The 72,089-nt window shown below is 41.1% G+C and overlaps 1 long non-coding RNA gene across 1 annotated transcript; it reads right to left on the bottom strand.

The window, feature by feature from the left end:
* Positions 1-25,451: 25,451 nt before the first annotated feature.
* Positions 25,452-39,593, bottom strand: LOC122647197. The gene is made up of 3 exons (XR_006330816.1): positions 39,553-39,593; positions 38,925-39,123; positions 25,452-25,714 (listed from the first exon to the last, which is right to left on the bottom strand). It is a non-coding gene; the product is annotated as an uncharacterized LOC122647197 (long non-coding RNA).
* Between the last annotated feature and the right edge of the window lie 32,496 nt (positions 39,594-72,089).

Genomic DNA, 72,089 nt, shown 5'->3' with positions numbered 1-72,089 from the left:
TGGTTTGATCTCTTAATTGGTCTTTAGGCTCCGATGATGCTCCTGCTCATCCCGCTGAGCGCTCTTGTTGGGACTCGGAGGAGGAGTTTTCTGACGAGGCTGATGTGATGATGCGGCTTGGCTCAGCTCGGCCCGATGCGGGCCACCATTCTGCTACAAGTTTCCCTCTATGCGGACAGGGACTGGAGGGGGCACGATCAGTGGTTGACCCATCAACCTACCCGGGCCATCTGGGTCATGAAAGTACACAGCATCTCGTTGGTGTGGAGCATCTACAGCTGCAAATCCATAACTTGCCGGTTATTCACCGAGGCTTCTGGATCCAAATTCTCCAATAAGGGTGGCGGCAGTGGTAGGCTCAGCCCATTCAAGTTTGGGTCGACCTATGTCTGGTCAGCCACTGCTGTGTCCAGCACACTTCTACCATTCCCACCCTCCAACGGGGGAGTTGGATTGGCCGTGCTGGGCTGCACACCCCCTGCACAAGGGGGTCTTTCAGTTATGCCTTGCCGTGATGCTTCAGGGGACAGTGATCGCCTCGCCTGTCCAACCGACTGTAGCTCATCTCCTCCGGAAGTCGAGCCATGCTGCCCTGATCTCGTATGCACCATTGTTCCGACTCTTGAAGTTGGTAGAAATGACGATGGCTTGTTGACGTCGTTCCCACAGACGACGCCAAATCTGTTGCGTGTGAAAACCTCCGTTACCCGGTTCACCCATGGATGAGCCTGTAAAAAACTGAGTGAGCACAAGAGAGCCGGTGTGGCTCCAGCCTAGGAATCTCCGACGCTCAAGTCAGGTCTCCAGTGCAATAGCGTAACAACTTAGTAAAAGTGAGATCAGCATTTGAGCTCCATACCTGATTATTTATAGAGTGAGGTGAGGCGGTTGGGAGAGTTCTAGTATGGTAGGAGTTCTTCTCTTGGAAGGCTCTCTCGCGTAGAGCGAAGTGGAGAGTTATTTTAGGGGTCGGACTCTTTTTAAGGTAAGAGTCCATATCTAAGTGTGATTCCGTATCGCGGTAGGATTGTGGCTCGATCCTTATCTCACGATTCTCGGCGAGCCGTTACAAAGGCTTTTGTGGAGGGCTCGGCCTTAGAGCTCGGCTACAGTGGTCGGCCTCAGAATTTGGCCTTAGAGCTTGGGCTCGGCCTCGGCTGACTGGCGTGAGGTCGGCTCGGGGTCAATGGCTGATTTGGGGGTGCTTTGTGGGCTGAGCCATGGTCCTCAGCTTGGCCATGTGATCTCTCAAGATCGAATTTGCTAGACTTTCCTCGGTTCAGGTCGGTCCTCGGATTGATCTTGGCCTGGCCAGGTGGCAGCATCTGATTGGTGAGGTGATTCTATGCCTTATCAGAGCACACGCTAAAAGAAAACTTTAAACTTAGGATGAATAGGAATGTTCCAAAAAAAAGTTCCACCAACCAACAAAATTATCAGATGTTGTAGCAGAGTAGGAAATTAAATGCCTTACAGTCATTGTAGTGGAGAACAGACCTGATTTAGACTTAAGACAGTACCACTGATCGTTAGAATTAGAAAACTTAATAGATTGAATTTGAGGAGCAATAAATTATGGGGTACAGTCTTTGATAAGAGCACTATTCCAATCAGTGCCATCCCTAAAATGGCTAATAGTCCATAATTTAGATTGCTTAGATAAGGGTTCAGATGCCAGACTAGCAAGATTAGATGAAAGAGAAGGGATCCATTTATCATACCAGAAAGAAGTAGAGCAACCATTACCAATACGCCAGCACACTAATTTCTCTAGAATTGGGGTTACCTGTGCAATGCTATTCCAAGTCTAAGATCCCTTCTTGCCTTTAGTCCAAGGATCAAAAAGACTAGTCTTAGGAAAATACTTAGCCTTTAAGACCCTGGTCCATAAGGAGGATGGTTCATTAATTAACCGTCATCCCAGCTTTAAAAGCAAAGCCTAGTTATGATGTTCAGTCTTCCTAAAACCTAACCCCCCAGAGGTCTTGGGTCTACACATCTTATCCCAAGAAATGAGAGATGATTTTTTCTTGGCCCCACAATTGCCTAGCCAAAATTGAAGGCAAATAGAATCAATTTTTTGATAGATTTGAATCGGGAAATGAAAACATTACATCAGAAAGGTAGGGGAGGAGGCCAACACAGAATTAATAAGAACACCCTGCCTAGCAAACGATAAAGATTTCATCTTCCAAGATGCAAGCTTACCTTGCAAGCACGAGATCAAACCCGCTAGCTCTCTAGATTTAGATTTCCCATGAAATAGATTAGTTCCTAGGTACAAAGATTCCCTAGACATTTCCTTAATTCCAATAACCGAGGACAGAAAAGATCAAGTAGAAACAGGAATGTTTTTACTGAAATGGATCCCACTCTTGGTAAAATTAAGCTCATGTCCAGAGAGATCAGAGAAAAGGTCTAGAATAGCTTTGATAGAAAGCAAATCCTCCTGGTTGGCACGACCAAATATGAAAATATCATCAGCAAAAAGGAGATGGGAAATTTCAGGTCCAGCTTGCGACAGTTTAACACCATGAAATAAATCAAGATCCAATAAACAAAAAGCAAACAAGACAATACTTCCATAGCAACAATGAACAGAAAAGGACTGAGGGGGCATCCTTGTCGAAGCCCCCTAGAAGCTTGAAAAAAATCAAAAGGACTCCCATTTAATTTAATAGAAAAAGAAGCAGTTGAGATAAGTGAAAACACCAAATGAACCCATTTATCACTAAACCCTAAAAATCTAAACAGAGAAGTAATCAGGCACCATTCAATCATGTCATATGCCTTAAACATATCAATTTTTATGGCCACAAAACCTTCCTTATCTTTGGTGTGCTTAAAGAAGTGAAAAATTTCTTGTGCTAAAACAATATTGTCAACAATTTGTCTGCCTAGAATAAAAGCTGCCTGAAAGGGTGAAATAAAAGACTGAAGACATGATTTAAGTCTAATAGCAATAATCTTAGAGGGAATTTTGTAAGAGACGTTAAATAGGCTAATAGGCCTAAAATCACTTACAGAAGAAGACTTATCCATCTTAGGAATAAGACATATAAGGGTATGATTCATACTAGGAGGAGTAAAGACAGAATTGAAAAATTCCTTAACCATTCTGAAAACATCTAGGTGAATTAGGTCCCAGAACTTTTGAAAAAAGCCAGCATTGAACCCATCCATACCTGGAGCTTTCAAGGGGCCAAGCGAAAATATTACCTTTTTAACCTCATCCAACGTAGGAGTGGTATAAAGGTAATCAGATTTTCCAGCTTGAAACACTGGTGGAAAGAGACACTCCATAAAACTCCTCCAGTGGATTAGAAGTGGTAAACAGGTTTTGAAGATGAGTTGCAAAGATATGTGTGACAGCTTTAGGATCCTCAACCAATTTGCCAGAGTCATCCTTGATGGAGATGTTACAGCGCCTTCTAAGGTTGGTTTTAGTAATAGAATGATAGAATTTGGTATTACGATCTCCATCTTTTATATAGAAATGCCTGGACTTTTGGAGCCAAAACAATTCCTCCGCCTCAAAAATCCAATTCCATTTTTGAGTGACCCATTGGAGCGTATGAAGATCGAGGGTATTACGCTCTGACTCAGAAAGATGGGAAGAAAAGAACTTGGTTTTGAGATTATCAACATGTCCAAAAACATCCTTGTTCCATTTCTTTAGTTTGTTCGAAAGAAAAGAGAGTTCGCTAGGTAAGGAATCAAAAGGCAAAGAAATCCAAGCCGAAAAATAGAACGGTAAAAATTCTGGGTGAATAGTCCAGGCTTCATGAAAATGAAAGAGTTTTTTGTAGGATGGGCGAGCAGCAGAAGTTTTTAGACAAATGAGATTATGATCAGAACCAAGAGAAGACAACTTAAAAGTAGAAGTGAAAGGGAAGAGTTCAAACCAAGACCTAGAAGCAAACATTCGATCCAAACACTCCTTGATAAGATTTGGCGGTTTCTGTTTATTAGACCAGGTAAATCTTGAGCTAGATAAAAGAACTTTGAGGGCCAGGCCTTGAATCATCAAAGAGAGTTCAGAACCAGATTTGGATAACACAAAAGAAGCACCCCCCATTTTGTCCACAGCCTGGAGCACCTCATTAAAATCCCCAATGACATAGAAGGGATGCTCCAAAGATGAAAGAAAGTCCCTTAAAGTACCCCAATAAGAAATCCGTTCAACAACATGAGGGGGAGCATAGATGCAGACAATCCAAAAAGCCATGGAAGTAGTATCACCAATAAGTAAAGCAATAACATTGTCCAAGCAAACACATTGTAAAACCAAAATAGCAGCTTGAGCAAACACCCAAAGTGTTACACCTGCGCTTGGAATTATTATTTAATAATGTTTTCTCTTGTATGACGTGTAGATTCTGTTGCAGTGTATGCTAGAGAGTTATTTTCACTTGTGGTCAAACCTAGTCACAAGATTGTTGACCACATCACGGGCCTGCCTATGGAAGAGAGGTTCCTTAACCTGCAGTGGGAAAGATTAGTCGATGGTGATTTCATCGATCATCCTCCCAACACGAGTCCGCAAAGTGAGGAGTATCGAAAGGCTTACCCGGTGTCCCCGTAGTTAGATACCTCCTTTGGAGATGAGCTTAGTATTGCGATCGGGAAGTCGTTCGGGATCACGAAGGACATGTCGTGATGGTCAAGGGGTAAGATTTAATCTTGTAAATGTTAATGAGTCTTACTCTAGTCAACCTTGAAGCGTGGGTCAAAGTTTGACCCTTTTCCCATATGTTTCTGCCCTTACAGCAGCAACGGACGCATGAGTGGACTCATCAGCACGGCATCCATCCGTTAGTCCGCCTCTGCTGTCTTTGGGTTTTATGTATTTTCCTTATGTTGGACCTACACCCCATACTTCGGACACTCTAGTTCTGTCTCTTGGATGAGGGTAGCCTTATCTTACCTTTCCTTGGGTTATAGGTTGCCTTTGGGTGGACCCATAGGCAAAGTAAACCTTTTAATGAGTTTTGGCTCATTAAGCTCCAGCCCAAACAGACCTTAGGAGGGAGATTAGTTTTAAGACTAAAGCATAACCCTCGAATCTCATCACTTCTCTACCTACCCAAACCGTGAAACTGAGGGAGCATTGAAGGGTTAGAGAAGAAGGGGCTTGAGAGGCTGTAGAGGTGGAAGACATCAATTGGTTCAGCCTTGATGTAATGACCTCACCTACCTCTTCCTCTCTTCCATATCTGGGTTTGGAAATCCTATGAGGATCGATCCCAAGCTTGGTGGTTCTCTTGAGAGCTCATGGGACCTCATTAATTTCTCCCTTTGAAGCCTCTATTTCTCTCTTTAAAGCATTTATGGCTTTTGAATGACCTTATGCTATTCTAGCATTCAAAACCTAGCTTATGTTTGTAAGGAACCTTGGAGATGGATCCAAATCCATTAAACCCTATGTGATTCTTATTGGGCTTCGTGTGGTAGACCTCCAACGAAGGTCTGAGCTCACCTTCTCTACCCTAAAACCCTATTGGAACCATAAATGAAGGGCTGGAGGTGATTCTCTTCTCTCCTGTTCAAAGGAAGGGCAGCGAATGAACGATCGGACTCACTGTCGTGTATCCGTTCGTTAGTCTGCTCAACCTATTATGGCTTTCCTCCGGAGTGGAGTTACGAGCGGACCCACCTAAGTTGAATCCGCCAGAAACCCAGAATCCTAAGTTGCTCTCGGGCGTGTCTCAAGGTTGGAACGAATCTACGAGAGGACTCACGTTCCGCATCAGCCCATGAGTCTGTTCCATACATTTTCTGGGCATGACCTAGGCGGATCCACGATCGGATTCACCTGTCTGGTTCCATTCCTTTATCCGTTCCTGTTGTCTTGGCCCAAATCACATTCTTTTGTTGGGATCTTTTGTAAAACCTATCTATATACTTCTAAAGCCGTTCCCATGCTTTCTTAGACCCTGGAATTTGCACAAAAGTACGTGCCTTAGAGCAAACCTTTCCAACACCCCGATGGACAATCAAACAAACGGTGAGTGGGTTTGGGTGATGATTGGGATTGCTATATATATATATTTATAAGGATGCATTAGTTAGAATTATATATTGATTTTCGTGTTTATATTCATTCTTGCTATGTTGTATTTTGCATATGAAACCTGTGGATATGATTTGATGAAATGAGAGCATGATGCTTTGTATTGCAATTTTGGGTTACAGTGCCAGTTACACTGGTACTGGAACCCCGTGATTCTTATAAATATGATCAATACTTGTTTGCCATCCTGGTCTGTATGTCCCGTGCCATGCTAGTACCCGGGTACTAGATGGAATGGGACGTTAATCCCCCCGGAGTACCTCTCGGGATGATAGAAATGCATGGAGTATATCTGTGGTTAGGATCTATTGTACCCTGTGCTACGACCCTTGCCAACAGGGGTTTAGGTGTTGGATAGCCTGAGCACATATGGTCTGTGGAGGTGGGAGAGGCCAGGATAGGGATAGTGATGGCTATCAGGGTCTACCACTGGGTGGCCATGATGGCTTCTACCGGCGTAGGTCCCTTGTGATAATTGAGGTTTCACTGGGGCAATAGGATAAGTGACCCTCAGTGTCTCCCGAGTTATCACAATAGCATATGCCATGACTTAGATTGCTTACTAGGTGAAAAAATATGAATTTAACATTTCATGCATCATGGACTATGTTTGATTGTATATATGTGCACTCCCCTTTCCCCTCACTGGCTCAGTGGAGCTAACACCCTGTGTACACAACTTTTTAGACTTTGATGCAGGTAGTGGTTACTTGGCTGGTCTAGATGTACAGTCTAAAGACTATGATGGTATTGGGACAGAGGAACCTGGTTACGTGTCGGAGGAACACGACGACGGTTGTCCTTGCGATGATTGTGCCTATGGGCACTGATACTTTTAGGGATATCTCCCTATCTTTTATTTCTTTTGGGGTGTCGATCCCGTTATGAACTCTTTTGTAATAACTTATTATAGTTTAAGTAGTTATGCCATGGTCAGCCAATGCCAGTACTATTATTATGTTATCACCTAGATGGCTGAACATATTGTAACTACTTATGTAATTAATGCTTCTGCTTATCATGACTCTGATAGATATTCGAATTGTATTTTCTTTTTAATCAATATAATTATTGGGTGGGGCCTTAGGTGATTATCATGTGCCAGGACACTGTGTCGTTGATCCTGGTAGGTTTGGGGTGATGTGTACATCCCAATCACCCTCTTGATTGTGCTTGTGGCATAAGCTCGAGATATGGGCGTGATAGTGTGGTATTAGAGCATGATGCTCTGCACTGGACCTGATTCACCAAGGCCTTTTGATTTATTCTAAGCTATAGGGTCTAATTAAAAACTTTAACATGCATAACTGGAATATGTGTGGAACATAGGTAGAGGACTAGTTAGGGACCAACACGGAAACATAGCACATAATAGTAACAACATGAGAGTTAAGAGTTATATATATATATATGTTAATCAAGTCCCTACGCTCCCGTCGATTTTGCTTTAACCTCCCATTGAGGCAAGTAAATTACAAAGGACCCAAAACAGAGAGTTTCACATTCCAGCTAGCAGGACTATATATACAAGGTTAAAAGAAAAGCTAAAACAAAAGAAAAGATCAACTAAATAGCAAAATAGAAATATTGTTCACAGACTTCCTCCAAACACAAAAGAGCTGAAATTAGAAAGGGCCAATAGAATTTCATCTAACTTGGGGTCTAGTCCCCCATTCCACCATCATCCTCCTATTCGTCATAACCACCCTCGTAGTAGAGGTATGCATTGATGTCATGAATGTCTTTCTCCATCATCTCCAAGCGATGGTTGTATGATGTGAATTGCCCATGGACACCTGTAAAACCGTCTAGCATGTCTGAATTGAGCCGAGTCATGTTGAGGTTCATTTGGTTCAGGGTACTCAGAATTGCACCCATCTCTGAGGTCCTGGAACTAGAGGCATCAACAGTATACTGTATGGGCTCCTTCTCCTCATCCTCATTACTAGCCTCTCCACTTGTACCTCCCCCACCTATAGGAACCACCGGCTCCCCATCGCTATTAGTGGTGACAAAAATCTTCATGCGAGCTAGGGAGTTTTTCCCAAATGGCTCCTTAAAACTTTCATAAGGTGACTCATCACTCAGATCAATCTGAAAGTGCTGGAAGATACGGGTTAGAAGCCTCCCGTAAGGAAGAGTTTTCTCAATCCTGAATTTGAAAAGTACTTGCTCCATGTGCTTGATGATGGCAAAGGGGAGACTTAATTGATGTCCCCAGTATAGACAATACCCTAGAGTGGCGGCCATGAGAGAAGGCTCAGTAGCGTGTCCCTTTACTGGCATCAGGTTTGATTTGACTATCATAGTCAGAATCCTTTGGGAATAGCCAAACTTGGTCATGTTCACCCTACTTGCATGTTTTGTAGGATTAAACGCTTGCCAATCCCCCAAAAGACGCCTTGTGAGGGAATGTGCAACTTTAATTCCTTATTGCACACCAACTAGTGCGCATCGCTCCCTCGCCTGAGCCTGGATCTGGGCAGGGCATTTTGGGTCACTTCCAACAATCCCCCCCCCCAAATGCACGCCCAATAACAGAGCACCCATGGCACCAGGGAGACTCGAAATCGCGATCACCTGTATTGATACCAATTGTAGGATTAAGCGCTTGCCAATCCCCTAAAAGACACCTTGTGAGGGAAGGTGCAACTTTAATTCCTTATTGCACACCAACTAGCACGCATCGCTCCCTCGCTTGAGCCGGGATCTGGGCAGGGCATTTTGGGTCACTCCCAACATGTTTGTCCTTGGTCATGGTCTTATATAGATTTCATACTCTGCCAAGGACATGCAGGACAAGGGATCCCTGGCAAGTGGGTGATACACTCGACCACCCATGGAACTGATTCCTAAAATTGCCCCCAGCTCCACCTCATTGAAGGTAATATGGACCCCCTTCACAAAGGAATGGATCCTGAGCATTTCTATATTTTCTTGCTGCACTGTTAGGTTGGCATAGAAATGCCCAATCAGCCTGGAATAGTAGAATCGGGGTAGAACCAACATCTTGGACCACCCTAGGTACTCAAACCTTGGCCCTACCTTAAAGGCCGCTAGTTCTTCAACGATGGCATCCCTACCCGTCTCGATCTTTTGTTTTTGCAGTATCTGGGTGTATAAAGCTTCGGCCTCTGCGGACACAAAGAAATTGGCATCGAAGGGTACCGAGGCTGGGACCGGTGCTGGTGTTGTAGCAACTGCTGGAGCCCTGCTACTCCTTGTTTTGGGAGCCATCTCTTCTCACCTTAACACTTTACACATAAACCCAACAAGGAACAATGTGATAAAGAGACCATGCCAAGGTTAATAAAATAGAGAGATTTAAGGGTAATGTACACAAATTCAACCAAGAAATTAGATATTCCTCCTTAGAGGCAAATAGAAAATCTTCCCAAAAAAAAAAAAAAAGGGGGGGGGAAATTGCAGTACTCTATGAGGGATCAAAATTTTTTATACACCCAAACTATGTAAGGTGGGGAGAATAGATGTTAAACTTCATGTCTTAGAAACTAAACCATCAAAACAAATGGGAAAATTCAGTTTTTGCAAGGGTTTGGCTAACCCTAGCCCAAATCGATGGGAATGTATATGGTTGGACATGTTGACAATGGATTAGTAGTAAAAGAGAACAAGAATATGATGTATCCATGTATTTTGAGCAATCCAACACAATGAAGAAGCATAAGGATGAAGAACTTGAACAAAAACCCTAGAAGGAACTCAATCAATCCAAGAAGTCCAAAATAGGTGAAGGAAATTCATACCTTGAGATTAGGAGAGTGAGATTTGAAGTAGAAGAAGCCAAATCCACGATTTAAAGGAAAGAAATGTGGGGCGGACAAAGCTTGGACACCCTTGCTCTACTCTTCCGCTCCTAAGCTCTCCTTCAAAACATAAAACTGAATGGAGCGGTTTAAGTTTTTGTTAAAATCTGTCGAGCGGACGCACGATCGGAGTCATTTATCGTGAATCCGCTCGTGAAACCATTGAGCCTATAGACTCTGACCTTTCATCTTCTTCGCTGAGCGGACAAACGGAAGGAACCACGACATAAGGATTCGCCCGTTGATCCGTTTGACCCCTTTCCCTCTCAGTCTTTGAACACCCTGAGAATGGACGAAGGAGCGGACTCACGTTCCGCATCCTCTCGTAAGTCCGCCCAGTTTAAATTTTCTAACGGACTCACGATCGGACTCAGAGAAGTTGATCCACCGGTGGATCCGCTCGTGTTCTAAAGGGCCATTGGCCTATATTTTGGGCCTAGCCTCCTTCATAGGACTCTTGTTACCTCCGTGTGTTAGGACACACAATTTCTTATGCAATTATATGCCCTTTTACTAAAAATGTGCTTATTTCCCTTTTGCTTGTGCTAACATGTGAAGCATCTAATGAAATCAGGTGCTGAAACATGGTCAATACTCGCAACTGTAATCGTTCCCCTCCTAGGGATGACGTCGGCGATGTTTTTTAGGAAGCTTTACCTGTGCCCCCTCCGGTGAACACAAACGTCGATGTTGCAGCGCTCTTGGGAATTATTCTTCGTGATATGCGGAGAGAACAGTGAGATTCCCAAAATGAGCAGCGCGCTTTTATGCGTGATGTGGCTACCTAGCTTCAAAATGCTGGTAGGGAAGGACTAAGAGTACCACCTCAGGTACATGGAGTCCCAAATCCTTTGGCTAATGCTACTCCTATCATTCCTCCTCCTGGGTCTGCTGCTAATGAAGTTCCTACAGCACAAGTAAACCAAGATCCACCTCCCCCTCCTTCAGCTGCCCTACCGGTTAGAAATGTAATACCGGAATGGGTTGATGCCTCCAAACTCTTTGAGAGATTCCAAAAATACCATCCTTCCACTTTTTATAAGCTGGTCCATGACTCAATGTTTCCAGCTACTTGGCTTAGGGATCTCGAGAGAATCTTTGAAGTATTACCGTGTAATGATCTCGAGAAGATCCGGTGTGCTACTTTTCAACTCCGAGGTGATCGCTGATGTATGGTGGCTTTCCTCAGAGGATCACTTTTGGGCAAGATATCCCAATGCTACTTGGAATCAATTTAAGGAAGCTTTTCTCGAGAACTGCTTTCCAAGGAATTTTCAGGAAAAGAAGGAGATTGAATTCAAGAACCTCAGCCAAGGATCCAAATCAGTCCTTGAGTACCAACAACTCTTTAAGGAGTATTTCTATTTTGCTCCGACCCATTTGAAGACTAAGGACGTGAAGGCAAGACAATTTGAAAGAGGACCTAGAGCCAGTCTGAGCACTGCAGTGGTGTTGCACAAGTATCCCACCTATGATGTGGTGGTTGAAGCTGCTAAACTGATAGAAGACCAAGAGAGGGAGAATTATCGAGCCATCCAGGCAGGCAAGAGGCCGATATCATCTCATGACTCTAGGTGACCTAGCAAGCTCCAAAGAAGGGGATCTTATACCATTACGGCTCCAATTCAATTCCGTAGGCCTGATGCAGCACAAGTGCCTAAATCTACGCCTGCTTCTCATTATGGGGCATAGACTCTTATATGTTACAACTGCAAGGAGTCTGGCTATATGGCTAAGGATTGTCCACAATATCGACAATCGGGTTCATGGCCGGTAGCGACTTCCAAACCATCCCCGGCAAAGACAGCTGTACGCCCACTTGCTCCTGCTCCAGTGAGCAAGACTCAGGGGCGAGTCTATTCTGTTACCCATGAGGAAGCCCAATCTGACCCCGATGTTATCACAGGTACTACACCTAACCACCTTAGTCAAATTAATTAATTTTAGCTTAGTATATTTGGCTATCCGGTGTCTGTCAGGCATGATTTCTGTGTGCTCCTTACCTCCTTATGTGTTATTTGATTCGGGGGCGTCACACTCCTTTATATCCCCCTCCTTTGCCGAGAAGTTACCTATTAAACCAGTCTTATTGGAGTAAAAGTTAATGGTTAGTACACCGACTGGAAGCAAAGTTGAGCTGGATCGATCCTTTCACTCTTGCCCTGTTCGAGTGAGTAACCATGGGCTCAAAGCCAGTTTAATCATCCTAGACATGAAAGATTTTGATGTGATTCTGGGAATGGACTGGTTATCCATGCATGGAGCTAGTCTGATTTGTGCTAAAAGGAAGATACTTTTCAGGACAGGAGAGGAAAATGAGTTTATGTTGAAGGGTAATAAAAGTAAGAAACCCAAGAGCCCGATCATATCAGCTCTCCAGGCCCAGAAACTCTTAGCCCTAGGCTGTCATTGTTACTTAGCCTCAGTAGTGGACGTTGAAGCCAAGATTTCACCGATGGAAGAAATAAGTGTCACGCCCCCATTCCAATAAGGAATAAAATACATTAAAGGGGTGACTAGGACGACACATGTCATCCCAGTAAGCTACCAGGATCACAAATGCAGTGTCCCGATACACAGTCATTAACTAACATTGATACACATTAATATCAGAGTGTGGAAGATAAGGAATATTATATTCCAAAAATCAAGAAATACAAGCGAAAGCGTTTACTATAAAAGTTACATCATGTTTAAACTACTGAGTGATAGATATAGTTAATAGCTTCCATCTTGAGCCAACCACGATGTAACTACACAAAACTTTAAGTAAGATAGATAATGTTATTACAAGGCTCAAGGCCCCAAAAGACAAAATATAAAGGGACCAAATCCCAGCCATCAGTGTGCCCCTAAGGCACAGTCATCAATGACATCCATCGCAGTGCTCAGTCACCGCCTCTAGATCCTCAGTACCGATGTCATCGTAATCTGAGGACTGTACCTCGAGACCTGCAAGATAACCATCAACCGCATCAACATCTAAAAAAGTACGCACAAGGGGGGGTTAGCTCCACCGAGCTAGTGAGAGAGAAAAGGGGAATGCACAAACAACAACCACATAGTTAGCATTGGTTCCTGATGCATGCACATGTTAGATTTATTTTTCCACCTAGCACATAAACTAAGTCAATGGTGTATGCTACTTGTGACAACTCGGGAGTCATTGTAGGTCACTTATCTTATCACCACAATAACACCTCAATTGTCACTAGGGGGCCTACGCTGGTCAAAGCCACCAAAACCACCCAATGGTAGACCCCGATAACCATTACTACCATGAATGGCCTCTCTCACGCTCCACAGAATCTAGGGCTCTGGTTACCCAACACCTAAACCCCTGTTGGTAAGGGTCGTAGCATAAGGGAATAAAGATCCTGGCCACAGATATACTACATGCAAGTCCTATCGTCCCAAGAGGTATTCCGGGTGCATCAATGTCCCATTCCATCTATCACCCGGGTACCAGCATGACACGGCGCATACAGACCAATATGACAGGTAATAGAAAGTAATATAATCATAACTGGGGTTGCGGCACTGGTGCTTCCTGGCACCGTCACCCGATACAAAAAGAATACATTTCACAATCAAATTCACATCAATCAATCAAGATTTATATAATGCAAGTATGCAATATGCTTGATAATGATACTAGTAACATAATAATAAATAATAGTATATTCAAACCTAACCAGTCACCCAAAACCCACTCACCTTAGCTAAGATCTATTTGCTCGAAGGACTGCCGATCCTTAAAAGTACTCTGATACTGGTCGACGGACAAGTTCTTAAAGCCTAGGGTTAATTAAACCAAACGCAAACATTAATAGATATGTAAATGGCTATGGGGTCCAGGGGTACCCTTGGTTTAAGTTTTAAACCAAGGCCAAACTCAAATCTAGAAAGACAGCAGCAGTGGTCGATTGGTACTAGTCCATCCATTAGACCAGTGGTAATGGACCAGTAGGGCTGTAGCAGAAAAATCAAGAAAGGGTTCATGGTCTCACACCAAGGGGGTTCCTAGGTACTGTTCTAAGTAATTCCCTATGTTAAGGTCAGGTTTTTCAATCAAGGTTGGTACTGGTTGATTGGACTGGTCTATTCAATGAACCAGTGGTAATCAACCCAAAGCTCAAAATACAAGAACAGGGCTGGAATGGCATGGTTCACAACATGGATCACACAAATGACTCTTAGCAAGATGTTCCAGAGCTTGGGGTAGATCAGAGGCAACACAGGTCTAAGATCCCTTAGTGGTCGATTGGTACTGGTCCATCCAATGGACTAGTGCCAATGAACCAGTAGGATCACAACTGCAAAAATTGAAAAGAGTTTTATGGGTTCAACATAAAAGGCCTAGTACAAGGTTTTACAGGCCATGGGCTGACCAAGCTTGCATTTAGGCAAGGTTGGATGGACCAGTACCAATCGACCACTACCTGTACAGCCCAAAAATTTATATGATTTTAGTGTTTTGGCTTAGTTTTACAAATTCAAAGCTAGAATTAAAGATCAGGAAGTACAGGTAGGTTACTTCTATGACAAATTTCATAGTCCTAAAGGAAAATCGAACATGCATGGGAGAAAAGTCTAATTTCATGGCTGCAAGTAAAATACATGATAGGTTCAAGTTCTGGAAATTAAAGAGAGCAAACAAGGAGAGGTTTTGGGCTTGCATACATGGGGGTTTGGGTTTCTAACCATGGGATTCATATGTAGGGAGCATGAGCTGCCATTACTATTAACAATACCATTTTAACATCTGAATATTGATGTGTTTCATGTTCTGGAACCCTAAAGAAAAGGATTTATAGCAACAGATTAGGTTGCAACTTCATGGGTTTGGGTTCCTAAGCTCATACATATGAAATATTTAATATAGGGGCTAATAGATTGGTAAATCTATGGTTTAAACTTCAGAAAAGATACAAAATAGAACCAGAAAGAGTTTAGAGAGGGGAAAATCATGGGGTTAGGGTATTACCTTGATGATTTCAAGCACAAAGGAGTAATCCAAGCTCTCTTTCTTCCTATCCTCTTCTTCTTCTCCTTCTTTTTCTTCTCTTTTCTCTCCTCTGCCTCCAACGAAATGAATAGGGAAAGATTTCTAGAATTAAGATGGTTTATATATGGGTAGAAGACCTAGGGTCTATTTGGCTAGGTTAGTTTTAAGGAAAAACTCATTTTTTAGCCTATCCCTAAACATTTAAGCCTATAAGTGGGCCCCACATGGTCACATTGCTAGGGCAATATTCCCACGGGTCAAATTAGGTGCGGGAAGATGATTCGGGGTGCGAGACACTAGGTCCCACACATCGGGTAGGAAATTTATTCAAGACAATAGCACTAGTCTATCGAAGTGGTTGATCCGGATCGACCAGTGGCAAAGGACCAGTAGTAAAACAATTGTAAAATTTGGGTTTCAAGTGGAATTCTAGATAACCTAGAGGCAAAATTGGACAATGGTTTCTTCTAATAAAATTTAGCTCTATGAATCTAGTTTCTAATAAAATTGGAATCAAAGCAAATGATGTTCGGAAGTAGAAGTTATGCCATTTTAATTAAACAAGGGTCAATCTGTCAGAGTGGCAGAATTTGACCAGCGGGCTTACGTCCTTATCTCGACCCTTCTGTCAAAGCTCCACAGACTGGCCCGGACCTTCAGAATTACGAGAGGGCAGTAATGAAAGGTAAATAGGGTCAGTATCTTACCCCTCACCCATCACGGTGTGTCCTCCGTGACCCCAAAGAGTTTCCTCACAGCGATGCTTACTTCATCGAGAGACGAAGTGTCGATATGGCATGACACGGGCTGTTCCCTCCGGTACTCTTCGCTTCTAGGGCTTGTACTGGGAGGATAGTCGGTGAAGTCACCGTCGATGAATTTCCCCCACTCTCGATTGTGAAACCTCTCCTCAACGGGCAAACCCATGTCAAAGTCAATGATCTTGTAGCTGGGTTTGACCATCATCGAGAACAGCTCACCAGCATACATGGCAGCACCATCTACACGTCACGAGGTTAGAGATAAACCATTAGAATCTCGAGTGTGGATGTAACAATAAGTGTGGTAAGGGATTTCCTTGATGTCTTTCCTTAAGACCTTACACGCTTACCACCGGATCAAGAGATAAAATTTATGATTAATCTGATACCCGGTGCTGCTCCAATGTCAAAGGCGCCGTACAGAATGGCTCCATTAGAACTGAAAGAACTTCAGGGATAGCTTAATGATCTACTGAAGAAGGGTTTTATTAGGCCAAGTGTTTCCCCATGGGGTGCGCCCATTCTATTTGTGAAGAAGAAGGATGGAAGTATGCGCCTATGCATCGACTACCGTGAACTTAACAAGCTGACAATCAAGAATCGATACCCATTACCTCGGATTGATGATTTCTTTGACCAATTACAAGGTGCTAGGGTCTTCTCAAAAATTGATCTCTGCTCGGGGTACCATCAGCTGAAGATCAGAGACAGTGACATCAACAAGACCACATTTAGATCGCGATATGGTCATTATGAATTTTTGGTTGTCTTTCGAGCTAACCAATGCCCCTGCAGCATTTATGGAGTTGATGAATAGGGTGTTTCATGATGTGTTGGATAAATACGTTATTGTGTTTATCAATGACATCCTGTCTACTCTAAAAGCGAAGAAGAGCATACAAACCATCTTCAATTTGTGCTTCAGCGCTAGAGGGAAAAGCAGTTATATGCTAAGTTTAGCAAGTGTGAGTTCTGGTTACAACAAGTGGCTTTTCTAGGTCATTTGGTGTCAGCAAAGGGTATTAAGGTTGACCCCGACAAAGTACAGTCGGTAGTTGATTGGGGGACACCTAAGAATGTGGCAGACATTCGTAGTTTTCTTGGTCTAGCTAGTTACTATAGGAGATTCATCGAGAACTTTTCAAAAATCTCTACTCTTATGACTCGATTGACCCAAAAAGGAGTGAAATTCGAGTGGTTGGACGAAGGTGAGAAGAATTTCCAGGACCTAAAGCAATGACTGATTTCAGCTCTAGTACTCACCATACCAAATGGCACTGGGGGAATGGTAGTCTATTGTGATGTGTAAAAAATGGGACTTGGCTGCATGTTAATGCAAGGTGATAAAGTGGTGGCCTACACTTCTCGCCAGTTGAAGGAATATGAGAGGAATTACCCAACTCATGATTTAGAGTTAGCGGCTGTGGTCTTTGCTCTGAAGATTTGGAGACACTACTAATATGGAGAGAAAAGTGAGATCTACAGTGATCATAAAAGCCTCAAATGAGACAGAGACGTTGGCTGGAGCTCATGAAGGATTATGACTGCACCATTCACTACCACCCGTGTAAAGCAAATGTGGTAGCTGATGCTCTCAGTCGAAAATCACAGACCTTATCCATCGCATCCCTAGCCGTCAGCAAGGGGCTTATAGAAGAAGCTAGAAAGATGGATTTTGAGTTTTTAGTAGAGGGTGTTACCTTGTCCTTAGCATCTTTAACCGTACAATCAACTCTGGTTGAAAACATTAAGGCCGCTCAAGCTTTAGATGAACATTGTAAGGAAGTTATTGAAGCTATCTAGGGTGACACGCTGCGATCTAGATTTCACATTGACAGGCAGTGGCATTCTTATGTTTAGGGATTGTCTATGCGTTCCCAAGGACGATCGGCTAAGAAAGGAAGTGTTGGTAGAGGCGCATGAGTCTCCCTACTCTATCCACCCAGGTAGTACTAAGATGTATAGGGACCTAAAAGGACATTACTAGTGGACTGGAATGAAGAGGGATGTGACTGAGTATGTAGCCCGGTGCCTCACTTGCCAGCAAGTGAAGGTGGATAGACAACGTCCCCATGGACTATTACAGTCATTGCCTGTTCCAGAATGGAAATGGGAGCATGTTACTATGGACTTCGTCACAGGATTACCCCGTAAACCTAGGGGCGTTGATGCTATATGGATCATTATGGATAGGTTGACAAAGATGGCACATTTTATCCCCATCAAAGTCACCTACTCTATGGATAGATTGGCCCGTTTGTACATTGATAACGTGGTTCGCTTACATGGAGTTCCAGTCAGCATTATCTCAGATCGGAATCCCAGTTCACTTCCAAAATTTAGGGCAAATTCCAGAGATCTATGGGTACCCTGTTGAGCTTTAGCACCGCTTTCCATCCTCAGACCGACGGTCAGTCAAAAAGGACAATACAGACATTGGAAGATATGCTTCGAGCTTACGCCATTGATATGCAGGGCAGCTGGGATGAGCACATCTCACTTATCGAGTTTGCCTATAACAACAGTTACCAAGCTACTATTGGGATGGCCCCTTTTAAGGCACAGTATGGAAAGAAGTGCCGACCACCTTTGTGTTGGGACGAAGTAGGTGAGCGGCATATTCTTGGGCCAGAACTGATACAAGCAACCTATGAAAAAGTGGATTTGATTTGGGAGAGAATTAAAGCTGCCCAGTCTAGGCAAAAGGGCTATGCCGATCAACGACGAAAGGATCTGGAGTTCCTTGTTGGTGATAAAGTATTTCTTAAGGTGTCGCCTACGAAAGGGGTGATGCAGTTCAGTAAGAAGGGTAAACTAAGCCCGAGGTATATTGGGCCTTATGAGATTCTTACAAAGGTTGGGCCGGTTGCATATCGGTTAGCACTTCCACCATCTCTTGACGGCGTACACGATGTCTTCCACATATCTATATTGCGAAAGTATGTGCATGACCCCAGTCACATCCTATCTCAGGAGCCACCAGAGCTGGCAGCAGACATGTCATATAAGGGACAGCCTAAGAAGATTCTAGATAGTAAGGTGGTGAATCTTCGCAACCGACCTATTCATTATGTGAAAGTGAAGTGGTGTAACCACTCGGAAGAAGAAGCTTCCTGGGAAGCCGAAGTGGAAATGCGAGCGAAATACACTTCCCTGGGATTTCTACAAGGTACGACAATTTCGAGGACAAAATTTTTGTAAGGTGGGGAGGATGTTACACCCGCGCCCAGATTTATTAATTAATAATGTTTTCTCTTGTATGATGTGTAGATTCTGCTGCCGTGTATGCTGATGAGTTATTTTCACTTGTGGTCAAACCTAGTCACAAGATTGTTGACCACATCACGGGCCTGCCTGTGGAAGAGAGGTTCCTTAATCGGCAGTGGGGAAGATTTGTCGATGGTGATTTCGTCGATCATCCTCCCAGCACGAGTCTGCAAAGTAAGGAGTATCGAAAGGCTTACCCGGTGTCCCCGTAGTTAGATACCTCCTTTGGAGATGAGATTAGTATTGCGATCGAGAAGTTGTTCGGGATCACGAAGTACATGTCGTGACAGTCAAGGGGTAAGATTTAATCTTGTAAATGATACTGAGTCTTACCCTAGTCGACCCTAAAGCGTGGGTCAAAGCCCGACCCTTTTCCCTTGAGTTTCTGCCCTTACAGCAGCAGCGGACGCACGAGCGGACTCATCAGCACTGCATCCGTCCGTTAGTCCGCCAGTGCTGTCTTTGGGTTTTATGTATTTTCCTTGTGTGGTACCTACACCCCATACTTCGGACACTCTAGTTCTATCTCTTGGATGAGGGTAGCCTTATTCTTACCTTTCGTTGGGTTATAGGTTGCCTTTGGGTGGACCCATAGGCTAAGTAAGCCTTTTAATGAGTTTTGGCTCATTAAGCTCTAGGCCAAACAAACCTTAGGAGGGAGATTAGTTTTAAGACTAAAGCATAACCCTCAAATCTCATCACTTCTCTACCTACCCAAACTGTGGACCTGAGGGAGCATTGAAGGGTTGGAGAACAAGGGGCTTGAGAGGCTGTAAAGGTGGAAGACATCGATTGGTTCAGCCTTGATGTAATGACCTCACCTACCTCTTCCTCTCTTCCATATCTGGGTTTGGAAATCCTATGAGGATCGATTCCAAGCTTGGGGGTTCTCTTGAGAGCTCATGGGACCTCATTAATTTCTCCCTTTGAAGCCTCTATTTCTCTCTTTAAGGCATTTATGGTTTTTGAATGACCTTATGATGTTCTAGCATTCAAAACCTAGCTTAGGTTTGTAAGGAACCTTGGAGATGGATCCAAATCCATTAAATCCTATGTGATTCTTATTGGGCTTCATGTGGTAGACCTCCAACGAAGGTCTGAGCTCACCTTCTCCACCCTAAAACCCTATTGGATCCATAAATGAAGGGCAGGAGGTAATGCTCTTCTCTGCTGTTCAAAGGAAGGGCAGCGGACAAACGACCGGACTTACTATCGTGTATTCGTTCGTTACTCCGCTCAGCCTATTATGGCTTTCCTCCAGAGCGGAGTTATGAGCGGACCCACCTAAGATGAATCCGCCTGAAACCCAAAATCCTAAGTTGCTCTCGGACGTGTCTCAGGGTTGGAACAGATCTACGAGCGGACTCACGTTCCGCATCCGCCCATGAGTCCATTCCATATATTTTCTAGGCATGGCCTGGGTTGATCCACGACCGGATTCACCCGTCTGGTTCCGTTCTTTCATCCATTCTTGCTGTCTTGGCCCATATCACATTCTTTTGTCGGGATCTTTTGTGGAACCCATCTATATACTTCTAACGCCGTTCCCATACTTTCTCAGACCCTAGAATTTGTACGAAAGTGCGTGCCTTAGAGCAAACATTTCTGAACACCCCGGTGGACAATCAAACAAACGGTGAGTGGGTTTTGGGTGATGATTGGGATTGCTATATATATATATTTATAGGGATGCATTAGTTAGAATTATATATTGATTTTCGTGTTTATATTCATTCTTGCTATGTTGCATTTTGCATATGAAACTTGTGGATATGATTTGATGAAATGTGACCATGATGCTTTGTATTGCAATATTGGGTTACGGTGCTGGTTACACTGGTACTGGAACCCTGTGATTCTTATAAATATGATCAATACTTGTTTGCCATCTTGGTCTGTATGTACCATGCCATGCTGGTACCCGGGTACTAGAGGGAATGGGACGTTGATGCACTCAAAGTACCTCTCCAGACGATAGAAATGCATGTAGTATATCTGTGGTTAGGATGTACTGTACCCTATACTACGACCCTTGTCAATAGGGGTTTAGGTGTTGGACAGCTTGAGCACATGTGGTCTGTGGAGGTGGGAGAGGCCAGGACAGGGATAGTGATGGCTATCGGGGTCTGCCACTAGGTGGTCATGATGGCTTCTACCGGTGTAGGTCCCTTGTGATAATTGAGGTTTCACTGGGGCGATAGGATAAGTGACCCTCAGTGTCTCCCGAGTTATCACAATAGCATATGCCATGACTTAGATTACTTGCTAGGTGGAAAAATATGAATTTAACATTTCATGCATCATGGACTATGTGTGATTGTACGTATGTGCACTCCCCTTTCCCCTCACTGGCTCAGTGGAGCTAACCCCCTGTGTACACAACTTTTTAGACTTTGATGCAGGTAATGGTTATTTGGCTGGTCTAGATGTACAGTCTATAGACTATGATGGTATTGGGACAGAGGAACCTGGTTACGTGTCAGAGGAACACGACGAATGTTGCCCCTGCAATGATTATGCCTATGGGCACTGATACTTTCAGGGATATCTCCCTATCTTTTGTTTCTTTTGGGGGCGTTGAGCCCATTATGAACTCTTTTGTATTAACTTATTATAGTTTTGAGTAGTTATGCCATGGTCAGTCAACACCAGTACTATCATTATGTTATCACCTAGATGGCTGAACATATTGTAACTACTTATGTAATTAATGCTTTCGCTTATCATGACTTTGATAGATATTGGAATTGTATTTCCTTTTTAATCAATGTAATTATTGGGTGGGGCCTTGGGTGATTATCATGCACCAGGACACTGTGTCATTGATCCTGGTAGGTTTGGGATGACGTGTATATCCCAATCACCCTCTTGACTGTGCTTGTGGCAAAAGCTTGGGATAGGGGCGTGACCCAAAGGCCCCCTATTCTTCTATAGGAACCCAAGCTATTTTGAAACTTAACAGAAACATAAGATGCAAACGGGGATAGATGACGTATGCTACCATGACCAATACATTTAGTTTCACACAAGAAGGCAATATCAGGTTTATGCTTAGAGAAATGAAAGTCCAAATATTTACGGGTAAACTTATTATTACAACCGCGGGTATTCCACGCAAAGATTAACATGATAAGAGGAAGTGAAGGTAGAAGAAACATACAAAAGTGAAACAGTCTTCGAGGAACAAAGGATCTACGGTAAGCACGAAAATTTAGATTCCAAATACTGAAACACCAGGCAAGCAACAGAATAAAGAAAACACAGTAACGTTTAAAAAACCAATGCCAAATAAGAGGTATGTTTACAGGGTTCGGCACTTCCAGACCTACTGTGGGAATATGAACGAGACTAGAGGAGACCAAATCTGAGGTCACCTCACGACCTTTACAACCCCCATCCCGAATTTCTCCCAACCAATCATGCACCATCGCCAAAAGGGAGGTAGGGTGGCTAGAGGAAGATAGTGCACCAATTAGAGAAGCACGAAAGTCTGAGAACTCACGAAGTAGGGGTTGCACAACAGGTGAAGGGGAGAGCTTTCTTTTCTTGAGAGAAGGCTCACAGACAAGGCTCCCTTCAAAGATAGCATTCTGGTCTACACTCTGGACCGGAGCAAGCGGAGCAGACTGAACTTCGTAGGAAGGATCCAGATCCAAAGGAGAGAGCAGACTAACATCAGGGATCACCATAGCGGGGGGGTCCAGCCGATTCACAAGGGCCCATCAAAGGAGGCAGTGCACCATCAGAAGGCTCCATCAGTAAGGAAGAAAGAAAATCATCCGTCGACGAAATGGTGTCCCCGCCAATATGGTCAGCCGTGGGTAATACCACAAGAGACAATTGGAGGTCCTGCTCGAAACAGCAACCTGAGTTGAGACCGATTCCTGTAGTGTCAGCCTCAGATAATTCCCATTCCATATCTGCAAGTGCTAAAGCAGAGGCCCCATCCATAGGACCATCCTCATCACATATTTCAGTAATTATAGGCTCTGATATGTGCCTAAAATGTGAGTCATTCGCAAGACACCAAGCACCCACATCATCAGATACACCAGAGAGAAACCCCTCAAGACCAGTGAAATTAAACCGAAGTGGTCGTGTAAGAGCCTGATCAAACCGATGGTCAGAAGTCGAGGAAGCTGAGCAAACTCCAGCAGAATGGCACAGGCAGCCACAGATAGTACAAATTTGAAGAGCTTCATACTTAAGGTCCACAGGGAGAAGATCACCTCTGTCATTCCTGATTTTAGAGTGGAGACAAACTGGACGCCTCCATTTAATCATGGCCTTCACGCGAGCAACAGTTTGAGGGAGCCCGACGTCATGCTGGAGATAGAGCTCGACGACTTTATCCACACAAGAAACAACCTGTTTGAGAGATTCAACAGAAAAGGCTTCCACCGGCATTGGGCTCACTTGGATCCATATCGGAATTGTTTAACGTTCACTGGTAAAAAGAGCGTCGTTCAAGGCATGAGGAATGAGGTGTACAAGCCCTTGCCCACACCACCAGGGGCACAAAGAAAGGAGCCGATCACACGAGTAAGGTTTGAGACATGTAGAACAAACATCCCATCCCCGATCCAATTGAAGTCATTCACCCCCATCGGCCTCCAAATGTTGAAGAGTTGAGAGCAGAACAATTCCAAGGACGGTTTAGGTAGTCCCACAGTAAATCCGAACAAGACTGGGTGATCCAGACTGTCCAAGAAATTGAGATTCTTCCCCTAGATCCCTTTAGCAAGTAACTCTTGATTGAATGCCCAATTAGATTCTAGAGGAATATCTTTGGGTGACCCCTGACGAGGATCATTCAAGCTCCACCTAAAACCAAAATCTAATCTGCGCCGGTTGCAGTACGGGCGTCGACTGTGTGAGCCAGACGATCTCTGAAAGGAGCTGCTGTGAGGCAACATGGAAAGACAGAGAAACCAAGCAACAGGCAGGTAAAAACAATAAAATAAGGGTAGCACAGCAAGACCCCACTAAGAGGATCAAACCGGAAACAACAGCACAAAAAGTAACAAAGGAAAAAACGCAATCAGCACAATGGCAGGACTCCAAACACAGAATCAAGCCCAAGCAATTCAAAAAGCAACACGACAAGCAAACCCCAAAACAGGAAAGCCCATCATGCAGAACCAGAAGGAATAAAACACCAAAGATGGAGACGACAGAGAAGTGAGAAAGCGACAGTAGCAGAAGAACAGGAGAAGAGGGAATATAGGGCGATAGGCACCAAGTCAGTTCATATTCCCACAGTCTTTCCACGGCAAACCCCAAAAAGAACGCAATAAAGAGGTTAGATGAAAGTTGGTGAGAAGGGAAAGGTAATAAAGGAAACGAGTTAAGGAAGTGAAATCATGATAGCATACACCAAAAAGCAGCGAGGGAAGCGAAGAGTTTCATTCGGACTGAATTGCTTGTGTTTTGGTAGAAGTATTACCCAAGTATTACGGAAGGGTTTTGTGGAGTCAAGCTATGTACGCTCATTTCTCCTATACGTGAGGGAGTGTTGGGAATAATCTCACAGGAGACCCGTTTCTCGTTGTCCTGAAAGTGAATCAAATTGGTTTTTTTTTTCAGTTGTAGCAATTACTTGTATCTCCTGTAAACTTTCGTAGAAGATATTTATGGCACATTGGGAGAGGCATCTCTAGATAGCCATGATCAAAGCCATTCAAATAACATCTCTCAATTGAATGGCTCTAGACCCTATCACAAGATCTCCATCTCTTTCTGATTCTTTGCAAATCTGGTGACTCTTCCCTTTCTTCTGCAATCATATTTTTTTCTCTGATAGGCAGGACCTAAAGAGAGATAAACTCAAGAATTCAATTGTGAGGCATTGGTTCTTGCCAACTGAGCTACTCCTTGAGGTTCCCTTCTTCAATCTCTCTGCCTTTTGCATCCGTATCCACTTTGTAACTCCAGTAATTTGTCTTCCATACAAGTTCAAGGACGACCTGTCTTTTTTTTCCAATGTGAGACTAGTCTCCTCCATTGATTCTACAATGGAACCAAAATTTCTACAGTGATTAAATTAGTGAAGTACACAATTTCTTAAAGTTTTTGGTAATTTTCCTGGTGCAATTTCTGCAGAAGTTGAAGAGATGGGATGCCAAAGTGTCTAGAGTCAGGCACGCTGAGGAGGTGTTGCTAGACTTCGGACACGAAGGTGTTGCTGGAGAGTAGGAGTTGGCACCGGAGAGATGGATCCAAGAACCAATGCTAGAGGCGGGGCTTGGTTGTTGTGTGAGGGTGAGGGTGGGGGTGGGGGTGGGGGTGGGGGTGGGGGGGGGATGGGGGGAGCCACCTGACTTAATTTAGATTGTTCAGCACATGCTTGTAACCCTCCAATTCAATTTCTTTCCACCACAATCTGGCCCATCCAATTGACCAATGACAACCACCTATGCCTCAAGATATCTCATTAATCAACAGCTAGTATCAATTTATCTACACACTGATTAGCCACTGCAGATCATATATGAACGAGTTGCCAAAAAAAAAAAAAAGGCACGGCCAGACCCACAATTACGAAAGAACAAGGGAAAAAAAGGGAAGTTAAATGCAATGCTTTAGAATGCATGCATAACTATACCAGAGCTTCAAATTTGATATCCCATGTTTGAGTAGGGTATCTTGATTTCCCCCTTCAAAAGATTAGTTGAGACATCAGTGCCTTTTGCCTTGAATGTTTTGTCTGTGAATTCAAGCACTCGAGAAGCTTGGAGAGCCATCTCAGTATATGGAGTCGGAGACATGTCAGTGCCATCTACACAAATATTAATATCCAGTTCTCAGTCACCACAGCAAGCAACAATTCACAGTGGTTGGAACAGAGAGATAATGGGAAAGCAATAAAACAAGATACTATTTGACTCCGATCCATCAACACAATTTTAAATATTTGGTTCTCAACCCGGTTACAATGGCTACAGATGCTGTCAGTTTTTTCTTTTTTCTTTTTTCTTTTTTTTTGTATTTGAAGGTTCAGAAGTCTCTTTTTCAGGGTTTTATTTATCATTTCCTAAATATTTACCTTATAACTTATATAGGCTTCACTTTTTTTTTATTTTATTTTTGTTGGGGGGGGGGGGGGTGGGGAGTGTGATTTGACGCGATTCATTTGTTTTAATGAAAAGAATATGAAAATAGCTTCAGTGGAATCAAAAAAAAAAATAACATCAAGAATTTATTTTACTAATTTATGGAAAATGATACATTAAAAACTTTTGTACGTCATTTTACTGTAAAACAGGTTTATGTATGTCAATTACTAAAATTTTTACATATATGATGGTGTTTGTAGCAAAATCAAATAACACCAACCAGAATCTATGAAGAAGAAGAGAACTAAGAGGGAGAAAGAGAGACCACAATAGGAGAAAGATGAGAGAATCCTAGAGCCATGATTGGATTCAATATTACCCCTACTGTGGTCTAGCCCCACAATATTTATTATATTGGGAAAAAGAATGCTGCCTAGTCGTGTGGAATAGTGGAACCTGTTCCCAAACACAAGATAGTACGAGATTACGGCCCCACTCCCCATGAAATAACAAATCTCATCCATGTTGATGCCCTGCGTGCACTCTCATTGGCCCCTGTTCTGGTGCAGGGGCCATGTGACCAGAGCGATCTCTTACCCACATTATACTCAGGAAACCTACTAAGAGTCTAATTACAAAAAAAACAAAAACAATTTAAAGTAACTAGCAATGACTATATGACTTAAAACAAGATGATAACTCAACATCAAATACTCCCCCTCACAGTACACTTTAACATTCCCCCTCAAGTTGGAGCACATATATCAATGCTCTAGCTGGGAACAACAAGAATAGATATTAACAATAGAATCAGTCTTGAACATATATAGCAATCTTAGACACTAGTGACCACAGAGAGAACTTCATTCCAATAGCAATACTAACGCAAGCACACCAATCATCAATAGCAACAATAGAGAAAAATTTGTGTCGAATAAATCTAGAAAACAACAAACAAAATAAGCGGCAAAACCAACCGCAAACTAAATATATCATAGTAGCAACAACAACATCATAAGCCCTTCTCAAGGAAGGCAAGTCGTGAATCTTCACAAAGAAGAAAGATAAAGTGCAGCATAAGTTGCTGGATAAAAGGGCAGCATAGGTTGCTGCGAACCACTAATCAAAGAGCATCATAGGCAGCAACAAACCACATAACACAACACAACACATGGTTGTTGGGAACCACATAACACAATCACAAAACAAAGCATAAGATTGTTGGGAACCACATAACACAACATAAGGTTGTTGGGAACTACAAATAATAATCTTGTTTCTGAAAACCACAAGTAACCATCTTCATAAGAAAATATGTTGTTGATGACGAGCAGATAATAATAATAATAATAATCTTCAAAAAATCAGATGATAACTCCAATCCCCCCCCTTCTCACGTGTAGCAGCACTACACGTGGATAAATAATGCAGGGAAGAACTGTTAGAGTTGTTAGAATATTTTATATAAGGATAGTTTTGTCATTGTCTTGTTATAAGACATGACTAAGTTGTATTTTTCCTTTCTTTTCTTAATTTTATTTACCTCCCTAGGGAGGTCTGCATAATTCATAGAAGTTAATTAAATGAAGCTAATATGTGTGTTGAGAATCACTTAACACACATAATCGATTCTCTCATTTCTCCTCTCTTCTCTTCTCTTCTCTTCTTCTTCTTCTTCTTCTTCCTCACTCAACTCTTACATCTTGTTCTCTTCCTTGAGTTAACTCATTTATACATTCCAATTTCGTATCAGAGCAGGTTTTGAAAGTCAACCTAGTTCCTCTTGCTTCCCAACTCTCCTGGAACCCTAAAAACGTAAAGGGTTCTATTGAGACCATACTATATAAAGTACTTCACATAGAAGGATCTATTGTGGTTAGATCTTCAAAGAAATGATGAAGGGAGAAGGTTAGAGAGCGTTGCTCTCTCTTTTGCTGTTGTATAGGTATGCTCTATTTTTGCTCCTTGTTTGAATCTTTTTGAAAGCTGGATGACTTGGATGCTTATTAGTTATTGAGAATGAAAGAGTTACATCCTTTTAGGGAACTGATTCCCTTGTAGGGTGTGAAAGGTAGGCTATTGTTCTGGCATAACCATGCCTCAGGTAAGAGTTTATGTGGGATGATAATGGGTTTTATTCCCTCATTTATCATATGGGAACTCTGGAAAGAGAGAAATAATAGGAGGCATAGGGAAAGAGCAAGGTCGGCTTGCTACATTATTGAGGCGGTGAAAAGCTGGGTTAAAGAAATTCCATACTTCGGCTCTTTCTCAAAATCTCCAACTTTAAAGAAGTCTCTTATTCTTTGATATTTTTAACCTCTCTCACCCTCCAATTAGACACAAAATGCCCATCCCCGTTTACTGGTGCCCCCCCCCCCCTTCAACTCTGTCAAGCTTAATGTGAATAGCGGGGGAATCCGGGTATGGGGGGTGGAGGGGCATTATTAGAGACAATAATGGTTGGTTGTTGGCAGCCTTTGCAAATTTTTATGGGGAGTGTACCAACTCTATTGCATAGTTGTCAAGGCATCGCCTAGGCGTCCAGGTGCCTTGGCCGGCTTGGGCATCTTGGACGCCTTGATCACCTAATTGGTGTCGCTTTGATTTTGGACCCTCTCCGGCGCTTTAGGTCGCCTAGACGCCGTGACATCTATGCTCTATTGCAAAAGTTAGAGCTCTTAAGGATGGTCTCCAAATGTGCGCTGCTATGGGGTTTTCAGACTTTGATGTTAACATGGATTCCTCCATGGTGGTGTGTTGTACTTCCTCAAAAAAGTGCACTCTTTGGAAAGGATGGTACTGGTTCCATGACATTCAGGTTTTGGTTGCGTCGCTCCGCCTAGGATTTCTTTCACCTTCAGAGAAGGTAATAGGGCTGTCGACTGGCTGGCAAATTGGGCTTGTGACTCGACGGGTAATTCCTTCTTCACTTCTGACTCGGTGCTCCCTCTGGGTCTCAGGCGTATTCTGCGTGAGGATGTAACTGATATTCCTGTGTTGAGATCTCGTTAATTAGTTTTGTGGGTTTTATATGGGAATGAGGTATGGTCTGTTAGAGTGTGTGAATGATGATGTTCTCATCTTGGGTTGGGGTAAGGCGGTTATGTCCCCCCTTGTATTCCGTTCTATTGATTGATTGATTTTTAATAAATTGCTAGGGGCCAGCCCAGGTCCCAGAAAATATTCGAGTTAAAAAAAAAAGTTACATCCTTTTATAGTTGTTGGGTACTATGGACTAAAGACACTTGAGTGTTAGAAGGATTTGGTTGGTGTTCCACAAGTATTTGCTCTCTGTATGCTTGCTGGCTTTTTCATTTGCTCCTTGTCTGGTTGATTTGGAGCCATTTGTTTACTGGTTTGCCTCTTTAGTTTGGGTTGTGTACTCCCCATATGAGCAAAACACTATATTGATTGTTAAAGTGTCTACATATTATGCCTACTATGTCTGGGAATGATTCTGAGGTCAATGGACCAACTCCTGGTATCAGGCTGAGTAGTGGTTTCCCCACTATGACTTCCTTTGATAACCCCAACACCCAGATTTCTATTGTGAAGTTGGACAATACCAACTATTTAGACTAGTCTCATTCTGTGAAGATGTCTCTATGAAGTAGGGAAAAGTTGGGGTATATTACTGGCTCTATTAAGGAGCCTGCCATTACTAATCCAAGATATCTGAAGTGGAAGACTGAGAACTCCACAGTTATGACTTGGTTGGTTTTCTCCTTGAAACCTAAGATTAGTAGGAGATTTATAGACAAGGAAACTGCAACAGATATGTAGGATAGTATCACCAGGACCTTTGATTGAGTTGGTGACCATGCAAAGGTGTACCAAATCCACCAATAAGTCATCAATATGAAACAAGGTGATAGAAGCATCTCTGATTACTACAACACTATTATCAGCCTGTGGCAGGAATATGATCACTGCAGTTACCTTCGACTGTCCAACTCTGAAGATGAAGTCAAGGTCTATAAGAACCAGGAAGTCGAAAGGATCTTCTATCTACTTGGTGGGCTCAATCTAGAGTATGAGCCCATTCATCTATAGATCTTAGGGAGGTCTCTGTGAATTCACTTAGAGGGGGGTGAATAGGTGAAGTTAGTGGAATACAAAAAAATATTACGAAAATAAAAATGTTATCAATGAAAGATAAGTAAATTGCAAAGATAACACAAGAATTTATAGTGGTTCGGCCAAAACTTGCCTACGTCCATTCCTCTCACCTTAGAGAGAATTCCACTAAAAAGAATCTTGAGAATGAGCAAGAGAACTCGTACAAATCTTAATTGAGAGTAAGAGAACTCAACATTAATAACTACTCTTGATTTCGAGCAAGAGGACTCAACCAATCTTGATTCCGAGCAAGAGGACTCAATTAACATATATAATGAAAATTTCCTAAGAAAAGGATTACCTCAACTTTAATAAGTGTGTAAGCTACCTTCCACCCTTGGAGCTTGAAGCTAAGTGAGGTAGAGGAGCATGAGTGTGTGAGCTTTGTGAGAATTGATGCTTATAATCAATGAATGGCTCACTTGATGCTATTTCGATGAATCTTGTGATGAAGGCTCTTAATTGTGATTAGAGTCTTAAACAAGAGTCTATTTATAGGCTAGGTAGTTCTAATAATTATAGAAACTGTCTTAAGATCAGATTAGATTAGACAGTAATAATTTGGTATATCGATTCCTAATCATGTATGCCGGTTCACCAAATTTCCTTATATGATCTAAGGTATAACGGTCAATTCCAACAGTCATATCTGATCCGGTATGCTGGATCGTAATCCGGTATGCCGGTTCAGGGTAAAATATAGCCAGCCTTGATCCAGTATGCTGGATCACTATCCAGCGTGCGCTGGAAAGCTATTGTAGGCTATTTTCGAAGATCAACATTGATCCGGTATGCCGGATTAGCTATTTTCTACTGAAATGAGCTAAGTCCTTTGATGGGCTACCTTGGGGGTTTCCAAATCAAATTGGCCACATGAATTGGGGTTGTTTTAACCTCCTAAAGTCATTCTATATGAATGTATGCATGTGTGTGTGCATTACATTATTAGTGACTTTAAACAAAGATTTTACAAAATAGTACAACTTGCAATCTTAAACCTTGAAAACCTTCAAAGTAAAATCTTCCATCTTGACTTGGTCTTTATCTTCAAAGCTTAATTCTTCTTTTCATGTCTTTGAAATAGCTTTGAGCATCAGTCACTTGAATTGAGTGCTTGCTCTTGAATTGAGCACATACTCCCTCTCACTTGGTGCTACGCTCTTATCTAAACAACTTAAACAAGAGTTAGTCCAAAAGTGATTTTATTTGTTATTATCAAAACCTCTATATCATCATGATGGATGACTTGGAGCTTATGTAAGAGGTCTTTTCCTCAATAATCTCTCCCTTTTTAATGATGACAAATAATCCAACAACAGTAATAATGAAGCAACTTTAAATTTGAAGCAATATATAGAAATTCAAAAGAAATTGCAGATATCATTAATATCAAAGAAAGTTGCACAATCATTCATAAAACTTGAAACTTGAAATGAACAAATTGCATTACAATATTCATTTCAAAACATTCCTATACAATCAATTTAATTTATTCCATTACTATTACCATATATTTCTCCCCCTTTATCATTGTCAAAAAGTGGGTAGGAGAATTCAAGGATTTGGGTCAAATGGTGGAATAGGTGGGATGGAGCTTGATTCAGCAAATTCACTCATTCAAATGGGTCACACATACTTAAGTCTCTTCTAAGTGAACAGAATATTTCTTCACTTAAGGGTTTTGTGAAGATATCTGCGAGTTGCTTCTCGGTCTCAATAAAGTCAAGTCGAATTTCACTTCTTTGAACTGTATCACGTAAGAAGTGATGACGAATATCAATGTGCTTAGGTCCTGAGTCTAAAATCATGTTCTTGCTTAGGTTTATTGCATTTGTGTTATCACACTGGATAGAGGAAGTGTCAAACTTAACTCCATAATCTTGGAGAGTTTGCCTCATCCATAACACTTGTGCACAACACCATCCTACTGCGATGTATTCAGCCTCGGTGGTAGATAAAGCAACAAAATTTTGCTTCTTACTAAACCACGAAATCAAACATGATCCTAGGAAGTGACAAGATCCACCTATACTCTTCCGATCAGCATAACACCCGGCAAAGTCAGCATCGGAGAAGCTAATTAGGTCAAAGTCATTGTCCATAGGGTACCAGAGGCTAATGCTTAGAGTTCCTTTTAGGTACTTAAAGATTCTCTTTACAGTACTCAAATTGGATTGCATAGGTTGGGCTTAAAACATAGCACAAGCATAGACACTAAATATTACGTCAGGTCTACTAGCCGTTAAGTAGAGTAAACTACCTATCATGCCTTTATATATAATAGGGTCAACAGGAGTTCCATCTTCATCTTTGAACAAGGATACAGATGTACTCATTGGAGTACTAGAAGATTTCTGTCCATTGATGTCAAACTTCTTCAAGAGTTCTTTAAGGTATTTAGTTTGACTGATGAAAATCCCATTTGGAGTTTGTTTTATTTGAAGTTCTAGAGAGAAGTTTAATTCTCCCATTAGACTCATTTCAAACTCACTACTCATGGTTTTACTAAATTCATGACAAAGAGATTCATTAGTTGAACCAAAAATAATATCATCAATATAAATTTGAACAATAATTAAATCATCTTTCTTATGCTTAACAAACAAAGTAGTATCAATCTTGCCCATTAAAAAGCCATTATTAACAAGAAACTTACTTAACCTGTCATACCAAGCTCTTGGGGCTTGTTTCAAGCCATAAAGGGCCTTCTTCAGTTTGCAGACATGGTTAGGGTACTTGAAGTCTTCAAATCCAGGAGGTTGGATAACATGTATTTCTTCATTAATGAAACCATTTAAAAATGCATTATTCACATTCATTTGATGTAACTTGAAATTCTTATGACATGCAAATGAAAGTAATATTCTAATAGATTCAAGTCTAGCTACAGGTGCATATGTTTCATCAAAGTCAATGCCTTCTTGTTGATTATAGCCTTGAGCAACCAATCTAGCCTTTTTTCTAGTTATGTTTCCATCTTCATCAAGTTTATTTCTAAATACCCATCTAGTTCCAATAATTTTGGTGTTCAAGGATTTTGGCACTAAGTTTCAAACTTGATTTCTTTCAAACTAATTAAGCTCTTCTTGCATAGCAAATTATCCAATTACTATCCAAAAGGGCTTCCTTTATATTCTTGGGTTCAATGGTAGAGATGAAGGCTACATTAGAAAAAATATTTTGAACTTTACTTCTAGCTTGTATGCCTTTCTCTAAGTTTCCAGTGACAAGGTCAAGAGAGTGATCTTTAACAGTCCTTATTTCCTTTGGAAGTTGATGTACATGATCATTAGGTTCTGCTAAAGAGACATTTTCAACTCTTTTCCTAATTTCAAGTACTTCATCTTCATCTTCTTCTTCTAAGTCTTTATATTTATTCTTGGCCATAGATTCATCAAATTTGACATTCACAGACTCTTCCACAACTAGTATTCTTTTATTAAATACTCTATAAGCTCTATTATTTGTGGAGTAGCCTAGAAATATACCATCATCGGCCTTTTCTTCAAACTTTCCTAAATTGTCATTTGTGTTAAGAATGAAACATGTACAATCAAAAACTTTAAAGTAATCAACTTTAGGAAGTTTATTATGAAAAAGTTCATAAGGAGTTTGTAAAAGAATAAGTCTTATCAAAACTCAGTTCAATACATAACATGCCGTATGAACGGCTTCAGCCCAAAAGTACTTTAGCAAAGAGTACTCATTGAGCATTGTCCTTACAGTTTCTTGAATGATTTTATTTTTTCTTTCAACCACACCATTTGATTGTGGTGTTCTAGGGGCCGAAAAGTTATGAGTTATACCTTATTTTCTACAAAAGTCTCCAAATTCATCTATGTTATCAAATTCATCACCATGGTCACTTTTGATAGTTGTGATCAAATAATCCTTCTGATTTTGTATTCTCTTACAAAGAGATACAAATTCCTCAAATGCATTATTTTTATGCTTGAGAAAAAGGGTCCAAGTGAATCTAGAGTAGTCATCTACAATAACAAAGGTGTATTTCTTTCCTCCTAGGCTTGTGGTTTGGATAGGTCCAAATAAGTCAAGGTGGAGTAGTTGCAAAGGTCTAGAAGTAGCAACAGAGTTTATGGCCTTGTGAGAAACCTTTATAAGTTTACTTCTTTGACATGCTCCACAAGTGTGTTGCTTATCAAAGTTCAACTTTGTTGGATTTTTCACCAAATTCTTTGAGGATAGGGATCTAATTATTTTAGTATTTATATGTTCTAATTTCCTATGCCATAAGATAGCATTATCAAATTTTGAAATAAGGCATGCATCATGTGAGTTTACACTAAATATGCAAGTATAAACGTTATTTCTTCTACATCCTTCAAGAATCACATTATCATCAGAATCTTTAATTACACATTTAGAGGCATTAAAATTTTCAAAATATTTATTGTTGCATAATTGATTTACACTAAGTAGATTATACTTAAGGTTATCAACTAAGCTAACATTAGAGATTATTGTATCTCCAAATTTGATTGATCCATTTTCAATGATTCTTCCTTCGCTGTTGTCTCCAAAGGATACCCATCCTCCTTTTTGCTTTTTGAGCTTGAAAAACAGCTTTGGATTGGATGTCATGTGCTTTGAGCAGCCATTATCGATGTACCATTCCATGTTGCTCTTGTGCACCTATAAAACAAAAATACTTAATAAAATTTTAGTCTCCATTGTGTGTTGAGTCCGTCATTGTTAGTATCATACATTCCTCTTGGTCTCCAAATCATTTGGTTACCATTTACCTTTTGGTTGCCATACCAATGTTTGTATGATTGAGGGTTCTAAGGTCTTTGGTTTTAAGGTACTCTATATGATCATTGGTTCTTAGGTGGTCTTTGTACCTTTGGTGGTGTTCTAGTTAGTCTTTGCATCTTTAGAGGACTTTTTCTATTTTGACCATTATAAGGTCTTCTAGGATAATAGAATGTTTGGTTCATATGATAGCATTTTCAAATTATATGTCCCTTTTTGTTGCAGTTATTGCATACAACAACTTGAGGAGTATTTGCATTTTGAGTCTTCCCTTTGGGATTGGGGTTCTTAATTTGAGGACTTTTTTTCTTGAAATAGCATTCCTTAAGAGAATGTCCCTTCTTCCTACAATAATTGCAGTATTTATTCTTCTTCACTCTCTTACTTACCATTTTACTTATACTTGGCTCTTTGGATTGATTTAAACTTTTGTTCACATCATAGCCTAGCCCTTCCTTGTTGAAAAGTGTTTTGGATGAAGATCCAAGTACAATGTCAAAATTCTTTTTACTATTAGTAAAAGATTTTAAAGCTTTATACAATTTTTTTTTTTCTTCTTCCAAGTCGTTAACTTGAGAAGTTAAAGTTATGTTTTAGTCTTTAAGGATATTGATCTCTTTTAAGAGATTCTTTTTTATAGTTGTTAATTCCATGCTATTTTGATAAAGGTCTTCAAATGTTTCTTCTAATTCTAAGAAATCTTTATCTTTATGAGATGGAGAAGTGGGAATTACCTCATTTTGATTTTCTTTATGTTTAAGAGCCATAAGTGCAAGGTTAGTTTGCTCTTCTTCTGGAGATTCTTCGTCTTCCTCTTCTTCATCACTTAAATCGAATGAGTGGTCGACTTTATATGTCTTTTTGTATTTCTTTATTTTTAGACAGTCTCCCTTATAGTGTCCTGGTTTCCTACACTAAAAGTAAATAATGTCTTTTGAAGAGAAGTATCTTTGAAAATATTCTTACATTTCTAGTCCTTGGAGAATCTCCTTTTACTGAATGAGGTTTTGCCCTTGTTCTTCAGGAATCTTGAAAACTTCTAGGAGAGATAGACGATCTCATCATCAGAAAGTTCTTCATCATCATTGATTTTGTAGCATGATTTGAAAGCTATGACCTTCTTCTTAGGTTATTTTGGTTCATCTTATTTGGTGTCCAGTTTGAGTTCCATTTCATGGGTTTGGAAGGATCCCAAAAGCTCATCTAGACTCAACTTGTTGATGTCTTTTGATTCTTTGATAGCCGTAGTTTTGGATCTCTATTTCTTTGAAAGAGATCTCAAGATCTTTCGTACATTTTCTCCATTTGAATAGATCTTATCTAAACCTTTCAACTTGTTCACAATGTTAGTGAAACGAGTAAACATAGCATAGATATCCTCATCATTCTTCATTTTAAATAATTCATATTCATTAATAAGCATATCTATTTTGGATTGTTGGACCTCCGAGTTACCTTCATAGGCTACAACGAGTTTATCAAACATCTCCTTAGCTGAGTCACATATACAAGTTCTATTGTACTCTTTTTCTCCCAAGGCACATTGAATGTAACTTATTGCTAAATAGTTAAGTTGGACTTTTGCTTTATCAGCGATAGTCCATTCTTCTTTGGGTTTGTCTATGGTATTTGGTTCATTCTCAATAACTTTCTTAGGATCAATGTTATTGGCACATACAAAATTTTTGAAGCGATTTTTCCAGTAGAAAAATCCTTCACCTTCAAAGAAGGATGGTCAGGTAATGTTGTATCCTTCAATATTTTGATTGACAGAGGATCCCATGGTCTTTAAGTCTTAATAAGATTAAAAACAATCAAGGTCTTGAGCTCCCGCTCTAATACCAAATGTGAAATCACCTAGAGGGAGGTGAATAGGTGAAGGTAGTGGAATATAAAAAAAATTACGAAAATAAAAATATTATCAATGAAAGACAAGTAAATTGTAAAGATAACACAAGAATTTATGGTGGTTTGGTCAAAACTTGCCTACGTCCATTCCTCTCACCTTAGAGAGAATTCCACTAAAGAGAATTTTGAGAATGAGCAAGAGAACTCGTACAAATCTTGATTGAGAACAAGAAAACTCAACACTAATAACTACTATTGATTTCGAGCAAGAGGACTCAACCAATCTTGATTTCGAACAAGAGGACTCAATTAACACATATAATGAAAATTTACTAAGAAAGATTACCTTAACCTTAGTAAGTGTGTAAGCTATCTTCCACCTTAGAACTTGAAGCTAAGTGAGGTAGAGGAGCTTGAGTGTGTGACCTTTGTGATGAATTGATGCTTACAATCAATGAATGACTCACTTGATGCTATTTCAATGAATCTTGTGATGAAGGCTCTTAATTGTGCTTTGTAGTAGTGATTAGAACCTTAAACAAGAGTCTATTTTAGGCTAGGTAGCTCTAATAATTATAGAAATTGTCTTAAGATTGGATTAGATTAGACAATAATAATCTGGTATATCGATTCCTAATCCGGTATGCCAATTCACCAAATTTCTTTATATGATCTAAGGTATAACGGTCAAATTCCAATAATCATATCTGATCTAATATGCTGATTTAGGGTAAAATACAGTCAGCCTTGATTTGATATGTTGGATCACTATCTAGCGTGTGGCTATTTCTTGAGATCAACATTGATCTGGTATGCTGTTTAAGGATCCGGTATGCCAGATTAGCTATTTTCTGCTAAAATGAGCTAAGTCCTTTGATGGGCTACCTTGGGGGTTTCCAAATCAGATTGGTCACATAAATTGGGGTTGTTTTAACCTCCTAAAGTTATTCTATATGAATGTATGCGTGTGTGTTTGTGCATTACATTATTTGTGACTTTAAACAAAGATTTTATAAAATAGTACAACTTAAAATCTTAAAAGTTAAAAGCCTTCAAAGTAAAATCCTCCATCTTAACTTGGTCTTTATCTTCAAAGCTTAATTCTTCTTTTCATGTCTTTAAAATTAGCTTTGAACATCAGTCACTTGAATTGAGTGCATACTCCCCTCACTTGGTGGTATGCTCTTATCTAAACAACTTAAACAAGAGTTAGTCCAAAAGTGGTTTTATTTGTTATCCTCAAAACCTCTATATCATCATGATGGATGACTTGGAGCTTATGTATGAGGTCTTTTCCTCAACAGTCTCCCTATCCATCCTTGGATGAAGTGTGTAGTTACTTACATAGTGAGGAAACTAGGAGAACAACCATGGATACTGCACCTTCAATGGAGCGATCTGCTCTTATTTCTAGTTCCCATCGAGACTGGAGAAGTGGGGGGAAAGGTAGTTCCCATTCAGGAAGTTCCCCCATGTGAGCTATCATTGGGCCTCTTACTGGTGCAGGTGCTACACGACCAGACAGATTTGTTGTCTTATATATAGAGGGAAAAGGGTGGGCAGGCTGCCAGGGTGCCCATCCTATATCTATCTCTTTCCCACCCTCATGAAAAGGACCACCCTGTCCCTTCCATCCTACCCTGCCCATTGGTCATTGCCACCCACATACCTAGAGCGGGCAATGTGCCCAACCTCTACCTATACATATAGGGGACAACTTGTTGTGACCAGAGTGGTGAACTAAGAAGTTGTAACCTTCTTTTAATTGCCCCTTGATTTGTTCCAAAATGTTATTAAATGCAGTATTTAATGCATTTTTATGTGAAATGATAGGATTTACCCTTGTTGAAGAAAAAAATGTTATACTAAAAGGGCAAAAAAATAAGGTTACAATCTTAGCCAACCTTGGTTACAACAAATTATATATATATATATAATGTGCTTGTGGTATTGGGAATTGGGGAAGGAGCTAAAGGTGGAGCTAGCAGGTAAGTTGTTATATTGGTCATATGCTACAAGAAAGCTAATTGATGTAGACCAAACTTTCCCTTTCATAGTTTGTAATGTGAATTGCACCTTAAATGATACAAGTGGAATGAAAAATACATTTACTTAGTTACCACTAAAATTTTATTTATATATACATTCTCCCCTCAAGCTTAGCTAACATAGAGCTTTGGTGATACTTACTATTGAGCATTCAGTATCCGTCTATGATTCAACAACATGCAGGGCCCATGTGTGTATCCATTCAAGTCCTTTAGATATGTCAGTATTGCCTTCAACCAAAGCAGATGCTACAAAAGAGGGATGAAGTGCCACCAATATGCATGAAGCTGTAAACAGAACTGACCTTCTGACATACTCTTCCACATGATGTGAAACCTCCCTGGGTGGAAATAACAATTAAAAACATCAAATAATCACAGAACCTACTTTAAGACACAAAATTCTAATGTAACTAATAGAAATGGGGATATTCTACTAATGGTACACTAGTAAATGTGGTGTAGATTCATAGAGCCGTTATTTCAACCATCCAATGGATCCTACCCAAAAAGTTTGCAAGCCAAAAATAGCTGCATCAAAATATTATAATTGTCCTCCATATGTTAAGTGGCTATGTATCAACCAATCATGTTAGTCATGTTCCTTTTAGTGTGAAGGTTGAGTGTTGGTGTACTAGATCTCGAAGATCAAACAGATGGAGTGAAAGATTCCAGATATCGTGTCTGCACCACATATACCGGAATGCTATTGGTGGCCATTGCTACTAGAATTTCCCTCTAATAATAATTTGGTTCATATTACACTGTACCTAGAGCCTAACATATCGAGAAGGGCAGGAGCTAAAGTCATCACCTCTGGATGTGTTGCATCAGGAATTCTCCGGTAGGTCCTTCGGGTGCCACAACCTGTAAAATGACGCTAGGGACAAGGGAGAACCAGTGTGGTTCCGGCCTAGGACTCTCCGATGCCTAAGTTAGATCTTTCTTAGCAATAGATGAATTACTGGGATTCAGGATGAATAATGGGTTGGAATACCTGAGTATTTATAGTTGAGTATGGTGGTATGGAGAGTCCTCATCGGTGATGAATGTGCTACGCAGGTTAGATCATCAAGTAGTAGAGTTGTATTTGGAATAGCTCCTTGTGAGATGTAGAGTCCTAGTAGGGAAGAGGTTCCCTAAGCATCCTCTTCTCATGTTGAGTTTGGTTAGGCTTATACCTCTTTGGGATAGTCCTCCCTCTAGTATACCTCCAGTTACGATCTTTCAGTGATAGGATAATAAAGATCTTGTCGATGATGTCATGGTTGGACCCCGTGGCTTGCATGGTAAACTTGGCCTTTGGGGTGGCCTCTTGGGTTATCGAACTGGTTCTGTCATGGCCGAGCTTGAGCTGGCCTCCTCTTCGGGTCAGGACAAGTGGCATCTCGGGATTGGCCCGTATATTTTTGGTTTATCACTTGCCCCCACTCTCTTGGAATGGAGTGCTCAAGAGAGTAGCATCTGTATTGTAGTTTTTAATTTGGGAGGGGCTTATTACAAATAAAGCTTCTTGGAGGGAGCTTTGTGATGAGCATCTATGACTGTTGGATGAACTTTATTTTTTGGAGTAGATGGCTTCTTCCCTTCTTAGTAAGTGGGAGAGGTGAGGGGTTCAAAACCCCCCCCCCCACTACACTTTTTAACCTCTTTTTATTTCTTTTTTATTTTTTATTTTTTATTTTTTATTTCTTCTCTTCACTTTCTTGCTTTTTTGGTCTCAACCATCTCTTTTTTTCTTTTTTGGTCTCTCCCATCCCTTTTCTGGTCTCTCCCATCTCTTATTTGGTCTCTCCCATGTACTTTTTTTTTTTGGTCTCTCCCATCCCTTTTTTGGTCTCCCCCATCTCTTTTTTAGTCTCTCCCATCTATTTTTTTGGTTTCTCCCATCTCTTTTTTGGTCTCTCCCATCTATATTCTTTTTTGGTCTCTCCCTGCTCTTGGTCTCGCCCGCGCTCGTCGCCCTCCTGGTCGCCCATGCTCATCGCCCTCGGCTCGTCACCTGCCTGGTCGCCCACGCTCATCATCCACCTGGTCTCCCACGGGTCGTTGCCCGCTTGGTCTATCGCCTAGTCGCCCTCGCTCGTCACCTTAGCTTGCGCTTGTTGTCACGGCTTTAGCTGTTGGCTTTATGCTTTGGGCCTTCGTGGTCTATAGCCTCATTCTTAGGCTTGTCTCTCCTTCTTTTTAGGTTTGGCAATCACCTTCTTCTTTTCTCTCTCTTTTTTTTTTTATATATTGGGGGTTTCCTGACTTTAATTTGGTTATAGGTCCATTATCGTACTGCCGAGATGATGCTACGCTTCAAGAAGTACGCCTTCTAGAATGTTTAGTATGCCCAGCACCTGCGGAGTTTGGAGAGGAATGTCTTGGAGCGGAAAGCCACATGTGAAGAGGGTGACGTCCAGGAGAGGAAGATGGCTGAGGAGATTTATGCATTATCTTCCCAGAAGGCTACCTTGGAGGTCGGGACCACAGACTTATTTGCTAGGGTCCGAGCCCTTAAGGATGAGCTTCATGCCCTACGACAGAAGCATGATGTCGATCTTGTCCACGCCTGTGGGCAAGCTGTGGCTAAATTTTGAGTATCTTGAGCCTGTGAGGATATGTTCTACGTGTACAATGATGAGATTTATGCTATGGGTATAACTGACGTCGTGGGCTTTGTTCTCGGGAGAACTCCCAATTATGACTTTAGGGAGTTTCAGAGCTATGTTCCTCCTGCCACCGCAGATGCCGATGAGATAGTGGCGGATGACTCTTGTCCGGAGGAGGGTGTTAAGGTGATTCCATCTCCGGGCATGGTTCCCCTTCAGCTTTCCAGGGCTCCTTCTCCTTCATCCTCTTTCACTATTATGGATACTGACAAGATGGTAGTGGATGACCCTCGTCTGGAGGAGGGCATCGAGGTGGTTCGGTCTCCGAGCATAGCTCCCCCTTGTCCGAAGGAGGACGTTGATGTTGCCATTGCTCCTCTTGAGCCTTAATTTTATTTCTTTCTTTATGTAATAGTATACTTTTTTGGCGTGTGCTTGTAGTGGCTTTCATAACCTCAGTACTATCTTTACCTTGAATCTTTGTGCTTAAGTCTTACTTCTTTTCTTGTATGTATTATAATTTACCATTGTTTGTTGTCTCGTGGCCAAAAGGCCTTGGTGGCATAGAGCTTTGTGGTCGATGGCCTTGGTTAGCATAGAGCCTCGTGGCCGATGGCCTTGGTTGGCATAGGACCTCATGGCTGATGGCCTTAGTGCTTGTGCGGACTTGATCGACAATGGAGAAGTGCAGGTAAGGGCTTTCATTTCTTGAAAATCTTCAACTTAGAAGAAACTTTAAAAAATCATACTTGAAAAAACTTCAAAAATTCTTGAAACATGAAAATAACTAAACTAACTGTAGCTGATCCTTTACTGGTAGAACTTTTTCAGATGTTCAGAGTTCCTAGAGCATTCTATCCCCTTGCCCCCCGGAGTTTTCAAGCAATATTTCCATGGTTGTATCTGCTTGGAAACTATGAAGGGCCCTTCCCAATTTGTCGATAGCTTTCCTTCTTTCCTTGCTTGCGATGCCTGAGCTTTCCTTAGAACTAGGTCTCCCTAATGGAACAACCACTCTTTGACTCTTGAATTATAATACTTGACTATTCGCTACTGGTATGCCACATTCCAGAGTAATGCTTTCTCATGAACCTTATCCAAGAAATCCATATTCGCTTGATCAATCAACATATGTTCGCTGGTTGAAGTGCAAGATTTTATGTGATAAGGCAAGGACCTCGACCTGTGCTAGAGCTTTGATCTGTATGCTAGTCGGAATGGGCTCTCTCTGGTGGGTATCCTTAACATTGTTCGGTAAGCCCATAGGACATTGAGAAGTTCCTCTATCCATCTCCCCTTCGCTTCATCTAGTCTCCTCTTGATTCCCTCAAGCAATGTTCTATTTGTTACCTCTACCTGGCCATTAGCATGTGGGTAAGCTACGAAGATGGGTCGAAAGTCGATGTGGTACGTTTGACAGAAGGTCTTGAATACGGGATTGTTGAATTGCGTCCCATTATCCGTGATAAGAATTCTTGGTACCCCAAACCGATAGATCACTTTGTCGCGAATAAGTTTTCCATCTCTTTCTCCGTTATCTTCGCCAATGGCTCAGCTTCGACCCACTTGGTGAAATAGTCGATCACCACCACCAGTATTTTCTATTCCCAGATGCTGGTGTGAAGTCTCCCGAAATGTCCATCCCCCACATAGCAAAGGGTATAGGACTAAGGATGGAAGTCAATTGTGTTGCCAGCTGATGAGGTACCGAGGCGAACAGTTGACATTTCTCGTAGGCCTAACATAGTTTATGGCCTCTTCTTGCACCTTAGGCCAGTAAAATCCTTGACGTAGGACTTTATAGGCTAGGTTTCCCTCCCATGTGGCTTCCACATATTCCTTCATGCACTTTTGCTAAGGCATACTTAGCTCCCTCGGGTCCTAGGCACCTAAGTAGCGGTGTCATGATCACTCTCTTGTATAGCACTCCTTCGATCAGCGTGTATTTGGCTGCCCAGATTTTCACCTTTCTAGCTTCGAACCTATCCTCGGAAAAACATCATTATGTAGATAGTTAACAATGGGATCCATCCAGCTTGGCCCTTCCTAGATCTTATTGACTTGCTTTTCCTTGTATGTCAGTTCATGGAGCACCTCAATGAATACCACACTGGCCATGTTCTGGAGCTCATTATTTGTGAACCTTGATAGGGCATCTGCTGCAATGTTCTCGATCCGTGGGATTTAAACCATCTCTAACTTCTTGAACTCTACCAGTAAATCACGTGCTCTTGTTAAGTAGGTTGCCATGCGCTCATCCTTGGCCTCGTACTCTCCGTTTACTTGGTTTACCACGAGTTGGGAATCACTTTGGATGGCTAGGTGGGTGATCGGGATTGTTCTTACGACTCGTAGTCCGGCAAGCAATGCCTCATACTCGGCCTCATTGTTTGAGGCTTGGAAAGTGAATCGGAGTACGTATTGAATCCAAAAACCTTTCAGACAGGTGATTATGAACCCAGCCCCGCTCCCTGTCACGTTACTCAACCTGTCCACAAACATCTCCCACAACCCTCGATTATGGTCCTCATGTCCTACCTCTTTTGGCTCGGTCTCCGAGAAAGTACATTCAACTATGAAGTCTGCTAGGGCCTGACCTTTTATTGTTGTTCGAGGTTAGAACTTAATGTCATACTCGCTTAACTCCACCGCCCAGGTGATCAGTCGCCTTGATATGTCTGGCTTGTGTAATACCTTCTTCAATGGTAGGTCTGTGAGTACGACGATCGTGTAGGCTTGGAAGTATGGCCTTAGCTTCCTTACTGTGATCACGAGCGCATAGGCTATCTTCTCTATCTTGGTGTACCTGGTCTCTGCATCAATCAACACGTGGCTGACATAGTAGATGGGCTTCTATTGTTTGCCTTCTTCTTTTAGTAATATTGCCCTTACCACTACTGGGGTTGCCACCAAGTAGAGCTGCAATTCCTCATTAGGTTCTAGTCACCCCAGCAACGGTGGACTCTCCAGATATTTCTCTAATTCCTCGAAGGCTCTCTGGCATTCTTCCATCTACATGAAGTCTTTGGGGCTTCTTAGTTTTTCAAGGTTTTAAAGAATGGCAAGCACTTATCCCCAGCTCGCGATATGAACCTTGTCAAGGCCTCTATCCTTCCATTCAACCTTTGCACCTCTCCTACTGTTCGGGGTGACGACATCTCTTGGATGGCCTTGATCTTCGCTGGATTAGCTTCTATGCCTCGGGCCGAGACCATGAAACCTAGAAACTTTCCTAAGGTTACGCCGAAGGCAAACTTCGTCGACTTCAACTTCATCTGGTTCTTCCTCAATACCTCGAAAACTTCCTTGAAATCGGCTAAATGGTCTTCGGCCTTGACACTTTTCATGAGCATATCGTCTACGTACACTTCCATGTTGCTCTGGTAGGTTGCTCCTGCATTCTTTAGCCCAAATGACATGATGCGGTAACAGTAGTTTCTCCTTATCGATCCTGAACGCCATGTAGGTCTCATCCTCCTCATTCATGAGGATCTGATTGTAGCCTGAGTATGCATCCATAAAGCTCAGCATCTTATGACCTATAGTCGCGTCGATTAATTAGTCGATCCTCGATAGGGGATATTCAGCTTTGGGACATGCCTTATTTAGGTCGGTATAGTCCACACACATTCTCTACTTGTAGTTTGGTTTGGGAACCATCATGACGTTTATGAGCCAAGTAGGGAATTTCTCCCTCCTGATGAACCCCGAACAACTCAGCTTCTCGACCTCTCCTTTGATTGCAGCTTGTCTGCCAAGGGCAAAATTCCTCCACTTCTTTTGGATTGGCTTCTTAGTTGGATCCACGTGGAGCCTATGTTTGGCAATGTGCCGAGGTATGCCTAGCATGTTGGAGGCCGACCATGCGAAGACATCCAAGTTCTCCTTCAAGAGTCGCCCCAACTTATCTTTCTGTTCTTCGTCCAGCAATGATCCAACCTACACTATCCTGGTGGTTTTGTCCTAGCTAAGAGGGAATGGGACGATGTCTTCCACTGGCCTTCCTTTTTGTTCTATGAACTCATCCCACTAATCGCTAATGGGGTTCTCTATGCATAGAGCCATCCCCCCGAGTGTTGTCGTTATTCTTCTTAACAAAAACGCATAACACTCCCTAGCCTTCTTTTGGTCCCCCTTGATCTCACCAACGCCATTCTCCGTTAGGAATTTCATCTTCAGGTGTATTGGTGATACTATTCCCTACAGGGCAGTTAGGGCTAGTCATCCCAGGACGCCGTTAAAGGATACGACTGACCTTACTACCATGAAGGTGATCATGATTGTAACTTGCCGAGGGTGGTCTCCGAAGGTGACTGGCAGTTCGATTGTTCTTCTAATGGAAGAGGAGGCTCCTGAGAACCCATGGAGGTAGGTTGCTTTAGGCTTGAGCTTATCATCACTGAACTCGAACTGCTTGTAGGTGTAACACCCCCAAACCGGCCAAGGGTAAGGGTCGTCACATAAATCCACAAGATCGAAATGGTTTTAGATAGATAATCCAAAATTGAACCATTAGTCATAATCTCCAAATAAATCCTCAATAATATCATCATATAACACAGTGGAAGACTTAAATAGTTAAATTCAGCATTCGATTAATATGAATTCGAATATTCAAAACTAAGGTGTTGGTGGCACCACAACTAAAAGTAAGAATAAATCCCTATTACATCCATCCATCCAATTATTAAAATAAACCATGTATCAAGGTCAAATCCAAATCCAAAATCATTACAATTGTTCCAAATAAAAGAAAGTAAATGATTCCATAAATTTTCTAATTATCCCCAATCTTAGTATCATCTCATCTAACAACTCTAGTTCAATCATCACATGAGCATGGCTCCTGACTCTCATTCTCTGTGTGGTTAAATAAAGGGGTAAGCTTGGAGAAAGCTTAATGAGTAAGGGGAAACAGAACATAACTATCGGTAAACAAATGCATATTCAGAAATGTAATAGAGTCTCAAAACATATGTTATATAAATCTAAAAATATCACAAATTTCAGTAAAACATGTCATGAGTTCAAATGTTCATAACACTAATTCCAACTAATAGCCTCAGTAGGTTCATAAAGTGACACTGCTAAAAATCAACATATCACCAATATAATCAATAGGATGGGACTCAGGCTCTTGGCTCACAGAACCGGTAACGGGCTCCTATGGAGGGGAAACCATGTTCCTTGAACGTCACGCTCTTGCCTCACCCCCTGGTCCACTTACCTAAACATAATGGAATTGTGAGCTTCGAGCTCTTGATTCACAGAACCGAACCATATCCTTAAACGTCACGCTCTTGCCTCACTCCTGTGCTCAACAATCCACCCCAACACATAACCCCCTGTTGGAAGGGTTGCAGTCCAACAATATTACATTCAAATCATATCTTATAAAATGGTAGGTCTCATCATGCTTTTAATAAAGTAGCATTCTTTCCATAGAAATCAAATTATATTTCAAAACATGCATAATACTTCAAAATAGACTTCAAGACAATTATGCACAAATAGTCATGTTGTTTCATTTTAGTCCGTTTGCTTTCTCTGTGATTATCCGGTGCCGATCTTTTATTCTCCTATGGTTTGGCCTAGATCACTTTCTTCGGGGCTTGTAGACTTCGCCCATGTTGGTGAACTCGTTGTACTGCTCCAGTAGTTCTTTTATTGTCCTGGTCTCGTACCGTGCCAGGTCCTTGATGAGGTCCATGTCTCTTATGCCCCCGACTAGGGCTGCATGTTGAGTCTGGTCATCCAGATCCCTAACCTCTAGGGATTCCATCGTAAATATTGTGACGTACTCTCTGAGGGACTCCCTTGAATTTTGTACCATGTTCAATAAGTTGACTGTGGTTTTCTTCTGTTTGACACTACTTTGGATGCAGGTGACAAACTGTTCATAGAGTTCTGCGAAGGTGTTTATTGTTCAGGGCTTAAGTCTCGAAACCACTAAGTGGCCGCACCTTTGAGGGATGCCGGGAAAGCTCGACAAGAGATGACCTCTGGTCCACCATATAGGGTCATCATCCATTAAAGTAGTTGATGTGATCATTGGGGTCTGTGGTTCCGCTATAGAGTTCGAAGGTAGGTAACCTGAATCTGGAGGGGAGAGATGCGCTCATGATTTCTGCCGAGAATGGATGTTGGCCTGGTATGGAGTGTGTTTCACCTTTCATCTGCTTCTTCAATCCTTCCAACTTCTCGTCCAATTCTTGGAGTCTTTCATCTAGCTCCTCATCACGTGACTGTCCGTCACGCCTGGTTGCGTGTTCACTGCGAACCCGCTCTTGACCCCTCCTTGATGTTTTCTCCCACTGTGAGTTTTGACGTTATGGTAAATGGTCACGACGTGATGAGCCTGGGTGTGAATGTGAGGGACTATCTTCACGATATGTCTGACTTGGCCTTGGTGTGCGACTTGCTCCTAGTCGCCCCTGGAATACCGATCTTCTGATTGAACCGTCTAAATTAGGTTCCATCGATCTATGCATTGGTGATGCCCCACGTTCTAATCGGATTGGTATATCCGCGGTTCTCATGGGATGAAGTGAAGGATTTCCTTACTGATGGGTCGAACTTCTACGTCTCGTGAGTCTCTCCGATCTTTCACTACCAGGGAGTGACCTCCTAGGGTTTTGCTCCTATCGAGGGATTGGTTCTGTCCTTGGCAGTGACACCACCCTCCTGTGGGAAGTTGCCCGCTGCCTCAAATAATCTCAAAAAAGGTTTTGGTCTTGGAGGATCTATCTCTGTAAGTCATTAATCTAACCAACAGTTGTCGGCGCGTTTGGGTTAGGTATTGCTTCCACGGCTACTTCGTTATTGAGATTTACTACGTCAACATGCTCGTTCTCCGGGTTCTCCATCTCTTAGAGTTCTTGATTATTGGCCCTCCGGTGGTGGCATCTCATTCCTCTCCCTCAGAGCATTGGTAGAGGGAGCGGCCTTCTTACGCTGTGCCATTGAGTACTTGAGGAATCGAGCTAGTAGAAGCATTGGCTAGTGTCGTTCCCACAGACGGCGCCAATCTATTGCATCAGGAAATCTCCGGTAGGTCGTTCGGGTGCCGCAACTTGCAAAAGGACATTAGGGACAAGGGAGAACTAGTGTGGTTCCGGCCTAGGAATCTCCGATGCCTAAGTTAGATCTCTCTTAGCAATAGATGAATTATTGGAATTCAAGATGAATAATGGGTTGGAATACCTGAATATTTATAGTTCAGTACAGCAATATGGAGAGTCCTCATCGATGATGAATGCACTACGCAAGGTAGATCATCACGTAGTAGAGTTGTATTTGGAATAGGTCCTTGTGAGATGTAGAGTCCTAGTAGGGAAGAGGTTCCCTAAACGTCCTCTTCTAGTGTTGAGTTTGGCTAGGCTTATACCTCTTTGGGATAGTCCTCCCTTTGGTATACCTCTAGTTACGATCTTTTAGTGATAGGATAATATAGATCTTGCCAATGACATCATGGTTGGATGGACGCTGATGAGCACATTTATGTGTGAAATCTTAGGACATAAAGCATACATTTTACCACACTGGACAAAGTTACTCGGTGCTTTCTTGTGCTTTTTGGGTTTTTGGGCTATTTATTGCTATTCTGGACTATCGGGGGCTACATCTCCAAATTTACCCGTAAAGCTATCCAATATTTTTGTATGGCTGCGTTCAGAGTTAAATTTCGAGCAAGATGGATGTGACAGAATTCAATTTCGTATCCTTTTAGGCCTCCATGCAAGCAATTATCGTTTCTAGGCTGTAAAAGAATAATGGGCCAGAAATGAGCCGAAACGCAAGCCTGGACCAGTCTGAATTTTTGGAGAGTTATGTTTGGCATCAAGGAAGACAATTATAATCAAGGGTTGAGATCCTCTCAAGCATTTACCCTCTTTTTGCATTTTTCACCATTGGAGGAAAGGAGAAATAGGAGGAGAGATAGGAGGAAAAAGAAATTAAAAAAAAAAAGAAGAGATAATCCATCCCACTCACATTCCATCTCTTCCTTTCCACCACTCACATTTCTTTCTCCCCCCCTCCTTCCTAATTTCACTTACACCTCTCCTCCTATTGTTTCTCACCACCCTATTTTATCTCCCCCCTCCCACGTTATCCCTCTCTCTCCCATATCTTTATTCTATTTTTATTCTATCTTATTTTTTTTTCTATTTTTCTTCCCTCTCTCCTAAAATCTCTCCTCTCACACCCTCCACGATTTTTAAAGGACATGATGGGTATTGTATTATTTGTTGAGTGAAAGCCTAGTCATCACTTTCTCTCTCCTCCAACTTTCTAATTAAGGGCACTTTTGGGATTTTATTATGGATAGACTTCTTTTGAAAAAGATGCTCTTATGCTTGGAAGGTTGAAAAGTCAAAGATGCCTTGATCTCATTGCTTGGAGAAGACACCTACAAGGAAAAGGAAGCACAAGATTAGAATTAGAAGGTTACTTTTTAATAAATAGAAGGTTTATGTAGCTAGGATTCTTTTCTCTCCCTCTTTCTATTTTTTCTGTTTTTCTTGGGATTCAAGGCATTGTAAAGGAGGAAGGAGAAGGGAATATTCCTTTATTTTGGATTTTCTTCTTCCACTCTCTCTCCTCTCCACGATTTTTAGAAGGAGAGAGGCCCCAAAACCGTGGAGCCCCTCTCTCTCTTCTCCCTTCTCCTCTCTTCCCCCTATAAATACCCCTACTCTCTCCTTTGTAATATAGTTCAATTCATTAGTGAAATTTCTTCTTTTCTTCTTCTAGTTTTTTGGCTTTCTAAGTTCTAGTTTGATTTCATGTTTTCAATTCCATGGTTGTAATGCTTTTGATTTATGCTTTAATTTTATGTCTTTAATATGGTTGTAATAATTCTAGTTTAGGTTTTAGAGCTTTCTAGTCTAGGCTTCTAAATTCTAGTGAGAAGATTTAGAAGACTTGGAAGAGGAGGCCATGGTAGGATCATTCAAGTGTTCAAGCTTCTTCAACTACATTCATGCAAGGATTAATTAGTTCATGCAATTTAATTTTGATAGAAGGGAATATCAATTTCTTATTTTTATTTTTGTGTTCTTCTTCTTCTTAACCTCTTAATTTTTCTAGTTTCTAATTTCTTCTTCTTATTCTCTACCTCTTTCTTCTTCTATTAGTTTTAGTTTATTAGTATTCTCATCTCCATTAATCCCTTCACTCTATTAGGAATTTTAATTCTCCATTATTTTTAGTGTATTCTCATTCTCTATCTCTCTAGTTCAATCATGCTTTTAGGGTTCTTATTTTTTTTTATTCACTATTATGCATCATGTTAGGATCTTAATTTAACTAATTTTGTTTTAATTTTAGATTTGGCAGCGCCATTTCAAGTGTGAGAAGCAAGCAATTTCAGTCCAATTCAAGCACCTTTAGGTTTACCCCTCTAATCTCTTATCTTTATTTTTTTTTTTTTCCTTGAGTTTTTTTTTTATGTGGTTGTGGTTTGTGGCTGCGATTTATTCCTTCAAATCCGCGTTAGTTTGATAGGTTAGATGGATATGTGTGGGATGGCAATTCAATTCATGTCAATTCAATTCGTTAGATGCTTGTGAGTTAGGACATGTTAATTTAATTATCAATAGTTTAATCCACAATTTAATTTGGTTCACTTTGTATTACTTTAAAGTAAGTAAAATAGTGTGGCATACATCTTCTTGTGTACGCTTGCGGTTATTATCCACTTTATTTTTCTGATTTTTAAGTAATTCGGAGTGCTTAGTTTATTTTCTTTTTTCTTCTAAAAAAAAAATAAAAAAATTCAGTTTTTGAAAACCTCATCTTGTTTTTCTTCTGTTTCAAAGACTGTGTGCCCAATCTAAAGTCCTTCTTATGCTCAAACTCAACCTCTTTTGGTGTCTCTCATAGGATTAAGTTACCTATGACGTTGCATCTTGACTTGGTTGGGTGAAATGGCATATGACTTAACTTTGGAGGTGACAAACTTTGATAACAGGAAAGCGACATAGTGAGTGCCTTGGAAACAAAAACGTATAGTAGTCCTCCACTCTGCATCAGAATCCAATTGAAATCGCCCGTAGGTGGCTCTTGAAGACTATACGGGTCCCCTTGCTGTCAACCTATATGACAACCTCACAGCTTTGGAACCACTGTTTCAATTCTCTAGGGGCAGATGCACTATCTACCTTGGACTCCCTCGTGTTATGTAGATTTTTTCCAAGTCTTTTATTTTTCTTTAAATTTTTCTAAAGGAGACCTCATATCTGTTTAGGTGGCTTCAGTGTGGACTCGTGATTCAAGTAATCGTTTCATTAGAATACCACCTTCTCCACTACCCTTGAACCCACCTTTGACCATGGGTGAACCCAAGACTCTTAAGGATAGGTTTTACCGTACCCGGGCTGCACAGCCTTCTTGCATTAGTCTGCCGACTGTTACAGGGAACAATTATGAACTCAAGACCAACTTCATTAGCATGCTACCCCGTTTCCATGGGATGGCCAATGAAGATGCATATCTCTTCCTTAGGGAATTTGAGGAGGTTTGTGTTCTAATTAAGTTTCAAAATTTAACTGATGATGCGGCTAGGCTTACCCTTTGCCCTGAAGGACCAAGCTAAGAAGTGGCTTTATGGACTGCCGATTAATTCCATTACTAAATGGGATCAGCTTACCATTGTCTTCTTGAGAAATTTTTTCCCTCTTTATAAGACCAATAAGCTCAAGAGTGACATACTCCAGTTTAGGCAGAAACCACATGAGTCCTTCTCTAAGTTCATAGAGAGATGTAAAGACCTCCTTTTAGAATGCCCTTACGATGGTATTGATTTGTGGTAGCTTTGCCAAATTATTTATAAGGGTATAGACTATCAGACCAAGCAGCTTTTAGAATCTATGTGTCCTACAGGCTTTACCTCTTTTTCTGATGAGAATGAGGCCTGGACATTCTTGACCAACTTGGCTGGAAAGACTAGGGAGTGAGAATCTTCCCAAGAGGCTGAAAGGACCACCAAGGGGTTTGCTCCACACGAAACTAACGAGAAACTTAGAAAAGCATCAGAGTAGCCAAAAAAGAGGAGCATTCCTTGTTTTTGGGGATTCTTACAGAGTCACTATAAAAGAAATCTTGTCTTGATGAATACAATTTATCCACTCAATTTCAAAATTGCCACTGAATTCAGAATTTTATCCAATCACAACCAGATATCTCTCTCAAGAATTTTTTGTTTTGGGGAATTAGATTCTTTTTTTTTTTAGCATCTCTTTTATTCACAAACAAACATTATGAATCCAGTGCATTGATATGTAACGCACAAAATTAGACTGCAACTGTAAGAACTTCTTAAGTTTGGGATCAAAATGAACTATCATGAAAATGTTGGGAGTTATAGAGGTATACTCCTACATCGGTTATCTAGGACCTTGGATGTGTCTTAATATATCCTTGGGCCATCTCCACTCAATGCGTTAAGATTTTGGATTGGACCCCCATGTGGTATTTCATGGGTTATCCTAGTTTATTTAACAACAAAATAAAGTTTGTGGGTCAATCGAGAACGGTAAATTAGAATGGAGAATAGAATGATAGATTTAATTTAGAAGATAAGATACCATCCAACCAAGGCCTATATAAGGTTTTAGAGATGATGGATGAGATGTGAATAAGGTAGCTTCTGTCTTGGTAAAGGGAGGCAAAAGATAATATTTACTGATGGAATTTAACAAAGAGGAGAAAGAATGAGGATGTGGTTGAAGAAGGTGCAAGTGCTAGAAAGGATTAGCTTGATGTAGTCCATTCATTAGGAATAAGACATCTGTGAAATAAGGGCAATTAGTAAGGATGCATAATAGGGTGACTAAGGTAAGTCTTATTTCCAGTCATTAAGATAGAAAAAATGATGCAGCAACAAAGGTGACATGGGATCTTGGGCATTGAAACCTTGTGAATAAAGAGAAGAACTAACAATGAAAATATTTTGTTGTTTATGGAAAAAATAATAGAAAATATATTAGGGAATGTGATTAGACTGTATTCAATCAAATTGCACCATCTATAATTCATTTTAGTGCTTGTTAACTTCTGCTCCAATTGTCTAATTGACTTACTTCCCCCTTTTTTATTTGGTAGATCGACTTTAATCTTTGTTTATCGGATTTGGTTGTATCGAAACGTATCAATCTCTTCCTTCACACTTCTCCCTTTGGTATAATCGGAGAGTAGAAAAAATAAAGCATTGCTCATCATTTTTAGGGTTTTTTCCACCGCTGTGTGTTAGGTTTTTTTTCCATCGCTGTGCATGTTAGGTTTCTCTATCGTTAGTGTGTGTAATCCTTGCTTCCCATCTCCTCCTCCGTCATGACCCTTGGAACAGCTACCAGAGAAGATGCCATCGACGACGATGATGATAAAGACGATGACAAACCTGCCTGAAAAAGCATCCCCCATTTCATGGATCATTGTTGCCCCGCCTTCCACTCTGTTTCACCGTCCTCTATGGTCGCCTCCCCTTTCGCCTAGCTCCACTGCTCTCTGTACTCGCGCCCTTTCCATCTTGCTCCACCTCCATCTACGCCCGCACCCCTTCTGCCCTGTTCTCACCATGGCTGTCACAGCCAATAATTTTTGCCCTCCCCCTTCCCCTCCCCTAAAGCTACCCATTTTATGGTCGTGTAGGCTTTTTTGCCATCGTCAACAATCAATCGCAGGTTTTGGGCTCTAATTTTACATTTTAGTTTCTAGGCTCTATATGGACAACACCGAGGGGCACCCAATAAAGGGAGGTTTTTCTTTTTTCTTTGTTTGTGTGTTTGCAGGTGATGCCGACTCTGGTGCTGGTGGCATCGAGGTTATCATCGGCTCCGAAGATCCAGTCGCCTTTCAATCTTCACCAATCCTCTCTTGTAGTTGGATGAAGCTTCACTTGCTGATCCAACAAATCCTTGCAAATCTGTTCGAAAGTAGGTTGTGGCAGCGATTTTGATGGTCTTCTTACCGTCAATCGAAGCTCCACTTGTTGATCCAATAGATCTTTACAGATCTGGTAAGTCTATTTGAAAGTAGGTTGTGGCAGCTAAGGGTGTTAAACGGTAGGGTGTTCCAGCCAAAGAGGCCAAACTTGACAGCCTCATCAAAAGGTTGGAGTCCCTAATGCCTAAAGAGCCTATGCCAGTTAACCAGGTCAACCATGTGTCAATATGCAGTTGGTGCCAAACCCCTGGACATATTTTGGAGGAATGCACCAACACCTTTGTGGGCAATTCCAACACTGAAAATGTAAGTGCTCTCTACCAAAATAACTCATATAGCAATACTTACAATCCAGGATGGAGAAATCACCCCAATTTCTCTTGGAATCAAGGGAACCAAGCAGGCCCATCTAACTTTAACCATCAAGGTCAGCTTGGTGTCCAAAGGCCCAACTTTGCATCACAAAACCAAGGGATGTCTCCTAACCCCTTTCCCCCTCGTCCTCATCTAGGACCTTCTATGAATTCTTCTAGGCCTCCTCTCCTTGCACCTTATCAGCAACCCCCAGGGTTTACCAATACAGGAGAAACACCAAGAATAAGTGAGATTGAGAAAAGAATGGCTAATATGGAGAAGCAACTCACCTAGCTTGTCACAATCCTGCATGAGAGGGAAACTGGAAAGTTACCTAACCAACCTGAGTCAAATCCTAGGCATCAGGTTCGTATTCAGCAAGGTACCCAAGCTCCTCCAACCAATGTTGTACAAGGCCAATAGCTTCAAGGGCCCTCCAGCTAGGTTAATACTGTCTATGCTTTAAGGAGTGGTCGTGAGTATCAATAGGCTAGTACACCTCAGTCTTTACCATCTTATACTCCTATTGATTCTCTCCCTTCTGATGAGGCCATTGAAGTGCCTACTATTCCTGGTTTGTCTGATGAACCTGAAGAAATTCCAGATGATTTGGTTGAGGAAACCAAAGATAATTCTATTGAGAAAGTGAAAAAGACCACCCCTGAAAGAGTTTATACCCCACCTGCCCCTTTCCCAAATAGGTTGGTTAGCAAGAAGTCTTCTTTTGTGGAAAAATTATTGGATATTTTTAAACAGATTCAGGTGAATATCCCCTTATTGGATGCTATTACCCAGATCCCTGCTTATGCTAAAGTCCTCAAAGATTTATGCACACAAAAGCGGACCACCAATGTGCCCAAAAAGGCATTCTTGGCTGCTAACATTAGTTCTCTCATCTCACAGCTAGTAGCAGCCAAGCATAAGGATCCTAGAAGTCCCCCCATCTCTTGCACTATAGGCAACACCACTATTGATCATGCTCTATTGGACCTTGGTGTAAGTGTGAACCTGTTACCTTTTCATGTCTACCAACAACTAGGATTGGGAGACAAAATCACTCTTCAGCTTGTAGATCGATCGGTTAAAATTCCCAAAGGGATGATTGAGGATGTCCTGCTGAAGGTTGGGGAATTTATCTTTCCTGTGGATTTTGTTGTCTTAGCTAGATACCCAACCTACTACCAATATCAAGGACCAAATCCTCATTATTTTGGGTAGGTCATTCCTAGCTACCAGTAATGCTTTAATCAATTGCAGGAATGGTCTTATGAAATTATCTTTTGGCAATACCTCTGTTGACTTCAATGTGTTTAGGTTGGGCAAGCAACCTGATATTGATGAAGAGGTACATATGGTTCAGGGATTTCCTGATGATGTTGATACTTTCTTTGAGATTGATTTTGATTCAAGATTTCAAGAATGTATGCAGGAATTGGAAGGTGTTGATGATACCCCCTTATCTGAGGTCTGGAGCATCCAACCACCTTTGGAGCCCCTTGGACCCCTATCTACCTACATTCCTAAACCCTCTATTATTGAGCCCCTCACATTAGAGTTGAAAGCATTGCCCTCTAACCTTAAGTATGCCTTCCTAGGGCAAGATGACAGTCTCCCTGTAATCATTGCTTCTGATTTGACTTCGATTCAAGAAAAAGAGTTGATCAAGCTTCTACAGGAACATAAGGAAGCCATAGGTTGGACCATGTCAAACCTCAAAGGTATTAACCCCTCCATTATTCAACATCATATTCATCTGATGGAGAGTTCCAAATCTTTTAGGGAACCCCAAAGGAGGGCTAATCCTATCATGAAAGAGACAATTAAGAAAGAGATCCTAAAGTGCTTAGATCATGACATAATTTATCCTATTTCTGATAGCCAATGGGTGAGTCCTCTGTAGGTTGTGCCAAAGAAAAGAGAAGTCACCGTAGTTGAGAATGCCAATAATGAATTGATTCCAACCCGTATCCAAACGGGGTGGAGAGTGTGCATTGATTACAGAAAATTGAATGCGGCAACATGGAAGGACCACTTCCCTTTGCCTTTTATTGATCAGATGTTAGAGAGACTAGTTGGCCATGAATACTATTATTTTCTTGATAGATATATAGGTTATAATCAGATCCCTATTGCTTTGGAGGACCAACACAAGACCACATTCACATGCCCTTATGGAACTTTTGCTTACCGACGTATACCTTTTGGGCTTCGCAATGCCCCTGCTATATTCCAAAGGTGCATGATGAGTATTTTTTTTGATATGGTAGAGCACTTCCTAGAGGTATTTATTGATGTTTCTATTCATGACTCTACCTTTTCTAATTGTTTGCATCACCTTTCTTTGGTTCTTAAAAGATGTAAAGAAAAGAACTTGGTCTTGAATTGGGAGAAGTGCCACTTCATGGTGAAGCAAGGCATAGTTCTTGGTCACATTATGTCCAAAGAAGGGATTAAGGTTGATAGATCTAAGGTGGACCTTATTGTCAATTTACCACCACCTAAGAGTATGAAAGACATTAGATCTTTTCTTGGCCATACAGGTTTTTAAAGAAGATTCATCAAGGATTTTAGCCAGATAGCTAGACCTCTCACTTCCCATTTGGCAAAGGATTGCCCATTTGATTTTTCTCCCGAGTGTCATAAGAGTTTTGAGCAATTAAAAAGAACATTGACTTCAGCCCCCATTATTCAAGCTCCAAATTGGACAGTTCCATTTGAACTTATATGTGATACCTCTGATTTTGCTATAGGGGCTGTTCTTGGGCAAAGAATCAACAAATTGCCCCATGTGATTTATTATGCCAGTAGGACTCTAGATGATCCACAGCTTAATTATACCACCACTGAGAAAGAATTTTTAGCTGTTGTGTTTGCTTTAGGAAAGTTTAGGCCCTACTTGGTTGGATCACATGTGATTGTTTATACTGACCATGCAGCTACCAAATATCTTGTGCAGAAAAAAGATACTAAGCCTCGCCTCATTAGGTGGGTCCTTTTGTTATAGGAATTTGATCTTGAAATTAGGGATAAGAAAGGGTGTGAAAACTTGGTTGCAGACCATCTATCCCAGCTGCCTAATTCTTTGACTGTTGATTCTCCAGTCAACGAGAACTTTTCTGATGAGTATCTAATGGCAGTGTCTAGTGAACCTTGGTTTGCTAATATTGTTAATTATCTGGTTACGGGTGTGACACCTGCACATTGGTCCACCTAAGATAAGAATCATTTCTTTTCATAGGTGAAATATTTCTTTTCTAATGATCCTTATCTTTTTAAGACTTGTCCGGATCAAGTAATCCAGAGGTATGTTCCTGATCATGAGCAACAATCTGTCTTATCTTTTTACCATGATCAGGCTTGTGGAGGCCACTTTGGCCCAATAAGACAGCGACCAAGGTTTTACAGTGTGGATTTTATTAGCCAACTCTTTTTTTAGATGCTTTTACTGATTACAAGGTGTGTCCTTCATGCCAATCTTTAAGGCATCTCACCAGGAGAAATATGATGCCCCTCAATCCAATTCTGGTGGTTGAGGTATTTGATCTATGGGGTATAGATTTCATGGGGCCTTTCTCCAATTCTTTTGGTAACCTATACATATTACTTGCTGTGGACTATGTGTCCCAGTGGATTGAGGCTATTGCTTGTAAGACCAATGATCACAAGGTGGTTGTGAAATTTCTGAAGGAGAACATTTTCTCCTATTTTGGTACGCCCCCTGCTATCATTAGTGATTGGGGCAAACACTTTTGCAATTATCTTTTTAAGGCCCTCATGAGAAATTATGATGTCATCCACAAGTTGGCCACACCCTACCATCCCTAGACTAGTGGCCAGGTTGAGGTTTCAAATAGGCAGATAAAGTAAATTCTTGAGAAAACCATTAACCCGAACCGCAAGGATTGGTCTAACCGATCGGTAGATGCTTTGTGGGCCTATAGGACCGCTTTTAAGACCGATCTTGATCAATCTCCATACCGTCTGGTGTATGGAAAGGCGTGTCACTTACCTATTGAGATTGAGCACAAAGCCTTTTGGGCTATCAAGAAGCTTAACTTTGACCTACCCACTGCAGGTGCCCATAGGAAACTCCAACTATCTGAGTTGGAAGAGCTTAGGAATGAGGCATATGAGAATGCCCGGATTTACAAGGCAAAAACCAAGGCTTTCCATGATAGGCACATTTTGAGAAAATCTTTTGAGGTAGGCCAGAAAATTTTGTTGTACAATTCTCATCTGTACATCTTTCCAGGTAAGTTGGGCTCAAGATGGGATGGCCTCTACATTGTTCAGACTATTTATCCTCGTGAGGCTGTTGAAGTCCTCAATCCAAGTATAGGTGCTACATTTAAGGTAAATGGCCAACGTTTGATGCCATACATTGAGATGCCTGTTCCAAGTGTGGAAGAGGTCATGGATCTCCATGAGCCTCTTTACCTTGGAGAATGACCTCCTGGTATGTTTACCCTCCCTTGTCCTTACTCTTTCTTTTCTGCATGCATTAAGGACATTGCATGAATTACGTGTGGGGGGGTGTGTTGGACTTAATTGGTGAATTTTATGAATTCTGATTGTGGCGGTAGTTTGGTTTGGTGCATACGTTTCTTTGGTTGCAAAGTGAGAGAGAGAGGGAATTAGGTGCCCTAGCATGCGAAATAATAAAAAAATCCCTTTTCAAGAACGGTAGTTGGTTTGTATCCGGTGAGAGGGATTGAGTTGGAAAATATGAGCATTATTTAATTTGATGGCTAGATTCCTCTATGAGTTTTATGGATCCCTTGATCTTTTAGCTAGTAGTTGAGACCAATTTGTTTGTGGCAAGCAAGGCATGAAAGTGAAAGTGAAAGAGAAAAAAAAAAAAAAAAAAAAGAAAGTGGAATTCCTTGGGACTAGACATGGCACTGTGCCTCATGAAGTAGGGTGACTTGATCAAAATTCCTTGGAAAGAAAAAAAAAAAAAACTCTTGCATCAATGTCTCAAAGTCTTTATAGACATATGCAAAAAGTGAAGCTACCAAGTATTTGGGTGTCTGGTGTATACTCTACCATGTCATTCAGGGAACAGTAGTAGAGTGGAAATAGAGTTTACTGTTGAGAAAGAAAAGCTTTTGCCTTAATGCCTGAAAAGAAAGTATGGTAAAAAATACTTAATGCCTAAGACTTTAGTTCCATCGATGCTGTGAGTGGTTTACCTGAAGGTGAATAGTATTCAGAAAATATGAGGAGATCCCTTGATCTTGATGAATGCTCGTTACTTAAATTGATGTGGGGTGATAAAATTCAAGTGTGGGGGAATCTTTGACTCCTTGATCTTTAGTTGAGCACTTTTAGAGCCTGTGTGCACTATCTTACTTATGCCATGATTAAAATTTACATCATTCTTTTTTATTTATTGAATTTTGGGTGTATATTCACTGCAAACACCCACGAGACACAGCTCATCCACTAGGGGTAACCTAGGGGTTTAAAGGCTTGTTGCACATTTTAAGTGCAACCGTGATTCCTATGAAAGTGAGTTAGGATTTGTTGTATTCTAGGTTAGTTTTTCTTTTTATTTACTTGAGGACAAGTAACGTTCAAGTACGGGGGAATCTGATGAACACATTTATATGTGAAATCTTAGGGCATAAAGCATATATTTTATCACACTGGACAGAGTTACTCGGTGCTTTCTTGTGCTTTTCAGGTTTTTGGGCTATTTATTGCTATTCTGGACTATCAGGGACTACATCTCCAAATTTACACGTAAAGTTTTCCAATATTTTTGCATGGCTGCGTTCAGAGCTAAATTTCGAGCAAGATGGACGTGATGGAATTCAATTTCGCATCCTTTTAGGCCTCCATGCAAGCAATTATCATTTCTGAGCCGTAAAAGAATAATGGGCTAGAAATGAGCCGAAACGCAAGCCCGGGCCAGTCTAAATTTTTGGAGAGTTATATTTGGCATCAAGGAAGACAATTATGATCAAGGGTTGAGATCCTCTCAAGCATTTACCCTCTTTTTGTATTTTTCACCAATGGAGGAAAGGAGAAATAGGAGGAGAGATAGGAGGAAAAAGAAATTAAAAAAAAAAAGAAGAGATAATCCATCCCACTCACATTCCATATCTTCCTTTCCACCACTCATGTTTCTTTCTCCCGCCCCCCTTCCTAATTTCACTTACACCTCTCCTCCTATTCTCTCTCACCACCCTATTTTATCTCCCCCCTCCCACGTTATCTCTCTCTCTCCCATATCTTTATTCTATTTTTATTCTATCTTATTTTTTTTTTCTATTTTTCTTCCCTCTCTCCTAAAATCTCTCCTGTCACACCCTCCACGATTTTTAGAGGATATGATGGGTATTGTATTATTTGTTGAGTGGAAGCCTAGTCATCACTTTCTCTCTCCTCCAACTTTCTAATTAAGGGCATTTTGGGATTTTATTATGGATAGACTTCTTTTGAAAAAGATGCTCTTATGCTTGGAAGGTTGAAAAGTCAAAGATGCCTTAATCTCATTGCTTGGAGAAGACACTTACAAGGAAAAGGAAGCACAAGATTAGAATTAAAAGGTTACTTTTTAATAAATAGAAGGTTTATGTAACTAGGATTCTTTTCTCTTCCTTTTTGTATTTTTTCTTTTTTTTCTTGGGATTCAAGGCATTGTAAAGGAGGAAGGAGAAGGGAATATTCCCTTATTTTGGATTTCCTTCTCCCACTCTCTCTCCTCTCCACCATTTTTAGAAGGAGAGAGGCCCCAAAACCGTGGAGCCCCTCTCCCTCTTCTCCCTTCTCCTCTCTTCCCCCTATAAATACCCCCACCCTCTCCTTTGTAATACAATTCAATTCATTAGTGAAATTTTTTCTTTTCTTCTTCTAGTTTTTGGCTTTCTAAGTTCTAGTTTGATTTCATGTTTTCAATTCCATGGTTGTAATGCTTTTGATTTATGCTTTAATCTTATGTCTTCAATATGGTTGTAATAATTCTAGTTTCGGTTTTAGAGCTTTCTAGTCTAGGCTTCTAAATTCTAGTGAGAAGATTTAGAGGAGTTGGAAGAGGAGGCCATGGTAGGATTATTCAAGTGTTCAAGCTTCTTCAACTACATTTATGCAAGGATTTATTAGTTCATGCAATTCAACTTTGGTAGAAGAGAGTATCAATTTCTTATTTTTATTTTTGTGTTCTTCTTCTTCTTAATCTCTTAATTTTTCTAGTTTCTAATTTCTTCTTCTTATTCTCTACCTCTTTCTTCTTCTATTAGTTTTAGTTTATTAGTATTCTCATCTCCATTAATCCCTTCACTCTATTAGGAATTTTAATTCTCCATTATTTTTAGTGTATTCTCATTCACTATTTTTCTAGTTTAATCGTGCTTTTAGGGTTCTTATTTTTTTTTATTCACTATTATGAATCATGTTAGGATCTTAATTTAATTAATTTTGTTTTAATTTTAGATTTGGTAGTGCCATTTCAAGTGTGAGAAGCAAGCAATTTCAGTCCAATTCAAGCACCTTTGGGTTTACCTCTCTAATCTCTTATCTTTATTTTTTTTCCCTTGAGTATTTTTATGTGGTTGTGGTTTGTGGCTGCAATTTATTCCTTCAAATCCGCGTTAGTTTGATAGGTTAGATGGATATGTGTAGGATGCCAATTCAATTCGTTAGATGCTTGTGAGTTAGGACACGTTAATTTAATTATAAATAGTTTAATCCACAATTTAATTTGGTTCACTTTGCATTACTTTAAAGTAAGTAAAATAGAGTGGCATACATCTCCTTGTGTTCGACCCGTAGCTACGATTGATCTGTATGCTTGCGGTTATTTTTAAACTCAAACAGATGCCGTGGCTTGCATGGTAGACTTGACCTTTGGGGTGGCCTCTTGGGTTACCGAACTAGTTCTATCGCGGTCGGGCTTGAGCTGGCCTCCTCTTCGGTCAGGACACGTGGCATCTCGGGAGTGGCCCATATATTTTTGGTTTATTAGGATGCATGGCTACACATCTCATACAAACACCAAGCATGTAGATAAGTTTCCCAAGAACGATAAAGTCCCCACCAAGCAAGTCAACACCATGCCTCTTCTTATCAAACCCCTGCATAGCTGGGAGGATAATGTTGGGTGTATTCTATAACCCTAATATATGTTCTAATATAAGTCTACTTGAATAAGAAATCAGGGTGTGGTGTGCCCCACTGGTTAGAACCATCTAACCTAAAAATCCTAGTCTTTCCTATAAATACTAGCTGGAGGCAATAACCTACATTATTCCAAACTTGATATGCAGGGTATATTGCTTTAATTAACCTTGTGCTTAAACCTTAAACCCTAGCAATCTTAAAGCAACAAATTTTTTTTTTTCTATCCTCGATCGTACGTCGCGGTTCTGGTTTGTGTAATCGGCTTTGGAGAAGAACAATCAGCTTCGGCTTCGGTGTTCCTCTTGATCGTGCGTTTTACCCTTTTGGAGAAGAACGATCGCTTCAGATTAGGTGTTCGTCTTGATCGTTTCTCATCGATTGATTCAATTAAAAACAAAAAAAAAGCCGAAGAAGATAAAAAGAGGTGCATTACACTATGATTTTGGTAAACTTTTTTAAGCGATTACTCTTTTAAAGGGTTGTTAGCCAAAGATGTGTTGTTTAGGACGCCTTTTCATCAAAGCTTTGACAAAGGTTTGATTCGATTGTTAAAAAAAAAAGAAGAAGACAAAAGAGGGAAGCCATCATACCTTGTCAGAAAGCTTTAAAAGGGAAAGCTTTGACAAAGGTTTGATTTGATTGTTTTATTAAAAAAAAAGAGGCAAAAGGAAATCGGCTTTGTTCGAATTTTTTTTTTTTCTGGTTTTGGTTATTTAAAACCGAATGGCACCACCTCCGCCAGCGTCGTCGTCCCCGCTGACACTGCCGATTGAGTTTGATCCATCGTATTCTCCGCTTCTCGTCTTACCAGGTGCATTTGTTCTGCTTTAAATTTTTTTTTAAAATAAAAAAAAATATATAGCAATCGTTGAGATGGAGAAACATGTTGTTCCGTTTGAGATGATCAAATTGGAAACCTTTAGTGGATTTGAGTTCAGTGCATGGAAACGAAAAACTCAATTTGGTTTAAAATATTTGAATGTTTTCTATACCGTAACGACTACTTTCAACGACTGTATTGATATTGAGGAATCTCAATGGGTTAGTGATGAAGATTTTTGCAAAGATTATTTGCTGAATTACTTGTCAGATTGACCTGTAGAGACCTACAATAAATTTGAAACTGCAAAAGAGATTTGGGATGATTTAGACGCTTAAGAAGGAGGAGGAACTATCCAAAACTCACCTGGTGGATAAGCTCATGGACTTCAAATTTTAGGAAGACAAGGCAATCCTCCCTCAAGTCATTGATCTTTAGAATTTACGATCTAAATTAAACCTAGAAAAAATACCTGTTTATCATGCATTCCTAGTTGGTGCTATTATTTTTAAATTACCTTTGACTTGGCATTCTTTTGAAACTGAGATGTATAGAAAGAAAGTGCAAGTGGGGCTGGTTGATCTCAAGCGATTCATTAAAATCGAAGATGAGAACAGGGCTAGAAATAACTTGGAGATGGTTAAACAACAATAGTCAGCTGCAAACATAGTTACACATCCCAAGAAATTTTCTAAGAAATTCAAGCCACCTAAAAGTGAACCAAAGCAATTGGAGACCAAAAAGACTACTTTCAAAAAGAAGGGCAAGTGTCACAACTATGGTAAGTGGGATCACTATGCATCTGAGTGCAGACACCCTAAAAAGGGAGATTCTGACACACCAAGGAAGGAAGTCCACATGACGGTGGATAAGACTGAGCCAACAAATTTTGTTGTCATGGTTGGAAAGGGTGAGACTAGATCTTCTTCAGATTGATGGTTGGATTCTGGAGCAACCTATCATGTGTGCAACAACAGAAACTTGCTGACTGAGAAAACCAAAGTACCAGAGACGGTTATAGTTACAAATGGAGCATCAGTGGAGGTGACTCAGAAAGGAACTCCCAATTTGGTCTTGTCTTCAGGTAAGACTTCAATTTTGAAAGATATTAAAGCAATTTTTTATTTTGGAAAGAATTTAATTTCACTTAGCCTATTATGTGATGCTGGCATGTGTGTTTTTTTTCATGGTGGTAGAGTAACTTTGTCTGTTAACTCTCATTATTTTGGTTGTGCTTATTTAGTCAATGGCATGTATAGATTAAGTTTAGCAAATGAAGCAATTAGTCAAGTTAGTTCAAATTTACTTGATCCTAAAACATTACATTGTAGATTAGGACATGTGAATTATAGGAAATTGCTCAAACTAGCTAAAACTTATAATTTTCCATTAGACACTTCGATTAAATTTGACAGATGTGAAGTGTGTGCTTAAACCAAAATTACTAGAAAACCTTTCCGTTCGGTTTCTAGGAGTACACAACTTCTTGAATAATACATTCTGACCTTTGTGATTTTAAAAGTTTCACTACCAGAGGTGATCGGAAGTATTTAATCACTTTTATAGACGATTTCTCTACATATTGTCATATTTATCTGTTAAAATCAAAAGATGAAGCTTTTGAAAAATTTAAAATTTTCAAGAACCAAGTAGAAAATCTGTTGAACTTAAAGATTAAAAGACTTAGAAGTGATAGGGGAGGAGAATATAAATTGTCAGAGTTTAAGGAATTTTGTGATTCCCATTTGGTGAAGTAGTCTCCCTATGTCACACCCCAAACCACCCCTTTGGAGGATTAGGTAGCGAACACACATCCATAGTATTACCATATATAAACTCAGAGTGCTGCAAAAACTATAATTACATTAAGAGTAAAAGAGGTGTAGCAGTACAGGAAATGATTGTTATATACATAGATAAGCTGAATCATTCCCATTCTCACACCCACAAACTGAACAGTAAAGGATACTAAATACATCAGCTGAAATAAAAGGAGATATATATATATATATATATATATATATATATATATATATATACAGGGCGAGACAACTCGAGCCACAAAAAGAAAGAGAAAGACTAAAAGTAGAACCGGGGATAAACTCCTGACAAAGTCAAAAAAGAATCCCTAAGACAAAAAGTAGCATCAGCATCCACGTCAACACCCATCACGGGTTAGTCCTCGGTAGTCACTGAGAACACTCGGACCATTGGCACAACCTCTGTCGGGATCTACACCAATATGGTCATAACCACCAAGGCTCTCCTCCGCGTAATGTGCCTCCTCGCCACAGTGACATCCACCTGTACAATCATCTAATAGAAAAGCATATATAATAGAGTGTGAGCCCCACCGAGCCCGTGAGTAAAACATATCATCATGCATGCATATGTAACCACAATCCATTTGGATCCTACATGAATATGCAGTCCAGTTATTTATTAGCCACCTAACATCGTAACTAGGGCAAGTTAGTGCTACTACAATCCCCAATACATGTATCCCTGGTGCGACTTTTAACCCCTTCTAGCGATACACCCATTGAGTTGTCGGAGAGGACCAGTCAGCTCCCGCATTCGTTCACCAAGGTTAGCCCGACCAACCCTCTATAATTATCCTATGAGGTAACCATCGGCATCTGGCTCATAATTACATTTCTTTTCTTTTCTGGCTCAAGGCCTGGCATATAGCTCATAATCACATTTCTTTTCTTTTCTGGCTTAAAGCCCAGCATATAGCTCATGTATATACGATCGCTCTCACAGGCATCCAACACCTTAACCCCTATTGGTGCGTAGCACAGGTGAAGAAACTCCAACCCCATGTCTATATCGCATCGTATGAGTTGGGCGGTGTTAACCGTATCCCATTCTAGGGCTACCACAGGCCTCATTTCCAAGCCAACAACGGCATCTAGTCTAGCATTCACAATCAGCAAAGAATATTCAAGCAGAGTTTGTCACACCCTAAACCACCCCCGGGGAGGATTGGGTAGGTGACCCAAATTGCATAACGATAATCCACCAAACCCCATGGATCTAGAAGTAGTTATTACATTCACGGTCCCACATACATCACTTTACCATAAGCAAGATCAGAGTCTCACAGATAAACTACAATTATAATAACAAAAGAGAAAGCGTAGTGATACAGGAATGATGATAATATATACATACATAAGTTTGTTCTATTATATTCCCCATTACACCCACAAACTGGAAAGTAAAACTGACAGGAACAAAAGCTAAAACGAAATACATACATATATCTATATATACAGGGTCAGATAACTCAACCCCAAAAAGGAAAGTAAAAACTAAGACAACACCTAGAATGGGGATAAACTCTTAACAAAATAAAAAGGAGTCCCCAAGACAAAAAGCATTAAGTACACTCCTTACTGGTCTTCATCAATGACTACCGAGAATGCACGCATCAACGGCACGACCTCCGTCGTGGTCTACACCAATACCATCATAATAACTAGGGCTCTCCTCCTCATAATGAGCCTCCATGCAACAACAGCATCCACCTGCAGAATCATCTAGAAGAAAATCATATATAACAGAATGTGAGCCCCACCGAGCTCGTGAGCAAAACATATCATCATGCAAGCATATGCAACCACAATCCACATGATCTACATGATATGCAAGTCCAGATTATTTATTAGCCACCTAACAATACAACTAAGTTAGGTTAGTGCTACTACAATCCCCAATACATGTATCCTTGGTGTGGGCTTGGTTACCCTTTCCTGCGATACACCTATTAAGTTGTCGGAGAGGACCAGCCGGCTCCAGCATCTCCCTACCCAGGTAAGCCCGACTGACCCTCTGGATTAACTCTTATAAGATAACCGACTTAATATAATCACACCAAACCGGTGCATAATCTTTATGAGTGGCACTCAGCCAAAAATTCACCTTTTGGTGCTTCCCGAGCTTGTAGGCCCGAGGCTTCCTGGTAAATCTGCCCTGGGGCTTCCCAGCTGTGTTGAGGCTTCTCGGCGTAAATGTCTCTAGGGTTTTATGGTAGTCCTCACAGTTATCCAACACCTTAACCCCTATTGGCAAGGGTGCATAGCACGGGTGATGAAACTCTAGCCCCATGTCTAAATGGCATCATATGAGTCGGGCGGTGTCAACCGTATCCCATACTACGGGCTACCATAGGCCTCATTTCCAAGCCGACTACGGCATCTAGTCTAACATACACAATCATCATGTAAGAATCACAGTGTTGATCAACAGACAATCAATGTGTAATAATTTGAGTAATTGAATAGAATTTAAATAACACAACATTTATAGTTTAAGAATTTAATTGCCAGCATAATATTTCAGTTACACATACATACACAATGATATTTCAATCACCTAGGTCTGGTTCTAAGAATTCAGTTACAAATTCAGTTCCAGCTGCGGTCTAGCTGTAGGCCTCGAGTGTGGGATCAAATCCTAGATATAAATAAGAAATTGTCATTTTAATATTCCCAACTATTTTTTAAGGTCCTAGGGTTGATCTAAGCATACTGGGTTGACCCGGTGTACAGTTGGTCTTCACTTGGAATTCTCTAGGCCTTGCACTGGGCCTTAGGCCTATGTCCCGGTGCATCATCCAGAGTTGGTGGCCTAGGGGCAAAATGGTCATTTTCTACATTAGTACATGATCCTAGGTCATATTAGTCTTACAGTGCTACAGAACCAATCACAGGCAGGGTTTTCAAGTCCTGTGGGGCCCACTTGGGTTCCCAAAGCATTCCCACATATGGACAGATATGGGAAGGGCCTTTTTAGCCCTTTTCCATCTTCCCATACTATATCATGGCCAATGGGTGAAGTCCCCCATGTCAGATCATCAAAACAGCAAAATTTCACACATTGGGCGATGTCTCTGGGTGATGTCTGCATCGCCCAGAGATTGCAAAAATATGAACAGGCTGAGATTCCAAGGTTGCTGGCCATGGGCAGTGGCCACATCATTCCCTCATGCATGTTAGGGCATCATGGACCCCCAGGGGTGTTCTTTACACTGGACACCTTGGATTTTTACCTGGGCCCACTACTTGGCTACCAGAGGCTACCCAGACAGCCCAGTGAATAGTAACCCACAATTTCTTCAGTTACAAATCACTGTTTTCACTACATGCAAAGCTGATTTCAGGCTTATTACAATGATCCAGGTCTGCTACCACCTAGGGCTAGGTCCCATGTAGCCAGGATAAGAAATTAGGACTCCAAACAGCCTGTTGTCAATATAACTGAGCAGTGCAGCAATGCACAGCCATGTTTCGGTTCCAGATTTGTAAAACAGATGTATAAATCCTTATAAGAACCTCAGATCTTCCATGCTTCATGCTTGCATGGCAGATCTGAGATAGTACTTGGCAGTCCCCAGCTGATCTGGGCTGCTAGTGGTCAGATACCAAGCAAAACACAGAGATTCAAGAAGGCAGCAGGTATGTGCATGGCTGTTTATACCTGAGCTGAGCTGAGGAGGCACGAAATTCAGGCCAAGGGTGTAGGGCTGCCTCTCCCCTTCTTCCTTCTTCTCTTTCTTCTTCTTCTTCCTCTCCTTTCTCTCCTTTCTTTCTTCTCCCTTCCCCCACGATTTGAATAGTAGCCAAGGGTCTAAAATTATTCCAAGTCACACATATATATAGCCCAACCTTGACTAGGGCCCGTTTGGCTAATAAGGCCTCTTTTGAAAATGCATTTTTGACTGCATTCTCAGCCATTCTGGGCACTCAAGTGGGGTCCACAGTGATTCAAGGGTATGAGGTGGTCCCTCAGACTCCCCTCAATCTATGGAGGGTCCCCATGTCTAATATGAGTGGTCCCCATAAAATAAATCCTTTAAATAATTCCGTTTTGCACTCTGGGCGATGTCTCTGGGTGATGTCTGCATCGCCCAGAGATTTCAGCAAGGTTGAAACTCAGTGGGCTTGCACAGGGGTTTGACCCAGGGTCAGGGCCTTGTGCCCACATGTCACTTAGGGTCTTTTACACACATTTCCAGGGGTGAGACCCACAGTTATAGAGAGGAGAGAGAATACCTAGAGTCCATGTAGTATATTATGCTATGAGCTGTGCAGTTGCAAAGGTCAACTATCCATCTTTTGACAGGTATGTAGGAAGACCTGCACAGGGTCTCTTCATCAATTTCAATCACTGGAGTGATACTCCACAGTGTGCTTGGTTGCCATGTCTGGGGTTCCTGTCCTTCAGTCAAGATTCCAGTCAGTCAGGGGCAGGGTTTGACATTTCTCCCCACCTTACAAAAATTTCATCCTCAAAATTTGCTTACCTTGCAATTCGAAGAGTTGGGGATACTTTTCCTTCATTTCTTCTTCATGTTCCCATGAAGCTTCTTCTATGGGATTGTTTCCCCATCAAACTTTTACGAAGGCGACCATGCGGTTACGAAGATTGTGCTCCTTTCTATCCAATATCTTCGTAGGCTGGTCTTCATAAGTCATATCCACGTCCAACTGTTCAGGTTTAATTGATAATATATGTGTCAGGTTATTGATGTACTTTCTTAGCATCGACACATGGAAAACATCGTGGACGCCCAACAAAGATGGTGGTAATGCCAGTCGGTATGCTACGGGTCCCACCTTGTTAAGAATTTCATAAGGACCGATGAATCTTGGGCTCAACTTGCCCCTCTTGTTGAAATGTAGCAATCCATTTATTGGAGACACTCAGAGGAACACTTTTTCCCTGACTTCAAATTCAATGTCTTTCCTTCGATTATCCGCATAACTTTTCTGTCTTGACTGGGCTACCTTGATTTTCTCTCTTATGGTGTCCACCTTGTCACAGGTTACTTGTATCATCTCTGGCCCGAGATATTTTCGTTCACCAACTTCATCCCAATATAGCAGAGTTCGGCATTTCTGACCATCGAGAGCCTTGAATGGTGCCATACCAATGGTGGAGTGATAACTATTATTGTATGCAAATTCCACCAAAGGTATGTGAGCATCCCAACTATTGTTCATTTCCAAAACACAGGCTCGGAGCATATCCTTCAGAGTCTGGATAGTTCTTTCTGATTGTCCATCCGTCTGCGGATGGAAAGCAGTACTAAGATTCAGTTGAGATCCCAAAGCCTTTTGTAAACTCTTCTAAAACCTTGAGGTAAATCAAGGATCTCTATCAGACACTACACTGACAGGCACGCCGTGTAAGCGAACTATATTTTCTATATATAATTGGGCAAGCTTCTCTATTGAATAACTTATCTTGATTGGTATAAAGTGAGTTGCCTTTGTCAGTCCATCTACAATCACCCAAATCGCATTCATGCCCTTCCTGGTGTTGGGAAGATTTGTCACAAAATCTATAGTAATGCTTTCCCACTTCCATTCAAGTATAGGAAGTGGCTGTAATAATCCATACGGTCGGTGTCTCTCTACTTTTATCTGTTGACAGGTGAGGCACTTGGACACGTATATTGCTATGGTCTCTTTCATCCCCATCCACCAGTAATACTTCTTCAAGTCCTTGTACATCTTCATGCTTCCGGGGTGAATTGTATAGGGTGAGTTGTGCGCCTCATTAAGGATTCGGTCTTGGACATCATAATCATCAGGCATGCACAATCTGTCTCAAAACTTCAGTGCGTCATCTTGAGCCAATAAAAAATCTGGGTCCTTATGGACTCCTTGTTGTACTTCCCAAATAATCTTGGCAAGCTCGGGGTCCAATGGTTGCTTCATAATTACCTCTACTCGTATCGATGGCTGTAAATCCATGGCTGCTAATTGTATAGCCGTTCCTTCGATCACGAGTTCTAGATCAAACTTTTGAGCTTCTTCATATAGCTGTTTGCTTACAACTAAGGAAGTGAGAGATGCAGTCTGAGATTTTCTGTTTAATGCATCTGCTACAACGTTGGCCTTTCCAGGGTGGTACTGGATTTCACAGTCATAATCCTTCACCACGTCTAACCATTGCCTCTGTCTCATATTCAACTCCTTTTGGGTGAAGAAATACTTCAGACTTTTGTGGTCGCTGAAGATTTCACTCTTTTCACCATATAGGTAATGTCGCCATATCTTAAACCCGAAAAATACCGCTGCCAACTCTAAGTCATGAGTGGGGTAGTTCTTTTCGTGTTCCTTCAGTTGTCTTGCGGCATAGGCGACCACTTTACCTTTCTGCATTAGGACACCACCCAATCCTATTCTAGATGCGTCAGTATATACCACCATTCCTCCAGTTCCATCCGGAATGGTTAAAACTGGAGCCGTTACCAATCGGTTTCATAATTCCTGAAAACGTTTCTCGCATGCTTCATTCCATTCAAACTCGGTGCCCTTCTTTGTAAGTTTTTTCATGGGTTCCGAGATGCGTAAGAAATTTTCAATAAATCGATGGTAATACCTGGCCAAACCTAAGAAACTTTGGATCTCAGTGGCACTCTTCAGAGTCTCCTACTCGAGAACCGCTTTTA

This window comes from Telopea speciosissima, unplaced genomic scaffold (assembly GCF_018873765.1).
Source record: "Telopea speciosissima isolate NSW1024214 ecotype Mountain lineage unplaced genomic scaffold, Tspe_v1 Tspe_v1.0013, whole genome shotgun sequence".
NCBI classification, from domain to species: Eukaryota; Viridiplantae; Streptophyta; class Magnoliopsida; order Proteales; family Proteaceae; genus Telopea; species Telopea speciosissima.
Note: the sequence above shows the minus strand (reverse complement) of the source record. Positions and strands in the feature narration are given on the sequence as shown.